The sequence below is a fragment of the Daphnia magna genome, linkage group LG8 (assembly GCF_020631705.1).
Source record: "Daphnia magna isolate NIES linkage group LG8, ASM2063170v1.1, whole genome shotgun sequence".
NCBI lineage: Eukaryota > Metazoa > Arthropoda > Branchiopoda > Diplostraca > Daphniidae > Daphnia > Daphnia magna.
The window spans coordinates 10,840,989-10,906,101 of record NC_059189.1 but is presented as its reverse complement, the minus strand read 5'-3'; the positions used below and the strand labels follow the sequence as shown (position 1 = coordinate 10,906,101).

The 65,113-nt window shown below is 38.8% G+C and overlaps 12 protein-coding genes and 2 long non-coding RNA genes across 23 annotated transcripts; 5 read left to right on the top strand and 9 right to left on the bottom strand.

The window, feature by feature from the left end:
* Window positions 1-2,356: 2,356 nt before the first annotated feature.
* LOC116923847 (UDP-glycosyltransferase UGT5) lies at window positions 2,357-4,463 on the top strand. The gene is made up of 3 exons (XM_032930410.2): window positions 2,357-3,346; window positions 3,419-3,873; window positions 3,955-4,463. Exons 1-3 carry the CDS (start codon window positions 2,516-2,518, stop codon window positions 4,250-4,252), a joined length of 1,584 nt encoding a protein of 527 aa, XP_032786301.2. The 5' UTR covers window positions 2,357-2,515; the 3' UTR covers window positions 4,253-4,463.
* A 1,926-nt stretch (window positions 4,464-6,389) lies between these two features.
* On the bottom strand, window positions 6,390-7,553 carry LOC123475237 (methyltransferase-like protein 7A). The gene is made up of 3 exons (XM_045177656.1): window positions 7,390-7,553; window positions 6,881-7,295; window positions 6,390-6,788 (listed from the first exon to the last, which is right to left on the bottom strand). Exons 1-3 carry the CDS (start codon window positions 7,506-7,508, stop codon window positions 6,528-6,530), a joined length of 795 nt encoding a protein of 264 aa, XP_045033591.1. The 5' UTR covers window positions 7,509-7,553; the 3' UTR covers window positions 6,390-6,527.
* A 3,076-nt stretch (window positions 7,554-10,629) lies between these two features.
* Window positions 10,630-11,312, top strand: LOC116923853. The gene is made up of 3 exons (XR_004394721.2): window positions 10,630-10,843; window positions 10,964-11,047; window positions 11,123-11,312. It is a non-coding gene; the product is annotated as an uncharacterized LOC116923853 (long non-coding RNA).
* A 384-nt stretch (window positions 11,313-11,696) lies between these two features.
* LOC123475254 (annexin A7-like) lies at window positions 11,697-12,781 on the bottom strand. Its single transcript, XM_045177685.1, has 2 exons — window positions 12,597-12,781; window positions 11,697-12,480 (listed from the first exon to the last, which is right to left on the bottom strand). Exons 1-2 carry the CDS (start codon window positions 12,598-12,600, stop codon window positions 11,858-11,860), a joined length of 627 nt encoding a protein of 208 aa, XP_045033620.1. The 5' UTR covers window positions 12,601-12,781; the 3' UTR covers window positions 11,697-11,857.
* A 2,704-nt stretch (window positions 12,782-15,485) lies between these two features.
* On the top strand, window positions 15,486-26,552 carry LOC116923854 (metabotropic glutamate receptor 1). 3 transcript variants are annotated; one of them, XM_045177570.1, is made up of 12 exons: window positions 15,486-21,611; window positions 21,775-22,225; window positions 22,297-22,563; window positions 23,416-23,539; window positions 24,042-24,430; window positions 24,538-24,791; window positions 24,872-25,094; window positions 25,162-25,265; window positions 25,338-25,397; window positions 25,516-25,646; window positions 25,709-25,835; window positions 25,926-26,552. In XM_045177570.1, exons 1-12 carry the CDS (start codon window positions 20,596-20,598, stop codon window positions 26,308-26,310), a joined length of 3,531 nt encoding a protein of 1,176 aa, XP_045033505.1. In that variant the 5' UTR covers window positions 15,486-20,595; the 3' UTR covers window positions 26,311-26,552. The 3 variants fall into 3 exon arrangements, with proteins under 3 accessions (XP_045033505.1, XP_045033506.1, XP_045033504.1); XM_045177571.1 differs by having other exon boundaries at window positions 25,159-25,265; window positions 25,519-25,646; window positions 25,926-26,436; XM_045177569.1 differs by having other exon boundaries at window positions 25,159-25,265; window positions 25,926-26,436.
* Window positions 26,553-26,650: 98 nt separating this feature from the next.
* On the bottom strand, window positions 26,651-29,424 carry LOC116918408 (chymotrypsinogen B). 5 transcript variants are annotated; one of them, XM_045177575.1, is made up of 10 exons: window positions 29,315-29,424; window positions 29,018-29,145; window positions 28,529-28,869; window positions 28,295-28,398; window positions 28,023-28,146; window positions 27,692-27,854; window positions 27,400-27,465; window positions 27,035-27,162; window positions 26,882-26,960; window positions 26,651-26,750 (listed from the first exon to the last, which is right to left on the bottom strand). In XM_045177575.1, exons 2-10 carry the CDS (start codon window positions 29,133-29,135, stop codon window positions 26,665-26,667), a joined length of 1,209 nt encoding a protein of 402 aa, XP_045033510.1. In that variant the 5' UTR covers window positions 29,136-29,145; window positions 29,315-29,424; the 3' UTR covers window positions 26,651-26,664. The 5 variants fall into 5 exon arrangements, with proteins under 5 accessions (XP_045033510.1, XP_045033509.1, XP_045033512.1 ...); XM_045177574.1 differs by having other exon boundaries at window positions 29,018-29,162; window positions 29,315-29,420; XM_045177577.1 differs by having other exon boundaries at window positions 27,035-27,159; window positions 29,018-29,162; window positions 29,315-29,420.
* A 4,548-nt stretch (window positions 29,425-33,972) lies between these two features.
* On the top strand, window positions 33,973-35,020 carry LOC123475590. The gene is made up of 2 exons (XM_045178465.1): window positions 33,973-34,082; window positions 34,173-35,020. The coding sequence occupies exons 1-2, from the start codon at window positions 33,973-33,975 to the stop codon at window positions 34,555-34,557; spliced, it is 495 nt and encodes a 164-aa protein (XP_045034400.1). The 3' UTR covers window positions 34,558-35,020.
* Window positions 34,829-39,099, bottom strand: LOC116918634 (chymotrypsinogen B-like). Its single transcript, XM_045177573.1, has 9 exons — window positions 38,953-39,099; window positions 38,467-38,807; window positions 38,243-38,334; window positions 36,988-37,111; window positions 36,688-36,868; window positions 36,378-36,449; window positions 35,287-35,414; window positions 35,130-35,208; window positions 34,829-34,998 (listed from the first exon to the last, which is right to left on the bottom strand). Exons 1-9 carry the CDS (start codon window positions 39,068-39,070, stop codon window positions 34,913-34,915), a joined length of 1,221 nt encoding a protein of 406 aa, XP_045033508.1. The 5' UTR covers window positions 39,071-39,099; the 3' UTR covers window positions 34,829-34,912.
* A 2,734-nt stretch (window positions 39,100-41,833) lies between these two features.
* Window positions 41,834-44,294, bottom strand: LOC116923856 (chymotrypsin B). Its single transcript, XM_045177568.1, has 9 exons — window positions 44,187-44,294; window positions 43,877-44,001; window positions 43,374-43,750; window positions 43,160-43,254; window positions 42,881-43,025; window positions 42,589-42,736; window positions 42,324-42,463; window positions 42,169-42,250; window positions 41,834-42,074 (listed from the first exon to the last, which is right to left on the bottom strand). Exons 2-9 carry the CDS (start codon window positions 43,983-43,985, stop codon window positions 41,989-41,991), a joined length of 1,182 nt encoding a protein of 393 aa, XP_045033503.1. The 5' UTR covers window positions 43,986-44,001; window positions 44,187-44,294; the 3' UTR covers window positions 41,834-41,988.
* A 2,872-nt stretch (window positions 44,295-47,166) lies between these two features.
* Window positions 47,167-49,808, bottom strand: LOC123475268 (chymotrypsin B-like). Of its 2 annotated transcripts, none has more exons than XM_045177786.1 (9): window positions 49,729-49,808; window positions 49,427-49,587; window positions 48,876-49,249; window positions 48,685-48,779; window positions 48,432-48,576; window positions 48,131-48,278; window positions 47,807-47,949; window positions 47,639-47,723; window positions 47,167-47,556 (listed from the first exon to the last, which is right to left on the bottom strand). In XM_045177786.1, exons 2-9 carry the CDS (start codon window positions 49,536-49,538, stop codon window positions 47,471-47,473), a joined length of 1,188 nt encoding a protein of 395 aa, XP_045033721.1. In that variant the 5' UTR covers window positions 49,539-49,587; window positions 49,729-49,808; the 3' UTR covers window positions 47,167-47,470. The 2 variants fall into 2 exon arrangements, with proteins under 2 accessions (XP_045033721.1, XP_045033722.1); XM_045177787.1 differs by having other exon boundaries at window positions 49,427-49,611; window positions 49,729-49,802.
* A 2,040-nt stretch (window positions 49,809-51,848) lies between these two features.
* On the bottom strand, window positions 51,849-54,555 carry LOC116923860 (chymotrypsin B). 2 transcript variants are annotated; one of them, XM_045177784.1, is made up of 9 exons: window positions 54,404-54,555; window positions 54,119-54,244; window positions 53,570-53,943; window positions 53,377-53,471; window positions 53,124-53,268; window positions 52,821-52,968; window positions 52,524-52,669; window positions 52,356-52,437; window positions 51,849-52,247 (listed from the first exon to the last, which is right to left on the bottom strand). In XM_045177784.1, exons 1-9 carry the CDS (start codon window positions 54,543-54,545, stop codon window positions 52,162-52,164), a joined length of 1,344 nt encoding a protein of 447 aa, XP_045033719.1. In that variant the 5' UTR covers window positions 54,546-54,555; the 3' UTR covers window positions 51,849-52,161. The 2 variants fall into 2 exon arrangements, with proteins under 2 accessions (XP_045033719.1, XP_045033720.1); XM_045177785.1 differs by having other exon boundaries at window positions 54,119-54,241.
* A 1,271-nt stretch (window positions 54,556-55,826) lies between these two features.
* Window positions 55,827-58,508, bottom strand: LOC116923866 (chymotrypsinogen A-like). Its single transcript, XM_045177517.1, has 9 exons — window positions 58,391-58,508; window positions 58,119-58,266; window positions 57,588-57,970; window positions 57,388-57,482; window positions 57,105-57,249; window positions 56,758-56,914; window positions 56,415-56,557; window positions 56,251-56,329; window positions 55,827-56,111 (listed from the first exon to the last, which is right to left on the bottom strand). Exons 2-9 carry the CDS (start codon window positions 58,246-58,248, stop codon window positions 56,032-56,034), a joined length of 1,212 nt encoding a protein of 403 aa, XP_045033452.1. The 5' UTR covers window positions 58,249-58,266; window positions 58,391-58,508; the 3' UTR covers window positions 55,827-56,031.
* A 1,452-nt stretch (window positions 58,509-59,960) lies between these two features.
* LOC116923865 (trypsin-4-like) lies at window positions 59,961-60,580 on the bottom strand. The gene is made up of 3 exons (XM_032930436.2): window positions 60,404-60,580; window positions 60,239-60,317; window positions 59,961-60,130 (listed from the first exon to the last, which is right to left on the bottom strand). Exons 1-3 carry the CDS (start codon window positions 60,509-60,511, stop codon window positions 60,042-60,044), a joined length of 276 nt encoding a protein of 91 aa, XP_032786327.2. The 5' UTR covers window positions 60,512-60,580; the 3' UTR covers window positions 59,961-60,041.
* A 937-nt stretch (window positions 60,581-61,517) lies between these two features.
* On the top strand, window positions 61,518-62,487 carry LOC123475311. 2 transcript variants are annotated; one of them, XR_006650349.1, is made up of 4 exons: window positions 61,518-61,772; window positions 61,827-61,979; window positions 62,181-62,302; window positions 62,430-62,487. It is a non-coding gene; the product is annotated as an uncharacterized LOC123475311 (long non-coding RNA). The 2 variants fall into 2 exon arrangements; XR_006650348.1 differs by having other exon boundaries at window positions 61,519-61,772; window positions 62,407-62,467.
* The last annotated feature ends 2,626 nt before the right edge of the window (window positions 62,488-65,113 follow it).

Sequence of the window (65,113 nt, the reverse complement as noted above, 5' to 3'; positions counted from 1 at the left end):
AGATTCATTCTCTTCAGCAGTTTTTTTACACACATCAATTATGCCATCAAGATTATCTTATGAGATATACTATATATGTAGAGGAGAGTGGATAATTGAAACGATTTTCGAATTTTCGGTCCCCCTGACTAAAATACTGATTTAATTCAACTAAAAATTTTATAGTTGTGTAGCAAAGTATCTTAGCTACAAAACAATATTTTTTTTTTGGAGTTACACAGATATTACTAGCTGTAAACTGTAAAAAACTAGAGACACCTCGAAAAAAAACGAAAAAATTTCGGGGCAATTGAAACATGTCGTCGGGGCAATAGCAACATGGGTTTCCCCATAAACGAGCTACCCGAACAGTGTTGCCGGTTTAAACAAAAGGAGTCCCGATTACGCGCGCATCCACGGAAAGCGTGCTAAAAACAGGGGTGTTTCAATTGCCCCTCGCATGGGTCTTCGCTAAACTAATTATTTTATGTAATTTAATAAGCAATTATTTTAAAAACAAATGCAATGAATTTGTAGAGAAATGAACGAGGATTAGTTTAATACTATTTAACATAATTGTTTTTAACTTTTAGGGGGGTAAAATTTGAAAAATAAAACGATAAAAATAATCAAGCCGAAGTCAACATTTAATTTTATTGAGATAACTAAAAAACTAAAAGAGCTATTAATTAAAACTTTTTTCTAAAAATCAAAACCCTCTATTGCTACGACCCCAAATTTTTTTTCAAATCTCTATAGGATATAGCCAGACTCGTTGTTCCCAGCAGATTGAGTTTATGGCTGGTTTCGGTTTTCTATATCTACAGACAAGATCATTGAACTTATATATATGCTGCCTGTTATGCAATGTGGGAATCAATCTCGAGGATATTTTGTGCATGGAGCTCATTGGTTTTAGAAGCTAAACAAACGATGAATGGCCATCAGGATGAATCTGTTTAGATTTCAACAAATCTATAACGGTGCACCTAATAGTGAGCCATCGACGATCAAAAGGGATTCAGAAATTTGCTGAAGAAATGGAAATGGTTTAGAGCCAATAAACAGAACACCAGGAACTAATCAGCAGGAAACTGTCGCAACGTATCAAGTCTCTGACTTGATTGCGCAAAACGATTTCCAAAGTTAGCATTCCACAGCCGATTTCGCCAACAAACATGTAGTAGACTACTCCATATTTTAGTATTTCTTTTGCAATCCTCGAAGGGCTTTGGGCGGTCAGAAAGACTGGATGAGAAACGATTTTGATTTCCACATCATCAGCACAATCATTTCGACTGTATATATACGCAGTAGTTATTGGAACAGATGGAAAAACTAGAGATTTCCATTTACAAGTTGATGAATAACGTGTTTATGTGAACAATCATTGGCCAACTGGGACGCGCTTTCTTCAACAACGAAAAAAACAAGTATATATTTTCTTTTTTCATCGCAACCTCTTCGAAACTAGTCTTTTCAAAGCTTCTAGAAGAACTGAATGACCACGCTGAAATCAACCCGTTTCGTATAACAACATCTAGCAAAAATCTTGGCATTTAGCTGGATCCATATAACCTATAGCTATATACAGAAATTAGCTCGTCTGACGACAGACACTTGTTTGACATTGGATTCAGGTGCACGTTGAACGTGACAATTTCATTCGCGTCCTTTATTTCTTTAATTTCTCCTGCTGGAAATGCGACCAAACACGAAAATCTGTACCATGAAAAAAGATAGTCTAGGGGAGAGTGGGGCCAATTGAAATGTGGGGAAATTGAAACAAAAAATCTAGTTCTCGACGTATGAGAAGTATCTACCGTCACTGCTAAACGTGGGATTAGTATAGAGGAACAGCACGCAATAACAATCGGCCATCTTTTACACAACACGCGTATGTAAGACATTGAAAACTTTAAATATTTGTCATAAATACGTAGACACAAAAGCGAAAAGATAAATGACTATATTAGATGTTTCACATTTCATTTGAGTACTTCATTAAATAAATGCATTTAACTGAATGGATGTCGGGCATATATATACCTAATCACAGAATAAAAAAAAGTCTTTGAAGGATTCACCGGTTTTTATTATGTAACACATTTGTAACATTTTCCCTCTTGCATCATTCGCTATCCAAACTTGGTAGCCTACAGAGCATTCGTGTCCCCAAGCAATGAATAGTCCAAACTAGAAAAAAAAAAAAAAAATGCATGTAGACTAGCCTAGACTTATTTTTGTGGTACATCTCCTCAAAAACAAAAAAAAAAAACTTGTTCCCAACACTCCCGTTCCAAATTCTAGAGGAACACACTCACTATAGTTGTAGCCAATGTCTTTATTATTGGTTTTATTCTTGCCAGTCACTCCTGCAACAGCCATCATCATGGTTAGGTGGTTGCGAATCTAACGTCTCCCATCAGCCAGTCCTTTTGGCCGACACGACCCTTTTAAATTTTGAAGAACAAAAACAAAACAAAATAAAAAAAAAAAATAATAAAAAAAAACAGATCTTCATTGTAATTCGAACATGTCCGTCGGTTGGGCGTCCTCGCTTGTGCTGTCGTCGATCATCGTTGCAGCTACCCCGTACAAAATTCTCGTCTTAACGCCAATCACATCGGCCAGCCACACGAACGTCTTTAATCCGCTGGTGGAAGCTTTAGCCGAACGCGGTCATGACGTCACTCATTGGAACGGATTGGAGATTGCGTCGACTTCCAACTCGTCCAATTTACGTCGACTTTACTCGCCCAATCTGGCCAAAATCAACCAAGAACACAACGTGAATTTCAACGATCGCGACAGTCCGTTACGTCTTCTTTTTCGAGTGCCGAAAACGGTGGCCCGCTATTGCAGGGCTATTCACGAAGATACGATTTTCCTACAGTTGATGAACGCCAAAGATGAAGGTTACGATCTCATCATCGCCGAGGGATTCTTCAACGATTGCACTTTGCTGCTGGCTGAATTGTTCGATGTGCCTTTCATTTATCTCAACTGCTTCGTGCCACCGCCCTGGTTGCAATTCGCCATCGGCACGCCGTTCGCCTTCGATCATTTCCCTCATTTGGGGCTCAGTTTTCGTGACAAAATGAATTTCTGGCAGAGAACGTTGAACACGGTGACGGGCTTCTTGTTGGTCGCTTTCCATCATTGGTACGTTGTTCCGATCATCGACCAGGCCTCTTCGCGATTATTGGGTGCCGATAACGCAACGTCTATCTTAGAGATCGAAGATCGCTATCTCAGCTTGTTATTGACCAACACCCATTTTAGCATCAATTATTTGATGCCTACGTCACCTGCCGTCGTTCAAGTTGGAGGAATGCATTGCGTTCCACCTAAACCATTATCTCCGGTAATTTGTATATTTTTTTTTTAATAGGATGCAAATGACCGCCTGTTTAACGATTTTAATTGGTTGGATAAGGATCTGGAATCGTTTGTCGATGGCTCTGGTGACGATGGATTTATCATCGTCAGTTTCGGATCGATTTTGAAAGGGGTCGAAATTCCGGATGATGTCCGTCACATTTTCATGTCGACCTTCTCGCGATTGCCTCAACGTGTCATATGGAAATGGGAGGACAAAGGCATCCTGTCCGACGACGTCATTCCGGCTAACGTCAAACTCGTGTCTTGGTTGCCACAACAAGATTTGCTGGGTCATCCAAAGGTCCGTCTTTTCATCACACACTGCGGTCTGTTGAGTAAACAAGAAGCTATTTATCATGGCGTCCCGTTCATCGCTTTGCCCGTCTGGTCCGATCAACCAATCAATTCGCAAAAAGCTCACGACGACGGCTACGCCATCCGATTGTACTGGAACAATTTAACGCAAGAAGTGCTTTACGAGGCCATTCAGCTCATTCTCACCGATCCAAGGTTGTTTTGTTTTTTTCAGTGTATCGCACCATATACTAATTGATGTGTGACCTTAATTTGCGTATATTTAAATGTTTAAAGGTATGGTGAGAAGATAAAACAGGTTTCATACATAATGCACGATCAGATGGAACCTCCTGTGGAACGGGCCATCTACTGGATCGAATACGTCATCCGCCACCAGGGGGCTCCACACCTTCGTAGCGCAGCCAGGGACCTTCCGATTTATCAACGAGGTCTTCTCGACGTGATTCTATTTCTCTTTGTTGTTGCATCGCTGACGGCCTACCTGTTTTTCCGTCTGTGTCACTTCGGTCTTTTTTCAACGCCCATTCGTCGGTGGCAAATATCGAACGTGAATCTAAAGAAAAAAAATTGAAATTGCAAACAAAAACATTAAGCTGCTGTCATAATCATTCAGATTTCGTACATAGAAAAAAAATCCGCAGTTGAATCAGTCGTCTGGAATAACGTGTTAAAAATATCCACTGAACTTTATACGTGCTGCATTCAAATGGAGTTCATTACGAATTGAATTTTGTTTTTCTTTGTCTATGATTATATATACTTTCCAGTTATAGTAGCTATAATTATCGGACGTGCTGTGTTTCGTCCGTTCCATTTTTTAATGAATGGGAATACCAACAGGTTTTTTTTCTTTTTAAAAGAAAAGAAAAGAAGTCTAAATTTTTGGTGGCAATAAAACTACACAATTTAATATGCAATTATAGGAACAAAACGGAATCGGATGAATGACTCAGTGTTATACAGAATGACGTGCGAATCATTTCATGTTTATATCTTGTTTATACTACAGTACCCGCCCTTAGTATCCGAACCCTAGGCCATTTAACCCATCGTCTTATGGCGAATGGTGTGTAGCGCGGATAAAGAAATGGGGTAGTAATAATTAAAATAAAGCTACAAAAAATTGTTTCTAGTGTTAAATAAACAATAAACTATCTAGTATAATTTTTTTTTTATTTTTTACCTACAATATTTGGTGACTAGCATAGTAGCATGCTTGTCATCAAATATCCGAACACCGCTTCGACCTATGGGGTGCCAAATAACACAGTGGCACGTTTTATTTTTTATTTTTTTTTTTACATTAAGAAGTATTTTCTAGTTCCCAAAACTATATGGTTAAATGATATATTCATTCAATTATATCCCCGTATCTGTTATTATAATTTCAGTTAAATACTTTAGGAAAGGGAAATTTTGTAAGTGAAGAGGGTACTACAATTTTTCCCGTCAGACATAATTTACCTCGTTTCCACTTGAGGCACTGGATTCACGCCTTGAAAGGCGAAAGGCGATTCTTTGTTTTTCATTTTGAAAAACATACAAATGAATGTCCCTCATTAAAAAAAAAAAAAAAACACGGATCCAGTGCCTCAAGTGGAAACGAGGCAAACTACGTTTTAGGGATAAAACTTAGTACTAGGGTTCGGCCCCGGTTTGCCTCAAACCGGGATAGCCACGGTTCGTCGCAAAAAATTACCCAACCCAACCCAGACCGTTTGACTATTTCTCAAATGGGTAGATAATGGGTGGTTCAAACGGGTAAATGGGTCAACCCGCCGCCATCTTGGAAAACGGTGGACATCATGGCACCAATTCAAAAAATTGGTCGAAACATGAATTTTTTTTTCGAGAAATTCTGACACCCGATGGCATTGAAGGAACTGGCTTGACAGAGGACAAATAACAGGAGTCAGGACACACGTCAGGTGTCAGGTCAAGTCAAGCATTCAAGCTAGTTCAAGTTCACTGACCTCCTGTCATATATATTTCGCTACATCTACATGCGTGTGGCGGCCTGGGCCTGGCAGCCTATCACGGCGTGTCAGCGTCACTGCGTCAAAGCCGTCAACGTCAATGCGTCATTAGTGATTAATTTCCTATTCCTAGACTAGCAAGTAGCAATTTCAATTTTCAACGCGTATCAGACGTGGGAATCTCGCAAGTTGCAACATTGGTTGCTTCGTCTTTATTTGTTTTTGTTTCATTCTTGCTGGTTGGCAATTACTTATTTAATTTTTGCTTCGTGAAAACAAAAATATAACCGGGAAATACAATTGTTTTAAATGAAATACTTAATTATTTTTTTATTTCTTCATAAATGCTGAATGATTTTTAATTAATATTTCCGATTATCGAGAAGAAAAGGCCATGGAAAATGGAAATGACATCGAAACCGGGTAGTGAAACCGGGTAGCACCCGGATACAACTTTTGACCCGAAATCTTGTAGGTAAAAAATTTAAAAAAATTTTACTAGATAGCTTATTGTTTATTTAACACTAGAAAATTTTTTTGTAGCTTATTTAAATTTTTACTACCCCATTTCCCTATCCGAGCTACAGACCATTCGCCATAAGACGCTGGGTTAAATGGCCCTAACGTTCGGATACTAAGGGCGGGTACTGTATGTAAAATAGGCCAAGCCTACGTGTCGATATAAAATGACGACAATGAATAAAATGCTATACTCAATTCGGTTAGTCAATCTTTTGTTGCGATACGAAATACAATTGTGTTGTATTCAGGACAGCAATAATTTCTAATGTTTAAGACTAATTGAACAATGATCCGATACGAGTGATTACAATTCGCGGGCACAACAATCGCGCAAAGTTTTGTTACATTTCACTTGGTGGCGATTCCTTTGACGTGGGCGCTATGAAAGACGCACAGTTGATCGAATCCTGGCTCCAACGGAGTGCGGAATCGTTGCTGCTCAATACTGGAGAAACCGCATTTATTGGCTTTGATTACTTCATCGCTCTTGCGGTTCAAACGGCAGCCAAAGATTAGGTCGTAAACCGTGTAGGAAAGCAAATGTTGGACGAACAGCACCCAAAAGTATTTATACTCGCGAATGTGCTCCCAATAATAATATTTGCCACCCTGTACATGATATACAATGTATGGTATAATTCAATCAATTTAATTTTTTTTTTTTATTTTAAGAAATTAGAAAGCTTATGTTATATATATACCGGAGCTAAGACACGACGAATTTCTTGCAGGGCACCTTCGATACTTCGGACGGAACAGAGGACCATTGTCGATACGACGATGTCGATGCTGTTGTCTGGAACACCTTTCATATTTTCGGCGAATCCGACGACGAAACGATCCATTTTGATGTGCGGATGTTCTGCTTGTTTCTTGAAAAACTGGTCCTCGAAAAACGGGTTGACTTCTACGACAGTCAGTTCACTCTTGGCTGGATAAAATTCGAAATTGAATCCTGGTCCAGGACCGATTTCCAGTATCCTTAGGGCGCCTTTTTTCCTTAGTATCGGATCGGCTGAAATCTGATCCTTCATCGAATCGAAATGTTGTTGTTTCATTGATCGCAACTTGACGTGATAATTGGATAGCGATGGCTTGTACACTTTGGAAAAGAACCTATTTTTTTGTTTGGGTTTAAAACATTAGTGTGAACCGTGAAAGAAAAAGAAAAAGAAAAATGATGTAACACAGCCTAGTTACATAATCTTACCATGGTTGAATGTGAGAACCGCCGTACTTTTGAAATACAAACAAAACGATTGAAACGAAAAGAAGATGAGGAATCCACGGTTGCAGAACATAGAAGATTTCCGTAAGAAAATTCGACATGATGTGTAGTCGGTCGCAGTTGAAGGTGCAGTGACCGTTTGCGTTCGTTCAATGCTCTATAAGAACCGAAAATCAAACGGGTTTAAACAAGAACAAGAGAAAGAAGTTTTAGATGACGGAAGCCCGAATTAAAGTTGACCTGCATAAAATTATATAATAAAAAAAAAATAGAATAATACTAGGTGGTTATGCCGGTTCTGTTGTAAAGTGTCTGCGTTTGGGGTAGACCATGTTATTCGTTTTGGCAAACCTTTGTAAAATCTAGTTTCAAACCTGTCTGTACCTGGCACTAACAACAAAGTTTCGTAATGCTCTTTTGAACAAAACACACTCGTTTGCACGAACACTTGCAGCAAGAGTGACACGACCAAACAAGTTTGGACTGGTTTCAATAATTTAAACAAACAAAAAAAAGTACTTCAGTTATTTACTTTTCTTTTTTTTTGGTCTGCTCTGCCAATTTAACTCTCTTTTTTCTTTAAGGTAATAAGATTAGCATTTTATATATGCTTTATTTATATATATGCTTTTTTATTTTTTTATATATGATGACGTCGTTAAAAATATTCTCAATCTACAGCCTATTCTACATTTCATTGGAAAAATAAATTTCAACAAATGGACAAGAGGAGATTATACATTGGTCAACGCGAATGTTGCTTTATTTTACTTCATGGCAATTCCTTTAGCATGGGCGCTATGAAAGATGGCCAGCTTATCAATTCCTGGCCCCAAAGGAGTGCGGAACCGTTGCTGTTCAACACTGGAGAAACCGCATTTATTGGCTTTGATGAGTTCATCACTCCTATTGGTCAAACTGCAGCGAAAGACGTATCCATGGATCGTGAGGGTCAGCAAATGTTGAAAGAATAGCACCCACGAGTATTTATACTCGCGAATATGCTCCCAATCCCCGAATCAGTCACATTACTAATAAGTAAAATTTTTTTTGTGGCAAGCAAGTAGTTTTTGGAAATATAAGTACGATAATACCCACAAGTTGCAGGTTTCTCCTCCCAGCGGTGGTGTTCTGGCGTAGAGCTAGCAGGATTCCTATCTGTGAGCTGCAGACACCCCTTAGGCGACAGAGATATCATCAAGTCCAAAACAATATCATCAATTCGAAAATTATCATGATATTCGCGCGCGGATCATCATTCGATTCGGCCGGTACATTTGGCTTGCCATATGGATTGTATATTTTGGCAAAGAACCTATTTTTTGAACAAACAATATTTTGAAATATACCGAGTTTAGTTAGAAATAGTTCAATAAACCTCACCATGGTTGGACGTGAGAAACTCCGTATTTTTGGAGTAGGCCTACGAACAAAATGATTGAACCGAAAACAAGATGAGGGGTCCACGGCTGTAAAACGTGTAAAATTTCTGTAAGAACATTGGTCATGATGATGTGTTGTCGTCCGCAGTTGAAGAGACAATGACCGTTTGCCCACGATGCTCTCGGTTCTGTGACTCATGCCTGTTAATAACACGAACAAGAGAAAGACGTTTGGATAGCAACAGTGCAACACGCATTGAAATGCCGCAGGAGTTTTCACAAATGGAGCTCTACACAGCAGCGATGTTCGAAATGGGGTAGACTAGCTGATATATCGAAGACTTCCTGCTTTCCTAAAAACTCAGCCGGTTTTCGATTTTTTTTTTTTTTTTTAGATACGCAGCAGCGACTGAATACTTAATTAAGGGTCATTGAGTAGGAAAAAGCTACTGAAAAAATTTGGTATCCTTAAATGATACCTTATTTTGAAAAAAGATACTTAAAATAGTAGTAGTAGACTAGTACACGAGTAAATATCCTTTCATTATAGACAAACGACAAACGCTTTTGAAGCATAATTTCTCTTTATTGCAAAGTGGTGCACTTTCTGTTTGATCCGGTTATGATGCCTGTCCGTAATATGTTATACAGCCTAGAGCATTATGTAACCGCCTGCATTCCGATTCTAGATGTCTGTGAGACCATCTCATAAAGATCGATTACTTAAAAACTGGAGCATATTAGAAATCGCATAGTTTCTCTTGTTTCTGGTTAACGAATGCAATTTTGAGAAAAATTTATTCGTTTGGGTTTTGGGATCCTAATCATTGATCCGGCGTTGGTCGACTTCCCCATATTCGGCTATTGGCTTTCAGGTTGTTTGAAAAAACAAAAACAAAAAATGAAAATGAAAAACAAATCGATTAGTTCAAACACTCAACGCGCTCATATTGACATGCACAAACACGTTTCACTTGCCACAGGCAAATTGGCCAACACGGACAAGTCTGAAAAATGTAACCTGGAAAACCATAACGAGATGCACTACATCGTACATATATTAAACGTTGAAACCACATGAGCTCAGCTGATGACATGCAAATCATAAAATGTAGTCTACATATTAAAATTGTTGTTTTTTGCTTTGTGCGCAGTTTTTCTTCCGGTTGATGTTCCTTTTGTTCGATGTTTTGACTTGTATATATAGTGTGCACGGAACGACATCGATTTTAATCCTATATGAAAAAGAAACCATTTGACTGTATGCTGATTATCGGTAGTGACAAGAGATTATAGAACATTCGCTTCAAACCCGATGTTTTGGCATATATACTGTCTTTCTTGTCGATTTTAGGCTTCATTCTTTATACTATATATACACAGCACCCATGCCACTAATTCCCGTTGTTCACGGACGATGGGATATGCGAACCGTTTTGACGTATATATATCCTTTTTGCATACATCGTGACTAAGTCCGCCAGCTCCTAAAATATACAATAATCGATATATGCGGAGCAATGAAACAACCCGGACCCACGCACTAACCATTTTTCTTTCTTTCTCTCTCTTTATTATTTTAAAATCAATTTCTGTAGACTGCAACGTATCTAATTACCCACCTGTAGGCTATGTATATTTTACTTTATAGTGGATCTGTTTGGTGAAATTGCTTATATAAACGTTAAACATCAACCGGATTTTGTTTAGAAATGTCTTGACCAAAGGGCTTTCAACATTTAATGCAATGAAAGTAGAAATTTCATTTCAGTTCCCTTTTGTTATTCTTTAATGTATATAACCACAAAGGCAAGACTAATATCTCTTATTCACTTGTCTTTATTTCTGAATTGATTAGACCCTATGGCTGCTGCGCATCCGTTTCTCGTGAAACTCACGCACTTGACGGTCCCTTTTGATACGAACGCTCATAAGCAGCTCCTTTCTTTTCCTATATAGAACATCATGCTGTATACATAGTTATGCAGTCTCGCTGTGTATGTGTATAACAGCCGTTTGTCCACAACTGGCGAAGCAATCATCAAAATCGATAAGTATATATATACGATATATATATACGCTTATGTTGTTTTCCATCTACACCAATGCAACATCACATATACCATATGTACCTAAAATAACAAAAATCTGCGATTTATTTTTGATTTTTTTAGCCGACAAAAAGATGGAACGACGCACAGCAGCACAGCTATATAGGGATCTATTCAATCGGCATCCATAAATGCCACAGCTGCTATGTATATTATATATCTGCAGCCCATTTTAATGCATCTCTATTTTATTGGATTTCTTTCCTTTTTTTTTTTTATTAGCTCTCGCTTTTGGCTGCTTGCCACAGCATGTCGGACAAAACAAACCACTCGATCTCGCCATCAGCCATTTGTTCTCGTTTACATATTGTTATTGATCCGTGCTGTTAGAGACAGTCCCCCGTCAATACATATAGACCTATACTCTTGTTAATTGCACAATCACGGCCGGGATTTTGAGTGAAAAAAAAAATTATGACAGGATCGCAAGGTAATAATAAACTATATAACATGTATCCATGTTGATTTGTATTCTATATAAAGAACGCATGTATTTTGTTTATTTGAACGAAAAGATTTGTTAATCGAACATGACCGCCCCCGGTTAGTTTAGTACAGCTGATGAGGTTGTTATCGACGAGTGAACGCTCCAGCAGCCGCGAGAAACCAATAGAAATATAATGATGATGTCATTACTACCGCACGACTCAACATCAGCCTCTTTTATTTACAGCCCTTTATTTCTATTATTTTTCTATTTCCCTCAATTTTCAGATATCGAATTCAGACTTGGTTGAGGCATCCGAATTCATCCTTGCAGCCAGAAGAAGAAAAGTGGGCAAAATGCGAGTAGTCATTAATTCTTATTTTTTTTTATTGTTCTAAATAAATATGCATTTCCTTTTTGGCTTGGAATAATTGAAACTAAAGACACCGTTGTATAACCAATTACAATGGAGAAAAAAAACAAACAAAATTGCACTGATTTTTTTCCTATTCGATAGGTAGACGAGTGTTCTACCATGCAGGACCGTGATATGCAATATTCATCGGATAAGACGGTTGATTGTAATAACCAGCGTTATTGTAATTGTACGGCATCTGTTGTTGATATCCATTGCCGTAGTAGGTAGCCGAAGGTCGCGAACCGATGCCGTAGATGTTGGACGGACCGAAAGACCCGTACGACGAGCCATAATTGTTATTCAGAACACCGTAATGGGCAGGTTGGGCTGTCGTGACGTAAGTAGTTCCATAACCGGTAGCTCCATAGTTAACGGGAGCTGAGGGCATTCCACCGTAAACCGGAGGCGCGTAGTTGTAGGCGGGCATGGGCGGAGCAACAGGTGTAGTGGCCTCGTAATAATGATTGCCCATTGGTGGATAGTTTGGCACTACAGGATATCCAGCAGGCCCATTCATGTGCGGAAGCGATGGATACATGGACATGATGTGCCTCATGTTATCCATCAATGCATTCATCAGAATGACGGGGGGTACCGTCGTGGTCACGTCGGGCGGCAATGTCGTGGTCGTAGTCGCCATCGTTGTTGTTACAGGACTCGGGGTAGGTGCAGTGGGGTAGTAGACATCAGCCACTACCAACTGCATCAACGTGGCCAAGACGATCACACTGCAAACTTTTAACAACATTTATAAATACACACAATTAAAAAATAGAATTGGCATTCACAAATTTCGGCATGTGAGAAAAGCAATCAACACACAGACATGTTTGAACTAATTAATTACATACCCATTATGACGAAAGATCAAGAGACGCAAGGTGGAATTCGTCAGAGTAGAAACTATGCTGCAGCTGCCTGGGCAACAACGGCAAACGCGAACTAGCAGAGGGACTAACGCACACACAAAGCGTGTAATTAAACAGTTCAGTTGTTGACCTTTCAATCTCCGCTGACAACCTGACGTCTAACTCGTTGGCACTTGCCGTTTATATAGCCCAACCCCCCCGCGTTTTTCTTTTCTTTTGCACCGCCACAGGCCGTTTGTCATTTGTTTTTTTTCTGTCTCTGCCTTTTGTCTTTGTCACTACCAAAATTAAGGTAAAAGAGGCATACGAGTTTTAATGGCGGGGGAGAAGAAAGGGGAGGAAGAGTTCGATTAAATATAAAAGACCCCGCCGAAATGATGAAACGAGATTCTTTGTTCGTCTATACATGTCTGGGTTTATTGGGTATACGCGATCCTTAATTTGAAAGCCATTTCCCCTTGAAACTAAATACATGCTGTGTATATGGGAGTTTATGTCGATAGAATCGATTGGGAGTGAACACCTTGGCTGAACCATCGCGTATATGTACAATCAATTCGTCAAAAAAAAAAGAAAAAATAAAATTGTTAATGCTTCCTTATTTATGTGCGTTTACGTGTATAGACGTAGCACAACGTTCAGAGTTGTGTCAATCAGCCAACAGCTTAAAGGAGGGCGTCGTTCGACGATTCTCGTTCTCCATTTCCGGTTGTTGGTGTCCAAAAATCATCAGAATCATGACGACGATCGAACTATACGAAACTCCGAGTCGAACCAACTTGTACACTTCAATAAAAACACGTTGTGTGCCTATATATAGTTTCGCCAACGTTCATTTGCCCATCATTTCCTGGGCTGTTTGGAAATTCACGAAAATGGCACTACCAATTGAAAGCCCCTTCTTTTTGGTCGAGTATATAATGATTATAGGTAGAATTTGAACTGTTTAAATATACTTTAAGAACGTAACATATTTGAGCATGAACAAGAATATATCGATCAAACGTTGCGTGACGTAAGACATTGGCCACGACGATGAACTGGCCATGTCCTAAATAAGAATAATCAATTTTTCATATATACGTCCCCCCCTCCATTTCCTTTACCCCGAAATTTGCGGATGGACAACCAGTGGATAAGAATATGTGACCCCAATTTTTACACATACCGAGTCACGAACAAAACGCAATAAATATTTATATATGCCGGACACTTTTTTTTATAGTGGCATCCGCTCTTCAGAAACGAAACGGCCACTTTCAATCTATACGATATACATGGCAGCAGGCAGTGCGTCTAAAACATTTAAACAGCTCAACTTTTCTGTGCGAATAAATGCATAAAGGGCGTGGCAGTGGGAAGAGAAGAGCCGAGTCAAAACGTTACATACGCTGTGTCGCCTTTCTCGCGTGTGAAAAATCCAAAGTGGCATCAGCACGTGTTGCCATTTGAGTTGTTTTATCCATTCGAAAAACGTCGTCAGCATCAAACTTTTCCCTTTCCTGCTGTGCATGAATCCCATTTCCAATTCACAACACACAGCAGGGAAACAAACCCCCTTAATTTAAAATAGACTCTTTTACTTAGATTTAGACATTATATAATATAGATGAGGATAAATGTATATAGGAAGAGTGCAAGTGTATGTAGCGTGCACGATCGTGACCCTTGACGCGTGAACGCACCGAGGAGCACCGAGCTATAACAAGTACAATAATCGTGACGCTGGCATTAGTATTTGACCAGCTGCTGCTCGATGTAAGTGGTCCGGCTATATGTATAGTCTCTCTTTTGTTTATAGGGGCCAGTCATTTTTAGCTTCCGTTTAAGTGCATCCGTGTTGTGTATTTCTATATATCTATATACACACTCTGATTGTTTTGGATGGAATTCAAGTGAAGGACACATTGGAGACACAGACGAGGATCAATGGCCATTACGTCAGACGAAGAACGTGGTGAATGAGACTCGCCAATGGAACTGTGAAAGGGTTTTCTCGTCTTATATGTCAGCGATTGCCATTCTTTCTAGGATTTAAAGTGGTATCGATTGGTATGTAATTAAAGATATAAACGATGAAGGAAAGCGGTTAAAGGTTAGACACATTTTTCATTGAATAAGTCGGTCAAGTTTTGTGTGATTGCATTTTAGAAGACAGTTGAAAACGTGCTGCTGTGGAACATGCGCGTGTTGTATAGACTGACGTATATACTTATTGATGTGAGGCACCTACAGTACCCACGCCAGGTATTGGATCACCTCGGTCCAAAAAAGGCGTTTTAACCCGCGCGAGATAGGCCTAACGGTGTCTCGCGCGTGAATTTTTTTTACATACTAAGATTGCTCGTACGAGGTTAATTTTTTTTTATCAGAAAAATAAAGAACTAGTCTTTATCTTTCTGATTTTTAATTTGTAAAAAGTATAGTTGTTGTATGGGAAAAAGGATCATTTTGAAATATTGGATCACCCCCGACATGTGCTGCATTCGTTGTCCCTACCCGCGGCTATGCCGTCGGGAAACTTGATTGTAATTTGGGTCCCTTTTTCACCATTTGACCCTCTCCCATATCCGACGGCATAGCCGCGGGTAGGGACAACGAATGCAACACATGTCGGGGGTGATCCAATATTTCAAAATGATCCTTTTTCCCATATAACAACTATACTTTTTACAAATTAAAAATCAGAAAGATAAAGACTAATTCTTTATCTTTCCGATTTAAAAAAATTAACCTCGTACGAGCAATCTTAGTATTTTAAAAAAATTCACGCGCGAGACACCGTTAGGCCTATCTCGCGCGGGTTAAAACGCCGTTTTTGGACCGAGGTGATCCAATACCTGGCGTGGGTACTGTATATATAAAGGGGAAAGGATATATCATTTGTGACCTTATAATCGAAAATGGGGGATTTTCGATTGATCGTATTGTCAAAACGAAAGCGGATAATGTACAGCTGACAGCTCTGATTTGATGGCTTCACTCCCTCTCTATAATCGGCGTAGTTTTGAAGGCATATATATACGCCATATAGGCTTACACGTACTTAATTGATTTCCTATTGTCGTATAATAGATAACATCTTAGACTGTAAACGAGTTCTCTTTTTCAACGTATAATTTACATATTTAAAATGGGACATCAAACGCATCAGCTGCTAGTGATGGATATTGGCTTTCTTAATTTCATATACTTTGTTTACAAAAAGGATATGTTACGTTAAAGAGTGTGCAGGAAAGAATAATGGATAAATAAGAGCCTCACACACACATATGTTATGTGCTATTGGATGTAATAATAGCAGCTCTATTTAAAAAAAAAAAAACTCTATTCGTAAAGCAAACAGAGGTGATGTATTATGTATAGTCTAAAACAGAGAAAAATGTTTCTTTTCCTCGCCCTTTATTCTGCACATCAAAACGGCGTTTGGCATTTGTGTGTGAACGTGTGTAAAAAAATAAAATAATTATTAAAGCCGACTAGATTTATTCATAGCGAGAATTGCAGTGATTTACGGACATCTATTCAAAACGATTTGCATTTAGCGTCGATGTTTGCATTAAAAAAACCGTGTTTTGTGTGCTGTGTTTGGGTTTTCATTATTGAAGGCCTCTATTTAAATACAAAGGCTCTTCCAGTATATAGCCCCTGATGTGTCTGCTGCTGTATTATACAGAGAAAGAGGGGAAAAAAAAGTGGCGAACAAAAGACTGTTACTTCCCTCTTTGAAATATGGAGTGAAATTAATGGACTCCATAGGCGTGGCCGTCAGCTATTTGGCGGATGGATGAACCGCTACAATCAAAAAATTCTGTAAAGTCTTATACTTTTATAGCTATATAGGCTGATAATATGTCTATATCAATATTTAAGACTATATATTACATATAAAAGGGAATTACATTTAGAAAATCATTTCTTATTTTTGTGGATGAACCGTATCGTATTGTTGCACATTAGCAAAACAAGGGACGGCATTCATGCGGTTTATTATTGCTGGTCTATTAACCGCATTAAAGGGCGTGGTCGCGTTTGTCCCGTTTGATGTATGACGTGTACAGCCTTCGTGTCTATCGAATGGGTTTTAAATAAAAAAATAAAATTAAGTAAGTGACCTTTTTATTTTATCGAACGGCGTCTCTCTCCCTCCGTTCAATAAAAAAACTATCGGCAACACAAAAACGCGCTGCTGGATTTCAAAAGGTTTATATATTACACACAATCATTCACGCCATTATACTTTTACCATGTCCTATATACAAGAAGCGGCCACAAGAGCAGCACTACACGATATACGATAATTATTTTAAGTGAAAATGGTTATATCGTCTATATATAAATCGACGGATAAAACGCCCTATGTCAAAATGTAATAAGAAATTTCGCGCTCCATTTGCTTTTGTCGTTAGAACTGACGCCCTCTTTTTTATTTATTTTTTATTTCCTAAATAAATCACTCAGTGTCGATACAAAGAGAAATGGCGCAGCAGGAGGTGCTGATGTGTGTAATACCCTTCACAAAAAAAAAATATTTCGGGGCAAAGTTGTGTGCAAAAGGCGATTCTGCATTGGGTTGGAATCGATTGATTGCAGTATAGGCCTCGGACGTGCCTACAATTTCTGTTGCGATTCGATTATTCGCGCTGAGGAGGTGAACGACGATGTGCGTATAGTCTGCATTCATTATGCATATGCAAAGTGGGCCCATGGCTCCAAAGGCAGAGCGTTTCAAACGCTTTCAAAAATTGGACGGCCACTGATTTTTTGGGTGTTTCACACATTTGCTGCTACAAGTCCATCACAGCACGTCACCCTCATCCGCTCAGCGTCGAATTAAACGCCTTTCGTCTTTTGGAACACTTGTATTATATAGTCTAACAAGTAGACGATAACTCACACGCAATTATCAATTCCCCTAAGTTCTCTTCGGCCTTTAATTTAAAGCAGATTGCCGTCGCGAACAGAACCAAACAAATATAACGACTTGTGTTATACACATCATGTTGGCAGTCTGTGTGTGTATACGTCGTGCTGCGTGTATACACACATTAGCGGAAGGAGGGGGTAGACTATGTGTCGATAGGATGTTAAATGGTCGCCATATATTTTGGGGGGCGTGCGCAGCATTTTGCATATGAGTTGTATACATGTACATCTATATAGTGCTGGATGCCCTTAAATGATGTCCTATATACAGAAGTTCACGTCTCGTACTTGGCGAGATGATTGAATTCAACCAAGAGATCGATTGTGCACGATGAAAAGAGCTCGAACAAAATTTAAAGTCTTTCTTCTTCGGTCTCTCCTCGACTCAACTGGCAGCTGAAATCGCGAAATTAAATGATGTATACATTTGTATCTGATGTTCAATAGAAAATAGGTTGACATGTTCACTGAAGTAACTGGACACACCGAAGAAAAATGTGATCTATATGTTTCAAAGGCTTCTTTGTCTTTATACATACAGACGTGACACTGTTGTCTGTATAATTAAATTTCCCAGCAATTTCGAATTCAAGTGCCTCTGTGTCTTTATATACAAGAGGTGCAGCAAATCTTGTTCGTATGTATGCACAACAATGCGTCAACTATACGTTGCATAGGTAATTGAAAGTGCTGTCACCTTATAGAGCACATTTCTAGCCTAACATTTGTATTTAACGTAAATACGCTACGTGTCTATACGTGTATATATAGACCCACAATAACACACAGAGTGTGAAAAATATGTCTTTGCGCACCAAGTTTGCTGAATAACGTTTTCCGATGGAACGGTTGTTATTGAGCCATTAGAACACAACATTCGTGTGCGTGATGGATATATCCACATGTCCCTCTAATGTAGGGCTACGGCGATTTTTCTATGTGCACACATGATTGACATCAAATAGCTATCGGTGTGCTGCGTGATTGAACTGTAACTCAATCAAAGTGTATATATAGTCCTCACATTCTGATGCTGGATCTACGATGAAGAGGAAAACAATCTATATGTGCGTATTATATACAAGGCAAAACAGTAGCTATTACACAATTCATTTCTGTAATGGCTCGTATTATATAGGCTACTATACACATCAGTTGCACGAGAGTTAGCCTACAACGGCTTGCTGTTTAGGTAAATAGACAAACTTGAATGACGTCATCCGTTTCTAGATTGTTCATTTCGCTGCGAGTTTGGAACGTCGAGTTCAAAAGATGTTTCAGAAAAAAAGGAAAATATGCTGGCGGCATTTGTGTATTATCGTCCGAAATATATGCACGTCATTTTCGGTATGATAATAAGGGCCTTCGTGCTGTATGCGAGGAGAAGAATAAATTCATCGAGCTTATGTATGCATGTTCAAGATGCACCGCATTGTTAGCCCTCGCAGACGAATAAGCTCTTTTTTTTCCCTTTATTGTGTGTAATCCATAGATCGTGTAGCGAAAAGAAGAAGGAAAACGACAAGATGTCGATGTAGTAGAAATTCTACCCATGCATTTCGTTATAGGCCTATACCATATTATACTTTAGTGATTTTTGCTATAGGCAGCAACAGGCGGTTCGATCTCGTCATTTGCATGAAAATTAAGAAAACAATTCAATCATCGTATACATATGTCTTCACTGATGAGCTCACCGTATATAAAAATCTGCCGTAGATATATACAGGGGCGTGTTTAGATAACAAAGAGACGCATCCGGAGCGCTGTCCAAAATTAATCTATAACACACACAACAATCGGTGACGATTACACAATAGACGAGGCTAATGTTCAACAGTCTGTCGTATATTCACGCCGGTCTATTTACGAATCAAATATACACAACTGCCAAGCCTTTTGTTTTGCGATATGTCGATCGTTCTCGTTCGTGAAGAGACAACGGTGTATTGTTTTTCTATATATACCCAGCACAATAGGTCGTGATGTACAGGCACAGCCTACGGCGATCTATAGTGGGCGTGAGAAAGTCAACAGCGTTTGGCAATTAGGCGTGCCGTCAATCACGTCGAGAACTCATGCCCGTTTCACTTTGTACCCCGCGCATCACGTGAATTAAAACGTACTATACATGACTCAATTCGAATGCACGTCGCGAATCGAGAAAACATTCTGATATCGCTGAATGTTATCGATTCAAAGAAGCTTCTGTCTCGCATTTGATTGGATATGTATAGTCTTTCTATAATGACGAGTCGTAATCGATATAGATATACGACTGCACATCCAAAAATATATAAGGGACATATAAAGAGAGATCTATTCTTTTCTGTAATATCTACTGGCCACGTCCCAAACGCGCGTCATCTATATACGTTAACGGTCTCGTCTATATCTATACATCAACTATACGGGATGGAGATCGATTGACGGCCAGCACATAGCAGCCATCCGTCATGTTTGAACGGGCAAAAGATGCTGTATGCATATTGCTATCCCGCAGCTAAATATTGCGTCATGTATGAAGCTTACATACGTAACACTACACGTTGCGTGGATATACAGCAGAAACGGAATCTTAACGTGAATATGACATTGGAGTTCACATTATAGATTTGTGAGATGCATAAAAATCACGGGATAATAGATCACTTTGAATCGAGTATAGAACGGAGAAATTAAGATAGGCCTATTACATGATGCTTTTCTGCATTTTTAATTATTCATAATGTATTATACCTGTTGTGTATGACAGGATCCTAGTGCGCAGAATCCCGACCATTTTTCGGCACTGTCCCCTGTTTCTAGAGACCATCCGCTGGTGGCCGAGTCAGTCGAGTTCCAGCTTGCGCACCAACATTATATGATCTATACCATCGCTCGATGTGTTCCACGCAGTTTTTATAAGTTGTTAAATTTTTTTTTTTTAATCAATTCTCAGATGAAGGGATTCAATTGAAAAATGACTTGGTTTGGCCAGGACTCTGGCGGACGCTTTTGAATCGCCACATGGACATTGCCGTTGTTTCCAGCCACGAAACGAGACACGCACGAAATGGCGATCGTTTTCAAAATGCTGCCGACCTTCGTGATGATATTGTGGATGGCCACCGTTTTGCAGAGTCCAGTGACTGGCCAATGGACTCAGAGAAAGACGGCCATTTTGGAAGGTGACATGACCATCGGCTATTTGTTTTCGATGCACGAGCAACCCGATCAGAAATCAGCGCACATGAGGACGTGCGGACGCATTTGGGAAGAGTACGGCATCCAGCGAGCCGAGGCCACGTTCCAGACCATCGAGCGAATCAACAAAGATCCGACCATCCTTCCGGGCATCCGCCTGGGCGTGGAAATTCGCGATGATTGCTGGTACGCTCCTGTAGCCCTGGAGCAGACGCTCGAATTCATCCGGGACGCTGTGGCCGCATCGCCGGCCGCCGCCACAACCACGTCCAGCGGCAACAGCAATTATCAAACGGCGACATCACCAGCGCCACCTGTGCATCCGTCAGCTTGCTCCAAAAAGAACAAAGAATCCTGTTCCACCAGCACAACAACAACGAACAATAACAAACGTCGTAAAGTGTTGGTGGGCGTCATCGGTCCAGGATCCAGTGCCGTCAGCATCCAGGTGCAGAATCTCCTGCAATTGTTCCACATTCCGCAAATCGGTTACAGCGCCACGTCGCGTGATCTGAGCGACAAGAACCGGTTCGGCTATTTCTTGCGGGTCGTGCCACCCGACGAACTGCAGGCCATGGCCATGTTGCAAATCGTGCAGCGCTACAACTGGACCTACGTGTCGGCCGTCAGTACGGAGGGCAGTTACGGAGAGAGTGGATTGCAAGTGTTCCGCGAATACGCCGACCGCGAAGGCATCTGCGTGGCCAAGGAGTATTCCATCCTGAGCAACGACGTCGACCACGAATACGATCGGCTATTGATGCGAATCATGGAAGAGCCTAAAGCTCGCGTCATCGTTTGCTTCTGCGAAGGCGAGACGGTCAATGCCATCCTGAAAGCCATCCGTCGATTCAATCAGACTGGACATTTCCTATTGGTGGGCAGGTACGTTTTCAACGTCTGTTTCCCCTTTGGAAAAGACATTGCTGAACCATTTGATTAAACACGCCCCCCCTTCGCCTGATGGACACGCATATACGTCAATTGCTGTGGTATATCTCATTGTTTTGATGTTTTCTATTGATTTTCGATGTATAAACGGAGACAGCGATGGATGGGCTGACCGATTAGACGTCGTGCAAGGCTACGAGGCCGAAGCGGAAGGAGGTATATCCATTCGAATCCATTCGCCGCCAGTGGCTTCGTTCGATCGCGATTATTTCGCTTTGAAACCGGACGCGGCCACGAGAGCGAGAAATCCTTGGTTCCAGGAGTTCTGGGAGCATCGCTTCGACTGCCTTTTACCCGACTCCAATTCATCTCCAACGGCGGCCAATCATTCGTTGCGTCCACTTCAAGTGGCCGGCAACAATAAGAAGTTATGCACGGGAGAAGAGAGCCTCCGGGGCAGATACAAACAAGACACTAAAATGGGATTCGTTATCAAAGCGACGATGGCCATGGCCTGGGCGTTGCATCACCTACAGCAGAGCGTGTGCGGAACAAACAGTTCGGGAATGTGTCCAGACATGTTGCCCATCGACGGATCTCTATTGAGGGTTGTTTTTTTTTTTTTTATGTTTTGATTTGATTTGATCCATTTGATGATTGTTATATTTTGTATGGGCAGGATCATTTGTTGAACGTCAGTTTCCCTTACGGCACGGAGACGGTCCAGTTTGACTCGAACGGCAATCCGCCCGGTTGGTACGACATAATGAATTACCAACGTCACGAGTTAAATGTGTCATCGAGCAATCCTAGCGGCGTGCAGCAGCAACAGTACGGCTACGTCCAGATCGGCAGCTGGAGAAATGGCACGCTGGACATGCCCGATTGGCCAGCTAAAATGGTCACGTCCGTCTGTTCGGAGCCGTGTCAAAAGGGACAGATCAAGGTTATTCAATTTGATTGGCAATTTAGTGTACTTAAGAATTTTTTTTATTCCAAGCTTCGATTATAGCTTAAAGTCAAATGCGATGTGTATAAAGGCTCGTCTGAGCACAATTGCCTGGCCTCTTTTATATCATTAGACTTGAATTGTATATATGTATACACACGTGTAGCCTATACATCAGGAGAGAGACAAGAAACGTTGATTAGTTTAACTGGGCATAATTATTTGATATTAAATGGCGAATTATATATACGTATTCAAGTCTTATGTTATACCTGATCTGATTATTAGATGCTGTTTTTGTGCACATTTTTGTGCTGGGTCTATTATATAGTTTTGATGTGCGCGTTATCTATATAATTAATTTACCGGTTGTCAGTCACGTCGTGTTCGTTGTTCCATTCTTCGCTGCCGATTTAGCGCTCCTGTCCTGTATAGACTTTGACTTAAAAATAAGAAACTACGCTGAAGGCCTTCAAATGCATTAGAGTGAAATAATTTTGTGAGTGAGACCGTCGTGTGACGTGGTCGAACCAAACACAGAAACTGGTTGTCGTTCCAATCTGCCATGTAGCCGTCAATATTTGGACAAAACGTGTCCGTGTTGTTGTTTCCATTCCATTTGCCATGATAACAAACGTTGTACCACTCGATGAAGACAGGGGGGGATAAAAAATGCAGTCCAATTGATACGAAAACTAGATCGGAACATCCGTAAACAACATCAGAGTTTACATTTAGGGCGAAAACTTAATCACATAAAAAAAAAGGGCCTTCTATGTATCATTGAGATGTGCCTGATCTTCTTTTCAATTCAACTAAATGTTTTTTGATTGTAACACGGATTGGCAGATCATTCAAAAGGAGTTGAGCTGCTGTTGGCAATGTGTGACGTGCGATGCTCATCAGCGCGTTCTCAACGAGACGGCCTGCCAGGATTGCCAGTGGGGATACTGGCCCGACTTGCAAACCAACGGTAACATACACAAACAAAACACACAGCACACACACACACAAAAAAAAGAAAGACAATTATATCAAAATGCAATGCGCATCGCGATCGACTCGTATTAGCTCGCCCACATCCATCAGAATGCCGACGAGGCAACCAAGCGGCAAATAAAAAAGACTTAACTAAATCAATGTCAGTGGATGTATAGGATGGGCCATCACTTGGATCCTCATTACCATAAAGCCGCAGTCGTTGGGTAAAAGACAAAAAAACTGTTGACATGTAGTCCAAGTCCTTTGCGTATAGACTGTACGTGCTGTCGAGCTTCAGCAATAATTGCATCTCAATTGACAATCAGCAGCTGAGCACGGATTGAATAGCAAATATATAACACACGATTGAATGCCGTTTCTCGTGTTCCAGAATGTTTCCCTCCTCCTTATGTTATTACCCACTGAACGAACGACCTTGATACATATGCAAATGTATTCGCAATGAACTTCTATGATGATCAAATGTCGCGCAGAGTGCAAAGAAATCACGGCGGAATTCGGCAAGTGGAGCGACGTCCAATCGATTGTGGCCGTCACGCTGTCGGTGGTGGGTCTGCTGGCCACGCTGGCCACGGCCGCCGTCTTCGCCTGGCACAACAACACGCCCGTCGTCAAGGCGTCAACGCGTGAATTGACCTACATCATCCTGGTTGGCATGGCGTTGTGCTACTTGACGACCTTCCCGCTGCTGGCCGTGCCGTCCAAGCTCAGCTGCACGCTGTCGCGCATCCTGCCCGGCTTCAGTTTCTCGCTCATCTTCGCCGCTCTGCTGACCAAGACGAACAGGATCGCGCGCATCTTGGCCGGCAGTAAGAAAAGAATTTGCACGCGGAAATCACGCTGGCTGTCGCTCACCGCTCAGGTCGGCTCTCTTCTCAATTGGTTGTTTCTAAATGATTCGCATATCACGTGACGAATTGAATTTTATATTTGTGTTTTAATTTTTTTTTTGAATTAAATCATTTATAGATTTTAATTACGATGACGATGATTGGAGTAGAGCTGATTTTGATAGTGTCCATGCTGATTTTGGAACCTGCGGACGCCGTGAAATTTTACCCGTCTCGGTCCCGCGTGTTGATCATCTGCGACACGACGACGCGCGGACTCATAGCGCCGCTCGGATTCGATTTCTTCCTGATCGGCATGTGCACCGTCTACGCCGTCAAGACGCGCAATCTACCGGAGAACTTCAACGAAGCCAAATTCATTGGATTCGCCATGTAGGCTATACCTACGTCGTTTTCGTGTCCATTTCTTTGACGGATCAAATTCAAATTGGAATTTTCTTTCAAAACTAAAGGTACACGACGTGCGTGATTTGGGTGGCGTTCGTCCCCATTTATTTTAGCGGCAACGAATCGAAGACAATCACGCTGTGCATGTGCGTCTCGCTGAGCGCCGTCGTCACGCTCGTCCTCCTCTTCGGTCCTAAACTTTACATCATCATCTTCAAACCGGAGAAGAACAACAGATCGGCGTTCACCACGTCGGCAGATTTGCGTATTCACATCGTCGGTGGGACGGTAAATCAAAAAACACAATTTTCAGTATGTGCTGGTCATAGTTAACTCAAATGAAACGTGACAGCAGATGAAGTACAATGCGAATCAGTCGAGCGCGTTCAGCAGCTCGAGCAATCACGCTACTCAATCCACAATTCGTGGCAGCTCAATCACAAACCACGATCAAAGCTGGTATTCAACACATTTCAACGTTTCATGTTTGGGCTTGTTCTATTACTATTATTCTTTGTATGTATACAACAGGGGAGATGGACCACATCGCGGGAATGTCAGCCGCGTGACCTCTAATCGCTTGACAAACGAGTACGAATTCAAAACTCAACTTCTAATCTGTAGGCTACTAATATTTACATCAGCATCTATATTAATTGCTTTTGTGTTTTTATTCTTTAAAAAAAAAATCACGGGGGGTTAATAACAGTAGCACTAAATCGATCCATCACGCTCTTCCGGCTGATCAGCCGGCCGGTAATACGAATGGAGATAGCAAAAGTAGGACTAACATGACGTTCCTACGTCGGGCATTTGGCAGTCAGTTGGACCTAGTTGCAGGTAAAACTATTTTTTATTGTGTCTCGATGGAGTTTGAAATCATGAAGAATCCAATGGAACAGATTCCAGTAGTTTGAAAATGAGAAACAGTTCGAGGCCGCTACTGGAAGGCAAGCAACAGCTGCGTTCAGTTGAGGTCCAAACGGACGATCTGTACCTCATCACATCCGCTTTTCCTCCGCAATTAAGGTTGAAAACATAATTGCCAATGACAATGAGTCGATCTAGCTATATAAAATAAATGTGGGGTCTTTGTTGGATCGTTAATATACATGATAGGAGGACGAATGTAAGCGAAAGTAGCGACAGCGAGAACGAGCACGATGCGCTGATGGGTGGCCAGGTCAGCCCCAACAGTTGGCCTCATCGTCGATGGGCCAGCATCACGGAGAAACAAGTGCCCGACGAAGAGGATGCAGCCGACATCATCATCAACCTGGGCTCTAATAAGAGCAGCGTATCCCTTGCTCACACCGCGCAGCATTTAGCGACTCAGCCATTGAACGATTGTCCGGCCGTTGGGTTTCGACTGAGCCAATCGGCCGCTTCGTCCATCGTCCGGCTCGACGGAGACGCTTGGTCGGATAGTAACGAAGCTTATTACAGGCTCCAATCACTGGGCATCATCGTTTGTAAGACTCCAAGCTCGACCGACATCCTTTAACACATTTTTTTGTTCATATATATTTCAAGGAACATCTTCCATGACTGGTCATTGTTTTCCCTCCCGGTTTCGTGTAACAGGCTCAAATCAATGATGACGTTTTTTTGAATTAAAAGAATTACCATTCCAATCATCCGATCATAATAGCGAACAATCCATGGAATTTTTGATTTGCAGTTTGTATTCAGAAAACAAAAAATCTGGACACCAATTTTCATCTTTTTTCAGATGTGTCAAGCCAATTGGAAGAATGAATAATATATTTTTTTTAAATAGGAAACTCAAAGTTAATGCACGTTTCGAATAATCTTTGTCCGTTTGCCGAGTCGTGTATCTTTTGCGTTGTGTCACACATCAATCGATCATGTTCGTGTTGATCCACGGTCTTAGCAACGCCACATTCGTGTAAACACTTGCAGTTTCAGTTTCACTTTGGCACCCTGCAATCAAAACAAAACCAAAAAAAAAATTATAATTAAATCTCACTAAAATGAAACGACATAAGAAAGTTGATGACTTTTCAAAGGTTTGAGTCAATGTAAAAAACAAAAAAACAAAAGACACTCCATACCAGCTGACCAACTAGCGATGCCGATTTGAGTCCACAATCCGTTGGAAGCTTGTAAAACCAGTGGACCGCCAATGTCACCCTGTACAGAAATAAGATTTTCGCTTACACAGATAATGGCAAAAAAATTGTCGAAATGATTTGACGATTTGTTACTTGGCAAAAATCGGATACGCTACTAGAAGCGCACAACATAGTGCGAGAAATTTGACCAGGATTCCGGTAGATGGCCTTGCATTCTTCGGACGTTATGGTCGAAACGGCCCCTTGCATCAATTTGGCTGCTTCGTAAAAAACGGTAAAAAATAAAAAAATGCCAAGTTATTAGTCTACCACAAAGAACCAAGTACTCGTTAGCAGCTACCACAACTCGGATTTCACGTGATTTCACAAGAAACAAATGCTATATTTAAAAAGCCAGCTATTTGGCAAGGGACTGTTGTTGTTTTCTTATACTATTCATATTTTTTAAATGTATATTCATTTTAGACACAAGTTATTGACAATGTTTCTGTACGTACCTGGTGTGGTTTCAGCTGATTCTTCAACCTTTATGATCGAAACGGCCTCTTTCATCAATTTGGCTGCTTCGTAAAAAATAAAAAAATGCAAGTTATTGGTCTACCACAAAGAACCAAGTACTCGTTAGCAGCTACCACAACTCGGATTTCACGTGATTTCACAAGAAACAAATGCTATATTCAAAAAGCCAGCTATTTGGCAAGGGGCTGTTGTTGTTTTCTTATACTATTCATATTTTTTTTATGTATATTCATTTTAGACACAAGTTATTGACAATTTTTCTGTACGTACCTGCTTGTTTTTTAGTTGAAATTGTCGGTCCCCATCCCATGATGTAGGCAACCTTTCCGGCGTGGGCATCGACGTTAGTACTTACTGCCGGCAAGCAGACGGGTGAAATGGCTTTTGTGAAAGTGACAGGTGCGACCATTGTTAAAATGGCGATATCAAAAGACTATAACAAAGCACAAAATAAAACATCGATGCAATTAACACGTTGATGTTACAATTTGTATAGAAAAGCTCATCAAAGTATTAGATTGAAAATAATGGAAGCTACTTAAGACAGACAAAAACAAAATCTAAATCGATGTGATTATATGTTACAGACATGGGCACTTACGTTTGTTTTGGGGTTATAGTCTTTATGGACCATCATTTGAGAGATTCGCCTCGTTGCTTGTGAGTCATCCGGCTCGTGCATGCCAAGTTTCAGAGTCGCGTAAAACATATCTATCATGCTGAATCTATAAACAAAACAAATCAAGCCAAGCGAAAAAAAGAAATGAAACAAAAAAAAATATATATATAAAATCAAATCTATCGTGTTTTAATGCGAAATAGTAATACTGACTAGTCTATTAAACAACATATGAGCCTATCTCTTATATATACCTTTCTACACAGCGAGCCGCTATCAGAACTTTAGTTTCGGAAATTAGAGATCCGCCACAGATGATTGAACTCTTGCCCTCATCATCTGGCACTGATAGGCCTACCTGAAATTAAATCACGAAAAACAAACAATTGGTTTTAGGTCATAGGCAGTCAATGTAGTTTATAGATTGCGCTAAATATAGACTATACGCAGCGCTATATAATGTATATAGCTCTACACACGAAACTTACTACAAAAGGCCAGGAATTGGGAATAGCCTCACTTCCGCCGATAATACGTTGATGGGTAGACCTATCAGTAGGCCCAGCACCGCATTGTGCTGTACGGGTCTCGTTAGGAGGGGACTCTGGAGCAACACGCGCTCCAGCGTACATCAACGGATGGTAATGCAGCCAGCTATAATAACTCTGAACGTTGCTACTGTGCCGATTGCTTTTTGTAGACGGGTCCATCATGGGGATGTGTGAAGGAGGGATAACGCCGCCATTCAGGAAATCCTTTATTGGCAAATAATCAGATTGGCTAGGAGGGTAACGCTTTGCAAGAAGAGAGCCATCCCACGTCCTGTCGACTGTTGGGAAGAATAAATTCGAAAAAAATTTATTATAAAAAAAAAAAAAAATAGTAATTTGTTGATTATTTCGTTCCGTCATTGCTTCATCCAGTAATTCAACAATGACGCGCAGATGAAAAAAAAAAACAACAACAAAATTACTTACATTCGAAAACGATGGCGTCGTTCGTCTGATAAATGCTGCCATTAGCCGTGCCCAGCAGCAGGGTGATGGCTGCTATGAAGACGGCTGCTGTCAAATCATTTGCTTTCGGCATTGCCATTTTTTATTATCTATATAACAGCACAGGCTATACATACGTTGTATACAACAGCATTAGTTGAATTTCAGTGCTTTAACGACACATTTAAGTATTTGTTTTAAACATAAAACTATACACGCAAAATGATTCACTTCTATATTATGCTATATTCTTATTATATACCATATAATATACTCTACCGATATGTTTGAGCGCTTTCTCGTTGAAGACTTCTCCTTTTCCGCTGGACGGGACGCTTCTGATACTTTTCTCCGCGACAACGTGCTCTTTTTATGAGAATCATGCGGACGTTATGGCCCCTCCCAACACTGCAAGTAGTCTAAGCTACCTTTATTTGGTAATAATTAGTTTTTATTTGATTTTTAATTTTCGCTCACGGAGATAACCGTCGCGATCCCACCAGTTGTTGCATTGGAAAAATAAAGAAAACTTTTTTTTGAAACGATATAATTTTACTGGTGTGACAACATCCAAATTGGGGGTTCAATGTCACTGGCATCACAAAAAATTTGCAATTTCAGGGGGTTTTCTTTTTGTCTCAAATGATTCGGGACAACGCCCTAGCGATGTTGTTTGTTTATGTTTTGATGCATCAGAATGCGAATTTGCGTTCCTTCATTTGATTTCGAATGGACTTGAGTAGCAAAATGAATCACATATGAACTCAACAGCTGGCTCAACAGTGTAGACTACGTCCGATGACCTTAAAAAAATTCCCAAATAAAGTCACCCGATCGCCATTTTTGCTGGCAAATTAACAATAAGAGTTGGTAGTGCCACACCTATTTCTTTAAGTTTATCAGTCTTGCTCATTGCAACTTGTCCAAGCTTGTTTTGTACTTCAGCAGGTTTTGAAATGAGTTGCCAAGCAAAACAGGAGACAAAATCAAAGAAAATGTTTTGTCATTCCAGAACGAAAACAACTGCGCAATGCACTTGATAAATGACCGTGTCGAGTATGGACTATATAACCTTGATAGCGGAGAATCTTCTAACGAAATGATGAATTGATTTGATCAAATCTTCCTTGCCAATCGTTGTGTTATTCTATAACTAGACTATGTTTATTGGTCCACTTTATAGCAATGCCTAATACACACCTTATATTTTTATAAAGTTCATTGATTTTCATTTTCATTCGTTTGTCGCAAGAAAATAAAATGAAAATGAATCGCGAAATGAAAAGTGCAAACGTTTATTACTATACGCACTAATTTCAACAGGAAATCATTATAGTCCCAATATACTAACCATATTCATTCCAATAACGAATTCATTCAGTTTTTATTCGGACGATATTTATTTTTCTAAAAATGTTAAGAGCCCATCATGCAGGAATGGTTTCTTTGTAATCCGAAGAATGAATTCAATTGATGTCAAATCAATGAATAAAGAACAAGGAAATCAATTTTATTGCACAGCCCGTACGCCGCAATTTCCAGTCTCAAAGTTATTTATGCTGCGATGATTTGCTTTTCCAAGCAGGTTTGCCATTTCGCCGTGTGTCGTGTCATAGCCCTACGTAGCCTTTGGAACGCGTGACGATGTATAAATAATCACGCCAATCAATTCTTCATGCTTTCGTTAATCTATCCCCTTAGCCAATTCACCCTCGTGTAAACACTTGCTGGATAAGTCGCACTCTTGCATCCTTCATATAGAAAGGGATCATGATGAACAAAATTTCGGTAAAAACAAGCATTAAAAAACACAAATTCTATGATGTATAAAAAGCCGATAATACTCAACTTATACTTCGTCTCCAACTGACGATGCCGGCTTGGTACCATGCGCCGTCTTCCTTAGATTTCACGACGAGCGGACCGCCATTGTCATCCTGTAGGGGAGGGTGGGGCTATTTGGTACAATTTTTTAAATTTCTTCTCTGGTTTCTTTAATTTTTCATATTTTGACACGCAAAAAATTGTAAAAGAAAGCTCAAATAACCAACTTTCTCGTGCTATTTTTTATTTGATCTACGTTGAAGAATTCATATCGAAATCAACGTTCAAAAAGCTAAAAAAAATTTGCCTACATGCCCCACTAACGGGGTAAGTTGGCAGTGGTAGTGAAGTAAGTTGGCCCCATGTATTTTAAATACGGATTTCAGTGAAATGTTGATGTTGTAAACAAACTAGAATAACATTATACAATAAAAAAAAATCCTATAGTTATTTTAGAGTGGGAAACTCAGAAATAAGTTGTGATAACTTACATAAAGATTAATAGCCTTAAATGCAAAAAATAAAAAACAATATACACAATTCAGGGAAACATTTCACAGGTGAACATCGTATTAAGTGAAACACCTAAAATGTGCCAAATTTTGGCCTCTAATGCATACCACTGTTCACCATAAGTCATATCTAGCAAAAAATTCGACTTACAATTCCCTGACATTTTGACAGGCCATGTCCTATACATATGCATGTATAATGCCTATGCCGACATGCCCCATGTTGCAATGTATAAACTTGCCCCAACCCGGAGTTTATTCAAATAAAAATTTTTATTACTCCTTTATAATTGATTAAAACAAATCCATTGTTACAGTTCAATAGAGGACACAATTTTCTATAAAACTAATATTTTTAAAAATTATATGCATACCAAGAAAAGATAAAATTGATGAATACCAAGCACGCAACTATTGTGGATTTGACGCAAAAAATTTCATTATTTTCTATTTCCTAATCTATTTGGGATAAATTTATAAAACTTTGCACAAATGTGCACACGATAAACATCGTTGACTACGAGTTATTTCAATAAAACCTCTTTCACACAATTCTTCTAAAGTAGGAATTGCAAACTTGCCCTCCTGCCAACTAGCCCGCTCTCCCCTACGATATAACAAAAGCATATGTAAAAAATCTATAAATTGCACTGTACTTTGTGGTAAAATTTGATCACACTAGCATTTGTGGATGCTGAGATATCGTTATTTTGATTTCATGGGAGTATAAAGAAGCTTCTTTATGGGAAAACCCACGTTGCAATTGCGTCGACCCACCGTTTCAGTTCAGTTTGCCATGGAAGCAGGGCAGTTGCCCTGCCAATCTACAATCCTACGATCCATGCCAAACTACAAATTAAACTACAAATAAACTTATTTTTTCTCATTAAAAAATATACTGTTTAGTAGCTGAGATAGTAGGCTTCAATCCTATATAATTTTTATGTTAAAATTTTCAGTTTTGTTTTCAAAAGATACAAAAAACCAGTATGTGCTGGTCATAGTTAACTCAAATGAAACGTGACAGCAGATGAAGTACAATGCGAATCAGTCGAGCGCGTTCAGCAGCTCGAGCAATCACGCTACTCAATCCACAATTCGTGGCAGCTCAATCACAAACCCCGATCAAAGCTGCTGGTATTCAACACATTTCAACGTTTCATATTTGGGCTTGTTCTATTACTATTATTCTTTGTATGTATACAACAGGGGAGATGGACCACATCGCGGGAATGTCAGCCGCGTGACCTCTAATCGCTTGACAAACGAGTACGAATTCAAAACTCAACTTCTAATCTGTATGCTACTAATATTTACATCAGCATCTATATTAATTTCTTTTGTATTTTTATTCTTTAAAAAAAAAATCACGGGGGGTTAGTAACAGTAGCACTAAATCGATTCATCACGCTCTTCCGGCTGATCAGCCGGCAGGTAATACGAACGGAGATAGCAAAAGTAGGACTAACATGACGTTCCTACGTCGGGCATTTGGCAGTCAGTTGGACCTAGTTGCAGGTAAACTATTTTTTACTGTGTCTCGATGGAGTTTGAAATCATGAAGAATCCAATGGAACAGATTCCAGTAGGGGAGGGTGGGGCTATTTGGTACAATTTTTTAAATTTCTTCTCTGGTTTCTTTAATTTTTCATATTTTGACACCCAAAAAATTGTAAAAGAAAGCTCAGATAACCAGCTTTCTCGTGCTATTTTTTAATTTGATCTACGTTGAAGAATTTATATCGAAATCAACGTTCAAAAAGCTAAAAAAAAATTGCCTACATGCCCCACTAACGGGGTAAGTTGGCAGTGGTAGTGGGGTAAGTTGGCCCCATGTATTTCAAATACGGATTTCAGTGAAATGTTGATGTTGTAAACAAACTAGAATAAAATTACAATAAACAAAAATCCTATAGTTATTTTAGAGTGGGAAACTCAGAAATAAGTTGTGATAACTTACATAAAGATTAAATAGCCTTAAATGCAAAAAATAAAAAATAATGTACATAATTCAGGCAAACATTTCACAGGTGAACATCGTATAAAGTGAAACACCTAAAATGTGCCAAATTTTGGCCTCTAATGCATACCACTGTTCACCATAAGTCATATCTAGCAAAAATTCGACTTACAATTCCCTGACATTTGGACAGGCCATGTACTATACATATGCATGTATAATGCCTATGCCGACATGCCCCATCTTGCAATGTATCAACTTGCCCCAACCCGGGGTTTATTCAAATACAAATTTTTATTACTCCTTTATAATAGATTAAAACAAATCCATTGTTACAGTTCAATAGAGGACACAATTTTCTATAAAACTAATATTTTTTAAAAATTATATGCATACCAAGAAAAGATAAAATTGATGAATACCAAGCACGCAACTATTGTGGATTTGACGCAAAAAAATTCGTTATTTTCTATTTCCTAAACTATTTGGGATAAATTTATAAAACTTTGCACAAATGTGCGCACAATAAACATCTTTGACTATGAATTATTTCAATAAAACCTCTTTCACACAATTCTTCTAAATTAGGAATTGCAAACTTGCCCTCCTGCCAACTAGCCCCACTCTCCCCTAGTTTAAAAATGAGAAACAGTTCGAGGCCGTTACTGGAAGACAAGCAACAGCTGCGTTCAGTTGAGGTCCAAACGGACGATCTGTACCTCATCACATCCGCTTTTCCTCCGCAATTAAGGTTGAAAACATAATTGCCAATGACAATGAGTCGATCTAGCTATATCAAATAAATGTGGGGTGTTTGTTGGATCGTTAATATATATGATAGGAGGACGAATGTAAGCGAAAGTAGCGACAGCGAGAACGAGCACGATGCGCTGATGGGTGGCCAGGTCAGCCCCAACAGTTGGCCTCATCGTCGATGGGCCAGCATCACGGAGAAACAAGTACCCGACGAAGAGGATGCAGCCGACATCATCATCAACCTGGGCTCTAATAAGAGCAGCGTATCCCTTGCTCACACCGCGCAGCATTTAGCGACTCAGCCATTGAACGATTGTCCGGCCGTTGGGTTTCGACTGAGCCAATCGGCCGCTTCGTCCATCGTCCGGCTCGACGGAGACGCTTGGTCGGATAGTAACGAAGCTTATTACAGGCTCCAATCACTGGGCATCATCGTCTGTAAGACTCCAAGCTCGACCGACATACTTTAACACATTTTTTTGTTCACATATATTTCAAGGAACATCTTCCATGACTGGTCATTGTTTTCCCTCCCGGTTTCGTGTAACAGGCTCAAATCAATGATGACGTTTTTTTGAATTAAAAGAATTACCATTCCAATCATCCGATCATAATAGCGAACAATCCATGGAATTTTTGATTTGCAGTTTGTATTCAGAAAACAAAAAATCTGGACACCAATTTTCATCTTTTTTCAGATGTGTCAAGCCAATTGGAAGAATGAATAATATATTTTTTTAAAAATAGGAAACTCAAAGTTAATGCACGTTTCGAATAATCTTTGTCCGTTTGCCGAGTCGTGTATCTTTTGCGTTGTGTCACACATCAATCGATCATGTTCGTGTTGATCCACGGTCTTAGCAACGCCACATTCGTGTAAACACTTGCAGTTTCAGTTTCACTTTGGCACCCTGCAATCAAAACAAAACCAAACAAAAAATTATAATTAAATCTCACTAAAATGAAACGACATAAGAAAGTTGATGACTTTTCAAAGGTTTGAGTCAATGTAAAAAAAAACAAAACAAAAGACACTCCATACCAGCTGACCAACTAGCGATGCCGACTTGGGTCCACAATCCGTTGGGATTTTGTAAAACCAGTGGACCGCCAGTGTCACTCTATACAATAAGAAATAAGATTTTCGCTTACACAGACAATGGCAAAAAAATTGTCGAAATGATTTGACGATTTGTTACTTTGCAAAAATCGGATTTGTCGCTAGAAGCGCACAGCATGGTGCGAGAAATTTGGCCAGGATTCCAGTAGATGGCCTTGCATTCTTCGGACTTCATGATCGAAACGGTCCCTTGCATCAATTTGGTTGCTTCGTAAAAAAAAAAAAATGCCATACAGTGCCGGTCCAGTTATAGAACCGCCTAGCTAAGGAACCGGCTCGGTTATCGAACCGATTTTTCTTTGCCGTGTTTCAGCGCCACCGTCTGCCGTATTATGAACTATATCGATTTTCTATGGCGGGAATGAATGGGTTTTGCCTTTTAAAACATGCAATAAAATATTGCTGTAATGGGTTTTATCTTTTTAGGCAATGTTGTACATTGGTTCAATGACCCAACTAATAATAATAGGCGGTAAATTTATTCATACCAAATACAATAATAATAGGCGGTAAAGTTATTCATACCAAATACAATAGAATACAATAGCTTCCACTATTCATTCTTATCTTCTAGCACCTTGTTCCATTCCAGTCCTTCTATCAACTCCAATTTCTTTTTCCTTCTGTTATGACAACAGTTCTTCTAGTTCATCAAACTACTTCCTCTGTGGATGGTCCCCCACTAATGAAGATACACTAGTATCTCACCATTCATAGCCATAGACTATATTACACACATATTAAAAATCTTTTTAAGTTAGTCATAGCAGCGGTTCGAACACGGGACTCTAGATCCATAGCGAACACCATTACCACTCTGCTATGTGCCCTTACATTCTAAGACCGTCAAAGTTTGAGGGATGAAAGAGCCGACGATAGGTGGCACTAAGATCGGGTGCTTGGTTATAGAACCATTCAGTTATAGAACCACGCACAGGCCGGTTCTATAACTGGACCGGCACTGTACAAGTTATTAGTCTACCACAAAGAACCAAGTACTCGTTAACAGCTACCGCAACTCGGATTTCACTGGATTTCACAAGAAACAAATGCTATATTCAAATAGCCAGCTATTTGGCAAGGGGCTGTTGTTTTTTTCTTATACTATTCATATTTTTTTTATGTGTATTCATTTTAGACACAAGTTATTGAAAATTTTTCTGTACGTACCTGGTTTGATTTCAGTTCCATCTTGTTTTTCAACCGTTACGATCGAAACGGCCTCTTTCATCAATTTGGCTGCTTCGTAAAAAATAAAAAAATGCCAAGTTATTAGCCTAGGCCTACCACAAAGAACCAAGTAGGCCTACTCGTTAGCAGCTACCACAACTCGGATTTCACGTGATTTCACAAGAAACAAATGCTATATTTAAAAAGCCAGCTATTTGGCAAGCAGCTGTTGTTGTTTTCTTATACTATTCATAATTTTTTATGTATATTCATTTTAGACACAAGTTATTGACAAATTTTCTGTACGTACCTGCTTCTTTTTCAAATTTTTCTCCTGTTTTTGATGAAGTTTGCGCTTCCCATCCCATGATGTAGGCAACCTTTCCGGCGTAGGCATCGACGTTGGTACTTGCTGCCGGCAAGCAGACAGGTGAAATGGCTTTTGTGTAAGCGACAGGTGCGTCCATTGTTAAAATGGCGATATCAGAGGACTAAAAAACAAAACGAAATAAAACATCTATACAATTAACACGTTGTTGCAATTTGTATAAAAAAGCTCATAAAATATTAGATCGAAAACATATCAGATCGAACGTAAGTGCACACTTACGTTTGTTTTGGGGTTATATTCTTTATGGATTGTCATTCGAGAGATTCGCCTCGTTGCTTGTGAGTCATCCACCTCGTGCATGCCAAGTTTCAAGTTCATGAACGACAGTTCAAGCATGGTTAATCTAAAAAAAATATAAAATAAAAAATAAATAACGGATCAATCCAAGAAAAAAAAATCCATCAATAGGAAAAAATAAAATAAAAATAAAACCTATTGGGGTTTTTAATGCGAAATAAATACTGACTATATATATAGAGGAGAGTGGGGGCAATTGAGACACAGGGTAATTGAAACAAAAATTTTTTCTCTCGCCGTATAAGAGAAATTTTCTTGAAAAAATTAGGGTTAATAGAATGAGGGGGTTTACAAGTTTAGAAAAATTTACGAGTTTTTTTATTAAAAACTTTTTAAGATATCTCGAAAAAACTGTTTTTTGTTCTCCGTCTGTTAAATTTGCGTTTTCAATTTTTTTGTTTTAACCCCTAAAACGCTACGTTTTAGTAATAAAATTAGTTTCAGATGATTTGAAATTCATTTTTTTACAATTTAATGTCATTTAATTTTTCCCTGCACTCTTAAATAATTTTAAATAATTAAATGTAACGATGACCCTATTGCAGGGCAATTGAAACACTTTGTTTATATTCCCTGTCTGCGAGTGGTTGCATTTTTTTTGCAAGTATTTGACGTAATTCATTTAAACAAATGTAAATCATCATGTTAACACAACTATAATACTTGTATTCGCTGTTTGGGATTTATTTTAAAAAGCATGTTGCTTAATGGTTTTTTTTTTAAATTTAATTATTTAAATATTTCAAACTAAATTACGATCTTCTTTAAGCATATTTTAAAAATTTGTATATCGCATTGTACCTATTGGTAAAATTTGATCACACTAGCAGTTGTGGCTGCTGAGATATCGTGATTTTCATTTTATTTGGGTATGAAGAAGCTTCCTTATGGGAAAACCCACGTTGCAATTGCGTCGACACACCGTTTCAATTGCCCTGCTACCATGGCAATTGAAACACTCGAAGCGACCTCAGTTTTTTACAATTTACTACTATCAAAATTAATTTTTTCTCATTAAAAAAAATATCGTTTAGTAGCTGAGATAATAGGCTACAATTCTATATAATTTTTATATTAAACTATTTAGTTTTTTTTTCAAGAAATACAAAAAACCAAAAAGTGTATCAATTGCCCCCATTCTCCCCTATATAAACGACAAGCCTATATCTCTTATTACCTTTCTACACAGCGAGCCGCGATCAGAACTTTAGTTTCGGAAATTAGAGATCCGCCACAGATGATCGCCCCACCCATCCCACCTAGGCTTACCTGAAATTAAATCACGAAAAACAAACAATTGATTTTAGGTTACAGCCAGTCAATGTATAGTCTATAGATTGTGTTAAATATAGACTATACGCAGCGCTATATAATGTATATAGCTCTACACACGAAACTTACTACAAAAGGCCAGGAATTGGGAATAGCCTCACTTCCGCCGATAATACGTTGATGGGTAGACCTATCAGTAGGCCCAGCACCGCATTGTGCTGTACGGGTCTCGTAAGGAGGGGACTCTGGAGCAACACGCGCTCCAGCGTACATCAACGGATGGTAATGCAGCCAGCTATAATAACTCTGAACGTTGCTACTGTGCCGATTGCTTTTTGTATACGGGTCCATCATGGGGATGTGTGAAGAAGGGATAACGCCGCCATTCAGGAAATCCTTTATTGGCAAATAATCCGATTGGCTAGGAGGGTAACGCTTGGCAAGAAGAGAGCCATCCCACGTCCTGTCGACTGTTGGGAAGAATAAATTCGAAAAAAAATTTATTATAAAAAAAGGAATAGTAATTTGTTGATTATTTCGTTCCGTCATTGCTTCATCCAGTAATTCAACAATGACGCGCAGATGAAAAACAAAAACAACAACAAAATTACTTACATTCGAAAACGATGGCGTCGTTCGTCTGATAAATGCTGCCATTAGCCGTGCCCAGCAGCAGGGTGATGGCTGCTATGAAGACGGCTGCTGTCAAATCATTTGCTTTCGGTATCGCCATTTTTTATTATCTATATAACAGCACAGGCTATAGGGGAGGGTGGGGCTAGTTGGTACAGTTTTTTAAATTTCTTCTCTGGTTTCTTTAATTTTTCATATTTTGACACCCAAAAAATTGTAAAAGAAAGCTTAGATAACCAGCTTTCTCGTGCTATTTTTTAATTTGATCTACGTTGAAGAATTCATATCGAAATCAACGTTCAAAAAGCTAAAAAAAAATTGCCTACATGCCCCACTAACGGGGTAAGTTGGCAGTGGTAGTGGGGTAAGTTGGCCCCATGTATTTCAAATACGGATTTCAGTGAAATGTTGATGTGGTAAACAAACTAGAATAACATTACAATTAACAAAAATCCTATAGTTATTTTAGAGTGGGAAACTCAGAAATCAGTTGTGATAACTTACATAAAGATTAATAGTCTTAAATGCAAAAAATAAAAAATAATATACATAATTCAGGCAAACATTTCACAGGTGAACATCGTATAAAGTGAAACACCTAAAATGTGCCAAATTTTGGCCTCTAATGCATACCGCTGTTCACCATAAGTCATATCTAGCAAAAATTCGACTTACAATTCCCTGACATTTTGACAGGCCATGTATACTATACATATGCATGTATAATGCCTATGCCGACATGCCCCATGTTGCAATGTATCAACTTGCCCCAACCCAGGGTTTATTCAAATAACAATTTTTATTACTCCTTTATAATTGATTAAAACAAATCCATTGTTACAGTTCAATAGAGGACACAATTTTCTCTAAAACTAATATTTTTTAAAAATTATATGCATACCAAGAACAGATAAAATTGATGAATACCAAGCACGCAACTATTGTGGATTTGACGGAAAAAATTTCGTTATTTTCTATTTCCTAAACTATTTGGGATAAATTTATACAACTTTGCACAAATGTGCGCACGATAAACATCTTTGACTATGAACTATTTCAATAAAACCTCTTTCACACAATTCTTCTAAATTTGGAATTGCAAACTTGCCCTCCTGCCAACTAGCCCCACTCTCCCCTACATACGTTGTATACAACAGCATTAGTTGAATTTCGGTGCTTTAACGACACATTTAAGTATTTGTTTTAAACATAAAACTACACGCAAAATGTTTCACTTCTACATTATGCATGGCCATCCTTTCCTTTTCTATATAAACACAGGCTTTACATGCGTACACGCGTGCATATTATATACAGCATTCGAATTAGTTTGACCAATGCTTTAAACGCGTTTAAATATTCTTTTTTTAAACAGAAAACTGTACAAGCAAAATGATTCACTTATATATTATGCTATATATATATTCTTATACCGTAATAATATGTAGCTATACTCTACCGATGCGTTTGAGCGCTTCCACGTTGAGGACGTTTCTTGTTCTGCTGGACGAGACGCTTCTGATACTCTTCTCCACGACAACGCGCTCTTTTTATGTGAATCATGCGGACGTTACGGCACCTCCCAACACTCCAAGTTAAACTTCCTTTATTTGGTAATGATTAATTTTGTTTGATTTTTTTATTTTCTTCACGTATTTATCCGTCCGATATCATCAGTAATTGCATTGGAAAAGGATAAATAAAACTTGTTTTTGAAAACGATAATTCTGGTGCTGAAAACATCCAAATTTGGGGGGCTCAATGTCACTGGCATCAGAAAAGAATTGCATTTTCAGGGGGTTTCCCTATTTTGTCTCAAATGGTTCGGGACAACGCCCTTGCGAGTTTTCTTGGTGTTTTTTTTTTGTATGTTTCTGTTTTTTGTTTTGTTTCTATTGTACAGGAATTGATTCAATCTATTCAGAATATTTCGTTTGCCCCATCAGTTCGTGAGTAGTTTTGCGTGTTTTAATCGTCAGAATGCGAATTCACGTTCCTTCATTTGATTTTTATGGACTTAATCAGTAGCAAAATGGATCAGATGACCACAGCAACGGCTGGCTGATGGCCTGTATGTCTATCATTCTACGTCAAATGACCTTTAAAAAAATGCACAATCAAAGTTCAGTCACCCGTTAGCATTTTTTCTGGTAAAGCGATAAGCAATATAAGAGTTGACAGTGCCACACCTTTTTCTTTAAAATCATCAGTCGTCTCGCTCATTAACCTGTCCAAATTTGTTCTGTCCTTCAGGTTTTGAAATGCGTTACCAAGCGAAACAGGAGACAAATAAATATCAAAATGTTTGGTCGTTTCAGAACGAAAACAACTGACTGATTGATAAATGCTGATTGATAAATGACCGTGTCAAGTAGGCTAGGCTACATACATAGCCTATATATACTATAGCCTTGATAGCGAAGACTCCTCTTACGACACGTTGGATGGATTTGATAAAATCTTCCATGCCAATTGCTGCTGTATCTAACGACTATATTTTTTGGTTATGTTATATAGCTATGGGCCTAATATGCACACTTTATTTTAATAAATTTCATTGATTTTCATTTTCGTTATATAGTTTATCGCAAAAAATAAATGAAAATGAAACGTGAAACGAAAAGTGAAAACGTTTATCTTCAGCAAGTCAATTGGCACCATTTTCAAAAGAATATATCATTATCTACTAGATATATATATATATAGCCTATATTAACCATATTTATTCCAACAACAAATTCATTCAATTTTTACTCGGATGATATTTGTTTTTCACACATTTTTTTTGAGGTAAGCCGATGACGAATGGGTTCTTTATCCGAAGAATGAAATCAATTGAATGTCTATATACAAACAAAACAAAAAAGGGAGGAAATCAATAGCCTATTTATTGCACAGCCCAATGTCGCGATTTCCAGTCTCAGAGTTATTTATGCTATATGATTTGCTTTTCCAAAAAGATTTGCCATTTCGCCGTAGCCTTTGGAACGCGTGACAATGTATAAATAATCACGCCAATCAATTCTTCATGTTTCCGTTAATCCATCCCCTTAGCCAATTCACCCTCGTGTAAACACTTGCTGGATAAGTCGCACTCTTGCATCCTTCATATAAAAAGGGATCATGAATGATGAACACAATTTCGTTAAAAACAAGCATTACAAAACATAAAAAGCCGATAACGAAAACTCCACATACCACGTCTCCAACTGACGATGCCGGCTTGGTACCATGCGCCGTCTTCCTTAGATTTCACGACGAGCGGACCGCCATTGTCACCCTGTATATGCAAACGAAATTTGGCCAGGACGATTAATATATGAAATTTCACAATGACTCTGCGATTCATATACTTCGCACGCATCGGATAAAGCACTAGAGGTACACATCATATGGTTAGGAATCTGGCCAGGCTCCGTGTAGATTCTCCTGCACTCCTCGTTCGTCATGATCGGAACGTTAGCTTGCATTAACGTAGGCGAAAAGTCCTCGTCTGTGTGTCGCAAATCGAATCAACATTATTAAGCTGACATATATACAGAAAGAGCTGTTCATTTTTTGTTCTATTAATTCAATTTTTTGTTTCAATTGATGAAATTGTTATTAGCCCATACATACCGTCTCCTAACCTTCCCCAACCCAAAATGACGGCAGTTTCTCCTGCGTAGACGTCGAGTTCACCACTTGCAGGTGCCAAGCAGACGGGCGAAATGGCTTTCGAGTAAGCGACGGCCGAGTCCATCGTTATAATGGCGATATCAAAGTACTACATACAAATATAGACAAGCAAAAAAAGAAGAAATCCTGATCTTGATCTGTATTAATACTATATGTATATAGACTACTTGTTTCAACTCGTTTGTTGCATCAGCATGAAATCGACAGCAAGAATGCTGTCAGCGGAACTTACACGATTGCCGGTATTATATGCTTTATGAACTGCCAGGTGATTGATTCTTCTGGTCACAAGCGCGTCATCCGGTTCGTATTTACCGTCTCCACGGTAATGCATCCCAAGTTTGACAACCATTTGCGATAACTGAAACACGGACTTTCTAATACAGGTATACAAACAAGTAAACCAAATAAAAAATAAATCATTAAAAATCATTCGGAAGCGACTGCTGATGAACAAGGGCATCCATTAAAGTAAGTACAGTACGTCTATCTTGTATATATAGGCTATTACCTTTCAAAACATTGAGCCGCTGTCAGAACTTCAGTTTCCGAAATTAAAGATCCACCACAATTGACCTTGCCACTGTCAGGCGTCATGAAGCCCACCTATTACACAAGGAATACACGAAGAACAAGCGTTTTTTTTTATATATTTTACAATCATTATCTTATTGCTATAATTATATGTATAATAGACTATAGCGCTATGTGCAAAAAAGCTTTACCATGAAAGGCCAAGAATTCGGAACAGCTTGCTCGCCACCGCCAATGCTACTCTTGTCAGGTCCAGCGCCACAAGGAATACTGTTCTGTTTGGTTTCTTGTTTGAGTGTCTGGCCGCTCCTAGAATCGATTGCCGGAACTATGTAGGCTCCGCCATAGACGAACGGATGGTGCAACCAGCTGTAAAAATTCGGGCCTTGCTGCTGCGGATGCAGGCCGATGCTGTACGAATTCATTTGTGATGGGGACGGCTCAGCCGAGGGGACAATGTGCCAGTTAGGCACAAGGCCGCCATTCAGGAACGTTTTTATTGGCACAAAATCCAATGGACTAAGTGGGAAACTCTTTGCAAGAAAAGAGCCATCCCACGTCCGGTCGACTGTTAGAATTAATGAATTGAATAATAAAAAAAGAAATTATAATAAAATTAATGAATTGTTGAAGATTTCGTTGCGTTATTATTGGAACGTTATTAAACGTTGCATATATTATAGTAAAGTTATACCCGCGAAAACGATGGCGTCGTTCGTCTGATAAATGTGGCCATCGACTTGGCCCAGCAAAGCCATGGCTGCCACGAAAACGGCTGATGCGAACTCATTGACTTTCAACATCCCTATTATTCTTTCACTATATATATACCACAGCACATATATATGTGTGTAATAATATGGAATCAGTTTAGTCAAATATTTCACACTTGCTTTGTGACATAATAGATTTTATTATTTTTTTTAAACTTGGAATAATAATATCACTATAGCTAAATTATTCACTTTGTCTTCTTGTTTTGCTTATATAGGCTATTTACTCACCACCGATGTGTTTTAAGGGTTTCCACGACGGAGACGTTTTTATTCTGCTCAGTTAGCCGCGTCTTGTCTTGTCCACTGCTACAACGCGTTTGGTTTGACCATATGTTCTTACCCAAGGTGTTCCAGTTGTTGTTGCCATCGCGTCGACATTCATCGTCTCGCCCGCACCAAGTAAAATTTGTATTCACTGTTGTGTTTGGTCATATATAGATCGCCACAAGTTTAAATCTGTTAAGGGGCAACGCCTTTTTTCTTTTATTTATGTTTTCTTTACTTCTTTGCAACAAATTAAAAGCAGGATTTTATCAATGTGTGTGTGTGTTTCAAGTTTCAAGTTCAATTCTCAAACCATTCGCTATCTTTGTCCATAACGATTATAATAGGCTATAGACTATTCCGTGTGTCAAGTATCTAATGTTTTGAATCCAGATTCTTCTGCATAACCTGTTCAATCCTCTTGTCTCATTTCAGTTGGAGCGACGAGAGTTGCACAGACGACAAGAACGAAAGGCGACAAGAATTTTTAAACACCAGACAAACAGGAAAAGAAAAAGCCAAAAACAAAAAACAATCCCCACGGTTGAACCGCGGGGATTTTTCTGCAGCATTTAGCGTAGCTCTTGCATTTGATCAAAAGTTTTTCATGAACTCGCTTAAAAAAAAAAAAGATCCTGGGGCTAACCAAATTGAATTTAGAATTTTTTTGTTCTCAATAAGGATCGTGGATAAGCAATATTCAATTAGAATACTGACATCAATTTTGGTTTTCGACAGCGTACATTTGTATATAGATTTCTCTGTCCTTGTTTACACTTGACTCATTAATAATTGTGCTTTTTACGTTTAATTCAAAAAGTATTAGGCTTGTTGAAGAATGAACTTGATTTCCGTGATTACCATTCAATTCTGAATAGAAATCATTTAATTTGCATGATGCAGAAAGGTTTGCCATTTCGCCGTGCTGTGGCGAACGCGCAACAACTTCGATGAGACGTATAAAAGGGCTTCATGCAATAAACAATAAAGCTACAGTATATACTACAATAGACTACATACCATTTTCCCAACTCACGATGCCGGCTTGGTATTAAAGACCGTCCTCCTCAGATTGAACGACGAGTGGACCGCCATTGTCACCCTTGATATAGGTGGATAACGAAATTTCGCTTGTATTATGTTTTAATTTTAAATTTTAACAATGAATCATATATGATTGACTTTATACGATTCATATATAGGCCTACCGGGTATATATAAACGTACACCGGACGAACTATAGTATAGGGGCACACAGCATATGGTTAGAAATTTGGCCATGATCTCAGTAGATTTCCTTGCATTCGTCGTCCGTCCAAGTCGGAACGGTATAGCTTCATGTCCTATATAGCCTAGGCCTAATGCAGTGGAACTAATATATATAGGTCCGCCTGTATATACTGTATATTCCAATCCAAATCAACAAAAATAAGACTCAGACGCTTTTAATCGAGGGGATATATAAAATCGTTATTTGAAAAGAAAAGAAAAAGAGTTAATGAAGAGGAAAAACTTGTTTCGTAACGACGAGTTTGTTTTCATGAAATTGGCGATATTATTATGCTATCCAAGTTGTTGTCATCCCTTCTTTGACGACTGCTAAGGTTTGAGGACATTAAAGATGTCATTGCACAGCAGACAACGTGTATAAAGCTGTTCGGTTCGGTTGGCCTTTTCATTTCAATCAAAGTCAAACGTGCATTCATTATGGAATCCAAATTATTTGGATTGAGCGAGGGTCAGTGACATGAGCCAAGGACTTTATTTTTCATGCCGGTTTAAGTTACCTCTTGTATTAGGAACAACGCACCTACCACTTTTCTCGATGTTTTAGCAACTCAATCAGGTTATTTAGTACCGAAATTTGAACACCTAAGCGCGCTGTGTTGTTTTCTTTCCTGTATATCTATATTATATAAGTATATGGCGGGGAAAAAAAGCACAACACAAGATGAACAAAGAACTGAAATTAATACTTTGCCAGGTATCTTGCAGCACAGCGGCGTTCCACACAGCGTGAGACTCGTCATAGGGGAATTCCCGCAAGATGGGAACAGGTATAGAGCTTGCACGAACTTGCCCGCGGGATGAAACGGCTGGGGTCTGTGGACCGGTTTCGTACAGCGTAGTTTTTGATGGCGTATCCTTTCCGAGTAGCAACGCCTGAAGCCAATCATCATAAGTGTCAAGTGATCGGAGCTTGTTTATTTGACTTGTTGAATAAACTCTTAATAATTGCCGACTTTGTTTTGTCAGACATGTTAGACTACTTCCAAAGTGGCGCTTATATAACGCAAACGTCCCTGGAAGCTAAATGGACGTTAACTTTGTCAAGGAATGAATTAAAAAACGAATTTTTATACCTTTTGCAAAATGATAAACATTTCATTTTGATGAACGTATAATATTACAGTATTACAAAAACAACGCGTGAAAAAACGTTTTAGAACAGGTGATGGTGGATATGGAAATATTGTAAAGTGTCAGGAAGCCTATACCCGAAATCAATTCACAGAAAGCCTGCAGCCAAAAATGGCAAAAGTGGGAAGGCTATATAGCCTTTACTGTTTTTCCAATTTGTTTTTTGAAATTGAGCGAGGATTTTGAATTTCAGGTAAGATTTGGTGTGAGAAAATCGGTTTCAAACTTGTAAGCCCGTTTTCACTAGCACTGGGCCCCGCGTTGCTTGGGTCGGTGGTCGACCCAATTTGTGTGGGTTGTTTTGATTGTGCGCTGCGGGTATTTTGGTGCACCGTTTTTCTGCCCGATCAAGATCATTCAACTATTTCGTTAGTAGCCTATACACGCTATAGATGCCCTTCATAGTCATCCATGGCCATTTTTTAAAATAACGATGATGTGGACAATCCAATGTGCCACACCTAATACAACCAATAAGAAATTTGTTAAAAAGAAAATCAAATGAATAATCATCAGTTAAATGTTTTGATTTTCAATTTTTTTATTCAGATCTAAATTTTTTTTTTTTTAAATTTAGAAAGCTATAAGCCGACAGAAGATAGTTGCAGAACAACAAAAGAAACTTGCTACTTTTTGCTTCAAATAAAATCAGCAATTGAATTTTTAAATAGAAACCGAGAAAATCATGAAGGATAAAGGCACAAAACTTAGCGATCTTTTTCGAATCTCAGAGTTATGCACTTTTCCAAACAGGTTTGCCATTTCGCCGTGTGTCGTGTCATATGTAGCCTTTGGAACGCGTGACGATGTGTAAATAATCACGCCCATCAATCCCTCATGTTTCCGTTAATCCATCCTCTTAGCCAATTTACCCTTGTGGAAACAGATGCAGGGAAATCAGGATCCCTGCATACTACATACAAAAACGTATCACGAATAAAAGATCGGAAAAAAACAACACGTATATAAAAACGGCAATAACGAAATTTGCATACCAAACGGTCCAAAACTGGCGATGCCGACTTGGTGCCATGCACCGCCCGGCTCAGATTGCACAACGAGCGGACCACCGCTGTCACCCTTTAAATAAAGGTATAGAACGAATTTCCGCTTGTTTAGTTGATTGTAAATAGACTATTTCAAAATTAATCGACGCTTCATACTTGGCATGTACTGGATTGAGCAGCACTGACACACAGCATGTGGTTGACAATATTGACAGTACTTGGCATGTTCTGCCTGCACTCGCCGTTCGATATGATCGGAACTTCAGATTGCATTAGCTTTTGCGAACCAACAATGACATCTATGTGAATCAAATCAAAACATTAAGCTGATACATAAATAACAGCCATTTTGGTTTTATTGTTAGAGTAAATTGAATTGGTTATTTGAAAGTGAGTTGGTTGAGATCACGCGTTGTTGGCAATGTGTTCATATAAATATGGACACATTGCCAACCATACGCCCATGCGTATAGCCTTTACTGAGTATTGTCCTTCCCCATCCCATTACGGAGGCTTTTTTTCCGGTGTAGAGGTCGAGTTCACCACTTGCAGGTGCCAAGCAGACGGGCGAAATGGCTTTCGAGTAAGTGACGGGCGAGTCCATCGTTATAATGGCAATATTGAAGCCCTACAAATTGACAAAAGAAAAAAGAAAATTCAGACGAGAACACAATGCCTTGAAAAAAAGGCAAAAAAACGACTTAAAAGAAGTCGCGTCTATCTACATCTTTCAACTCATTTGAAGCATAAAATCGAGAAGAATATAGACATCGGAACTTACACTATTTCTGTTATTATATGCTTTATGAAGTGCAATGCGACTGATTCGTCTCGTCATTATCGCGTCATCCCCTTTCTGGTCACCGTCTCCACGGTCATGCATTCCAAGTTTCACAACATATTGCGACAATTGCAACATGGACATTCTATAACCAACAAATCAACCGAGAATAATATATCATTATAAATCATTTGGGAGCAACTGTTGATGAAGTGCATCAATAAACATATAATTAGACGCCGAAATCTATTACTGTTCAAAACAATGGGCTGCTGTCAGAATTTTTGTTTCAGAAATTAAAGATCCGCCGCAATTGACTAACCCACTGCCAGGTTTCATAAAACCTACCTATTATATACAAGAAATACATGAAGATCAAGCGGTTTGTAATTTTACATTCATTATCTTGTTGCTCATCATATAAAGCGCTACAAAAAAGCTTACTATGAAAGGCCAAGAATTCGGAGTAGCTTCCGTGCCACTGACAATCCGATTTTGATCCGGTCCAGCGCCACAAGGAATACTGTTCTGTTTGGTTTCTTGTTTGATTGTCTGGCCGGCCCTGATGGAACCGATTGCTGGAATAGCATAGCCTCCATCATACACGAAAGGATGGTGCAACCAGCTGTAAAAAATCGGACCTTGCTGCTGCGGATGCAGGCTGATGCTGTACGAATTCACTTCTGCGATCGGCTCGACGAACGGAATGTGTGAATTAGGAACGAGGCCACTATTCAGGAAATTTTTGATTGGCATAAAATCTGATTGGCTGAACGGGAAACTCTTTGCAAGAAAAGAGCCATCCGATGCCCGGTCGACTGTTAGAATTAAATCAATCAAAGAACAAAAATTTGTATTATAGACCCTATACATTATAGATAATTGTTGTTGTTGCAACATTAACATAAATTTATCAAACAATTTAACAATGACAAGAGAACATTTTTATTTAATAGTGAAATGGCATAAAAATATGTTTTTTTAAGTGATCATACTTTCGAAAACGATGGCGTCATTCGTCTGATAAACGTGGCCATGGACTTGGCCCAGTAAAGCGATGGCTGCCACGAAAACGGCTGCAAACTCATTGACTTTCATCATTCCCATGTATTCTTGAACTTCTTTTGCATCACATAGGCTACGTATATATTACGTGCTGTATATAATATTGGAATAAGTTCTGTCAAATATTTAATATAGCCTAATACTTGCTTTGCAACATGATACTTCAATTCTTTTTCTAACATAAAAATACACTAATAGCAAAATCTATTTAATTCGTGTTTTATAATATTACCGCAATTCACCACCGATGTTATGGAAGCGCTTCGGCGACGGAGACGTTTATCTTCAGGTGCTGAACGAGCTGATTCTGATTTTGTTTGCTGCGATAACGCGCCTTTTATTACGGCTAGCATACGGACGTTTGCGTCCCCACCCATTGCATGTGTTAAGTTCTTTTTTTAAAGATTTATTTCGCTCACTTTTGGAAACTCAAAAAGTTATTGAAAAAAAAATATACTTGTTTTGTATAACGACATTTTTGGTTTCATAACATTGACGATGTCACTAATATCAAATAAGGTATCCTAGTTGCTGTATTTCGCTGACCTTCATCACTGACTCTAAATGAATTAAAATTTGCATCAATAATATATTCTAAATAAGGTTTCAAGGCCATCGCCACCAAACAAGCGTTGTATTTAACTCGTTTCAAGTTATCTGCTTGGGGCGACGCCTTTTAGAATGAACTTATCAAATAAAAAGTATACGATGTTAACAATGCGTGTGTTTGTGTTGGTGAACTTACCGAAAACGATAGAATATTTAGTGCAATTTTAATACGCCATTTTTTTGCATCTTAACAGTTTACGTTCCGGAACCATGCAATATCATTCCCGTTTTTATAATTCGACAATTGACCAACTTTAGTGGCAAGGTCTATCATATATTCTGGGGGTTGTCAACTCGACAAAATATTCGTACACCCCAATATTTTTAGGCAAAAAATACGAAAAATACAAAAAAATATGAAATAAACATAAAAATATATTTAAAAACTATAAATCCGCGATAGGTTTACTTAATTTATTGAAATTCTCATTATGCGCGCAGTTATGATCCTAACGGAAATGGGTAAAATAGAAGAAGGGATACAAAAAATAAAAAAGTGTCTCAATGCATTCTCCCCTACACACGAAACTTCAAAAAAAAAAGGCCAGGAATTTGGAAGAGCATCCACTCCACTGAAAATACGTTGATGGGTAGACCTACCAGCTGGCCAAGCACCGCATTGTGCTGTACGGTTCTCGCTATTAGGAGGTGACTCTGGTTCAACACGCGCTTCACCGTACATCAACGGATGGTAATGTGGCCAGCTATAAGAACTCTGAACGTTTCTACTGTACTGATTGCTTTTTGTAGACGGGTCCATCATGGGGATGTGTGCCAGGTATCTTACAGCACAACAGCGTTCCACACAGCGTGAGACTCGTGCTGGGGGAATTCCCCCAAGATGGGAACAGGAAGAGCTTGCCAGAACTTGCCCGCGGGATGAAACGGCTGGGGTCTGTGGACCGGTTTCGTAGCGTTGTTTTTGATGGCGTAACCTTTCCTAGTAGGAACGCCTGAAGCCAATCATCATAAGTGTCAAGCGATCGGGGCTTGTTTATTTGACTTGTTGAATAAACTCTTAAGAAATGCTGACTTTGTTTTGTCAGACATGTGTCTAACATGTCTGCTACAGTGTCTACATACTTCTAAAGTGGCGCTAATATAACGCAAACAGTCCCTGGAAGCTAAATGGACGTTAACTTTGTCAAGGAATGAATTAAAAAACGAATTTTTATTCCTTTTGCAAAATGATAAACATTTCATTTTGATGAATGTATAATATAAAAAAATATTACAGAAACAACGCGTGAAAAAGCAGTTTTAGAACAGGTGGTGGTTATAGAAATATTGTCAAGCGTCAGGAAGCCTATATAATACCTGAAATCAATTCACAGAAAGTAATGCCTGCAGCCAAAAATGGCAAAAGTGTCCTGTTTTTAAAATTTGTTTTTTGAAATTGAGCGAGGATTTTGAATTTCAGGTAAAGTTTGCCGCGAGAAAATCGGTTTCAAAGTTATAATCCCGGTTACACTAGCACTGAGCCCCCCGCGTTGCTTGGGTCGCTGGTCGACCCAATTTGTGTGGGTTGTTTTGATTGTGCGCTGCGGGTATTTCGGTGCACCGTTTATCTGCCCGATCAAGATCATTCAACTAGTTCGTTAGTATTCTACACGGTATAGATGCCCTTCATAGTCATCCATGGCCATTTTTTAAAATAACGATGATGTGGACAATCCAATGTGCCACACCTAATACAACCAATAAGAAATTTGTTAGAAAGAAAATCAAATGAATAATCATCAGTTAAATGTTTTGAATTGCAATTTTTTTATTCAGATCTAAATTTGTTTTTTGAAAAATTTAGAAAGCTATAAGCCGAGACAGAAGATAGTTGCAGAACAACAAAAGAAACTTGCTACTTTTTGCTTCAAATAAAATCAGCAATTGAATTTTTAAATAGAAACCGAGAAAATCATGAAGGATAAAGGCACAAAACTTAGCGATCTTTTTCGAATCTCAGAGTTATGCACTTTTCCAAACAGGTTTGCCATTTCGCCGTGTGTCGTGTCATATGTAGCCTTTGGAACGCGTGACGATGTGTAAATAATCACGCCCATCAATCCCTCATGTTTCCGTTAATCCATCCTCTTAGCCAATTCACCCTCGTGAAAAAACTAACAGGGTGATCCGCATTATTGCATTCTACATAAAAAAACGTATCATGAATAAAAGATCGGAAAAAGCAATACGTATATAGCTAAATGTAACAAATTCGATTTTGTGAAAAGGGCAATAATGAAAGTTCCATACCATATCCCCAACTGACGATGCCGACTTGGGACCATGCACCGCCCGGCTCAGATTGCACAACTAGCGGACCACCACTGTCACCCTTTAAATAAAGGTAATATAGAACGAATTTTCGCTTGTTTAGTTGATTGTAAATACACTATTTCAAAATTAATCGACGCTTCATACTTGGCATGTACTGGAATCAGTGGTCCTGATACACAGCCAGTGGTTGAAAAAAATATTGACAGGTTGTACCATGTCCTGCTTGCACTCGTTGTTCGTTATGATCGGAACTTGAGCTTGCATTAGCTTTCGCGAACCAGCATTAGCCCCTAGGTGAATCAAATTAAAACATTACGCTGATACAGAAACAGCCGCTTTTTGTTTTTTTGGGTTAGAGTAAATTAAATTGGTTATTTGAAAATGAGTTGGTTGACAACACGCCTTATTGGCGATGTGTTCATCATACGTAATAGCCTATACCGGATTGTAGATCTCCCCATCCCATGACGGAGGCAGTTTCTCCTGCGTAGACGTCAGGTTCACCACTTGCAGGTGCCAAGCAGACGGGTGAAATGTCTTTTGAGTAAGTGACGGGCGAGTCCATTGTTATAATGCCGATATCGAATCCCTACAAATCGACCAAAGAAAAAAGAAAATTCAGACGAGAACACAATGCCTTGAAAAAAAGACAAAAAAACGACTTAGAAGAAGTCGCGTCTATCTACATGTTTCAACTGATTTCAAGCATAAATTCAAGAAGAATATATAGACATCGGAACTTACAAAATTTCTGTTATGATATGCTTTATGAAGTGCTATGCGACTGATTCTTCTCGTCATTATCGCGTCATCCCCTTGCTGACCACCGTCTCCAAGGTCATGCATTCCAAGTTTCACAACAATTTGCGACAACTGATACATGGACATTCTATAACCATCAAATCAACCGAGAATAATATATCATTATAAATAATTTGGAAGCAACTGTTGATGAAGTGCATCAATAAACATATAATTAGACGCCAAAATCTATTACTGTTCAAAACAATGGGCTGCTGTCAGAATTCTTGTTTCAGAAATTAAAGATCCGCCGCAACCGACTATCCCACTGCCAGGTCTCATAAAACCTACCTATTATATACAAGAAATACACGAAGATCAAGTGGTTTTTAATTTTACAATCATTCTATCTTGTTGCTCATCATATCAAGTGCTACAAAAAAGCTTACTATGAAAGGCCAAGAATTCTTCTCAGCTTCCGTGCCACTGATAATCTTATTTTGATTAGGTCCACGGCCACAAGTAATACTGCCCTGTTTGGTTTCTTGTTTGAGTGTCTGGTCTGCCCTGATGGAACCGATTGCCGGAGTAGCATAGACTCCACCATACACGAAAGGATGGTGCAACCAGTTGTAAAAAATCGGGCCTTGCTGCTGCGGATGCAGGCCGATGCTGTACGAATTCACTTCTGCGATCGGCTCGACGAACGGAATGTGTGAATTTGGAACTAGCCCGCCATTCAGGAAATTTTTGATTGGCATCAAATCTGATTGGCTAAGCGGGAAACTCTTTGCAAGAAAAGAGCCATCCGATGCCCGGTCGACTGTTAGAATTCAATCAATCGAAGAACAAAAAATTGTGTTAGACTAACTTAGATAATTGTTGTTGTTGCAGCAACATTAACAGAAATGTATAAAACAATTTAACAACGACACGATAAAATTTTTATTTAATATAGTTAAATGGCATAAAAATGTATTTAGTTAAAGTGATCATACTTTCGAAAACGATGGCGTCGTTCGTCTGATAAATGCGGCCATGGACTTGGCCCAGCAAGGCGATGGCTGCCACGAAAACGGCTGCAAACTCATTGACTTTCATCATTCCCATGTATTCTTGAACTTCTATTGCAGCACATATATACGTGTACATAATATTGGAACACGTTTTATCAAATATTTAATATATATAGCCTAATACTTGCTTTGCAACATTATACTTAAATTCTTTTTAAAACTTGAAAATATAGCGAAATTCATTTAATTTATGTTAAAGTTTTTTACCGTAATTCACCACCGATGTTTTCGAAGGGCTTCCACGACGGAGACGATTTTCTTCTGCTGCTAAACGAGCCGATTCTGATTTTTTTTGCTGCAATAACGCGCTTTTTATTAGGGTGATACGGACGTTTGCGTCCCCACCCATCGCATATATTAGGGACTCCTCTTTTTTATAGATTTTTTTTTCTCGTTCACGCATAAAAAAACTTATCAACCCCAAATGTTATTGATTACAAAAACTGGTTTCGCACGACGACAATTTTGGTTTCATAGCATTGTCACTACATGTTGTATCAAAGGTATGCTATAATATAGTTGTTATTGTAACATCGTTGACCTTCATCAGCGAACCTGAATCAATTACAATTCGCAGCATTGGCTGTATAGTCCAAATAAGGGTTCAATGTCACCGCCACCAAGACAAACGTTGCATTTTTATTCTCATTTCTGCTATCTGTTAGGGGCGTCGCCTTTTCGAATTAACTTACCAAATAAATACGCATGTGTGTGCTGTGTGTGGTGCTGGTGAACTTATACGGAAAAAAATTTAATCTTGAGTGCAATTATGCCAATTTTTTACATCTTTATATACCTTCCAGCTACTAGTTCCGGCTGCTAGTTTATACCTTCCAGAACCTTTCAATCCTGCTGCCTGTTTTTCAAATTAGATAGTCTATACTGATCAACTTTAGTAGCCAAGCAAGGTCTCTCATATAGTAGAACTACAAAAACTAATTCATCGGTACGTTCTTCACGACTGTCCTTCAAAATTCCATTATAGATTAGAAAGTTCAGTCACCGATCGGCGATCGCCTTCTTTGTCAATAACGATGGACGATAATTCCGTGTGCCACACACACATCATCAGTTTTCTGAATCCAATGTGATTCTACTAAATAGCTAATCTAATCAATCTTCCTGCTGCTTTCAGTTGAGGACAAATCAGTTCAAAAAACAGACTGGCAGAGTTGTTGTCGATGGAACTCTCCTATATTAACAACATTTAGTTCAAGGAACCTGCATTAGATATAGGTGACAAACCATTTCCCATTAATAAAGGCACCATCCACTTTGAATTTATATAGCCTATATAGTTGATCATTATCAGATATCCGAATTGATAAAGGGGTTGCGATAAAACCTCCTTTGATTCTGTTTTATTAAAAAAAAAAGTTTTCAATAGTGGAAAACTATAACATTTCATTCGAAATCAGCAGCGTTTATTTTTGTATTACAGCAGCAGGTTCGGTTCTATCGAATTCCAAGTCAATCATTTTAAGCTCAACTTTTTGTGAACAAGTCGGGCTTCGCAATGGCGAAAACAGAAAAAAAATGATAGAAAATAAATGAAATGGTAGTTTCACCAGCTTCATCAGTATTTTTTAAATTTTAATTTCATTCAGGACTATAAGAAAAGAATTGTATAAGTGAAATGTGTATTTTAACACGTTTTCTTTAAGAAAGATTTTTCTAATACCATAATAGTATATTCTGCATGTTTTCAGAAGAACGACAGAATACATTTAAAACATCATGGTTTCGGCTGTCATAAATAAGCGCCTTTGAAAGAAACATTCCCATTTCCCGGAATCTTTCGATCTATATGCGCGATCGTTCGCATCGAATCGATTCTACATATATTTTTTAACCCAGCTCACTAGTCGTGGTACGTACGTATAAACGCCTGCAGGAAATGCTTCATTCGCGCATCCTGTAGAGATGAAAAATATTCTCATTCATGAATCTGTCACAAATTTAATCTGATATATACACGTGTAAGAATGATGTCGATCATTTATAGCGTGTTTTATATCCTCTAATAACAATAAATAAGAAAAAGAATGTCATACCTCTTCCCCAACTAACGATGCCGACTTGGTAATAAGAACCGTCGTCAAATTTGATGACTAGCGGACCGCCACTGTCTCCCTTTGAGTTATACATAACGAAATTTCATTGGCGATATATGATTCATTACATTTCAATTTGAAAAATGACTCTAAAGATTTAATACCTGGCATGAATCGGATGTACGAGAAGAAGCACACACCATATGGTCAGTAATTTGGCTAGGTTGGCTGTAGATTTTCTTGCATTCGTCGTTCGTTATGACTGGAACGATGGCTTGTCTTAATTTAGACGTACCCGTATTGGCACCTGGTTATACCGCAATCAAACCAATAACGTATAAAACTATATATATTATATATATGACAAAATATGGACGCTTCTCAACGATTGAGATAAAAATAATTATAGTTTTATATAGAGCTATATCTTTTTACTTAGCTATATTCCTATATTTGAAAGATTTATTGCTTTAATTTCTTATATTAGCAATTTCTTTGTTTACATACCGGATCTGACATCACCCCATCCCATGATGAAGGAATCCTTTCCGGCGTATTCATCGACGTTGGCACTTTCTGGCGGCAAACAGGCGGGCGAGATGGCCTCTGAGTAGGTGACGGCGGTGAATTGTGACTCCATTGTCACAACAGCGACATCGTAGTTCTATAAAAATAAAAAATAGAAAAAAGAATAAAAGAAAGAATCGGTCACTTGTGCTCGGACCTTGTTGCGACCAATCATAAATTGGAATGCAACTTTTACGGAAAAAAAAAATAATAATAATGGGTTCCTTGTTTCAACTTGTTTGCATCCATTCTTACATATATGCAATAAGAAACAACGCGGCACTTACAAATTTTCCTCCATTATATTCTCTATGAATTGTCACGCTTTTGATTCTCATCGTCCTTTGCGCATCGTCCGGTACTCCCGCACTGTTGCCCGTGTAGTGCATGCCCAGTTTCACAACTTTCTGTGACAATTGATTCAGCGACATCCTGTACACATATAAGCAAACGGAGATCAATCATCCCCAAAAAAGATTAATAGCTATAAGTAAATTTAGAGGCAGCATTGATTAAATGCATGAATTGAAAGTATTAACTATAATATAGACGCCATATAATATATCTTACTGTACAAAACAATGGGCCGCTGTCAGAACTTTAGTTTCCGAAATTAAAGATCCGCCACAATCGACTACGCCACTGCCTTGCGTCATGAAGCCCACCTGTATATATCATCAATTCACTAAGATCATCAGCGCTTAATATATACAGCAGTCAATGTCTTTGGTGGACATTTTTATAGGTGATGTAGTACACGCAAAACTTACGACAAAAGGCCACGAATTGGCAACAGCTTCCTGGCCATTGACGATGCGGTTGGTATTGGGTCCAACGCCACAAGGAATACTCCCCTGTTTGGATTGGCGATTGAATGTTTGCTGATCGTTGCTCGAATTTCTCGTCGGGGCAGCAGCAGCACGGGCATACACGAACGGGTAATAAGGCAGCCAGTTGTACAAATTCAGCTCTTGTTGCGGATGCAGGCCCAGCATGGTGTAATACGAATGAACATTTTTGGTTGAACCGACCAGCAGAGGGATTTGTGATAAAGGGATACGGCCGCCATCCAGGAAAAATTTGATTGGCAAAAAATCCGATTGGCTTTTTGGGAAAAACTGAGGAGTAAAGGAGCCATCTGCCGCTCGATCGACTGTGGATTTGTTAAGTTAACATTTAAAAATTGGCTAAAGTCTAGGCTAGGCTACTTTGAATAATCTGATTCGTTATATTTCTGTTGGACTTTATGCTGTATAGAAATGACCATTTTCAACAGAATTCAAAATATTATTTATATTTACTTTCGAAAACAAAGGCGTCGCTCGTACGATAAATGAGGCCGTTAGCCGGGCACGTGATGCTAACAAGAATGACAGCAGCTGCCACGAAAACGGCTGCGAAATCACATATTTTTTGAATTCCCATTCCCATCCCTTTGACTTGATACACCTATATTTACATAATATAATGTAGACGATCAATGAATTTTATTGTACATTTCATCACTGCAAGACATTAAAACAGACTCATCATTTTTTATCTTGCTAATATATTATATAAACAATTAACTTACCCCGGTGGTTGATGTTGAAACTCTGCTAGTGAGAGAGTAAGACGCTTCTGCGATGCCTTCTATTTATCAGGGCACTGCAGACGTTTGCATTATTTTGTTGCAAGTTGCAGCATTTCATTTTCGTGGCGATCATTGTCTCTTTTTGCCCTTCTGATGAATAAATCAGAACCACCCAACGCCATAAATGTTATATATTGAGAAGAAGAGAAGCTGTTGCGAAGCGACTGATTTGGTTTTGGTGAGAGTAATACCGGTAATTTCATTTCATAAAAGGTATTATTCAAGTGGAATGTTCAGTGTTTGATTAACCTTATCCTATTGGAATCTCGTTAGACTTGTATTCACTTACACACACGTGATCCGAATTTGGTCTTTTGACAAAACTGAGTTGGCAATTTGACAAAAACGAATACGTCTGTTATCAATCGCAGTTCAAAAAATTCAAAAGACAGGATTCAACCAACAGTTCCTTAAATTTGCTTATATGTACAACAATGCGTTGCCACCCTTGTTTATAATTATAAATCAACTATCGTCCTCGTAACCTTCACCATCAACTTGTGCCTTCAGGTGAGGTAAAAATGAGTTGCCATGCAAGTCAGGAATCACAACTGAATATATGAGATATATTATGGCGAAGAAAACATATACGCCATAGAAGGACATATTCAATGACTATGTACAGCTTTATTATTCACTTGTGCACTCTCGTAAAATATATTCAATTATTCTTCTATATGTTCAAGTTCATCGCTTGCAATTTCTATACCTTCTTCCCAATTTTTCTAATCTCAAAAAAAAGGAGGGAAACCCCCTACTTGTTTGTCAACCATGACGTGACGTGGATTTTATCGCCAAACGTAAAAGTCGCCAAAAATCGAAACCCGAATAGACAATGGAAGAACTGGTTTAATAGACCATTGCTATTATAACCTTTAAAACCTAAACGTCTGATTTTTGTCCTTTGTTTTTGAATTCCCCAAACTGGACACTGGTTTGGTACATATTAGGACTGTTCTAACTATCTGGTGTTGGGGTCTTTGTGTACCTTCAGGTTCTATTAAAGAAATTGACATCAGACATGCACTCGCTCGTTTCATCGTAACTGAAACGTATACAGCCACCCGTGAAAGTTTCTTTAGCAGGCAAATGGGTCTATATCCTTCTATTTCTTTTTGATGGAGGGGATAGTATGGTGCATACCGTACCCCCTTTATGCTATACCAATTTCTCTTTCTTTGCAACCCGCAGAAAAGGTGCAACATTAAAAGTGGGAAAATTGACAGAAACGTAGAGGAAGAGAAGAATAGAAAGAAAGCGAGGGTATGGTAGGCACCATAGTATCCCTTCCGTCCAAACGAAATAAAAGGATATAGACCCATTTGCCTGCTAAAGAAACTTGCACGTAGGACTGTATATATAAATCTTGGCCTGATTTGGAATATTGGTCCACAGATTGATGGTCTTTTTTTTTAGCCTATTTAAATTTCCAACTCAGTCGACCGTTATGCGTTTGAAACTGTGGTGCGAAACATTATATACGATTTCAAATTATAGAAATAAGCGCTTGTCAAAGAAAAATAATAATACATTTTCCACTAACCGAATCGTGTATATAGAATATATAAACTTTGTATATAAAATATGCAAATCACTTCTGCCCCATATATTTGTTAATCCACCTCGATAGCCCTGGTACGTTCGCGTACACACCTGCAGGATATTCTGGATCCGCGCATCCTACACACCAAAAATGTCATGAATAAATCTCACCAAAATTTAATTTCGTAATTAACAAAGTCGATCATTTAACGTGTTTTAATTAAGAAAAATGTTCAAATATATTACCGTATCCCCAACTAACGATGCCGACTTGGGTCCAAGAACCGTCGTCAGATTGCACGACGAGCGGACCACCACTGTCGCCCTGTACACGGAAATTCATCAACATTTTCGTTTGCATGATTCATTAATTCGATCTCAAAACCGGACTCTATAATGATTTTTACGTACTTGGCACGAATCCGATTGGCTAGCAGAAGCACACAGCATATTGCTAGTAATTTCGTTAGGTTGGCTGTAGATTTGCGTGCATTCGTCTTTCGTTATGATCGGAACCATAGCCTGCCTTAATTTAGACGGATACAAGCCGGTACCTGTGTTAAATCAAACCAACACAAAATTATGATTTAATAAAAAATTTGCTGTTTCTTGTGACTGGGCTGTGGCCCGGACCAAATGGAACGGGTTTTTCTTAAAGGGTAAAAATTAACGGGTTTTTTTCTTTAAAGAGCGCGTTTTCTGCGAATGGTGGCCAATTTACAAAACGATTTTTTTACAATGAGCTAGAACTTGAAGTAGGAAAGCATAGCATTTTAGCTTAATCTTCAGTAGTTCAAAACTATACGTGATTTTGTTTGGCATAGAATTTCCCGATAGGGATTCTATCAAAACTCGCATTTCCCAACCCCCTGATACAGGCACCCTTACCTTTCTACAACGACCGGTGGATCGACCGACACTTTTTCTGAGACTTTACCCCAGAGATGGCGCTGATGGCGCGGCGATTTCAGGGGTGTCCGCACTAATCTTTCGTTCGTTTTTTTTTTTAGATGCTGTGCCGCTGAGATTGGTCTCCATTTGTAGAGGAAATAACGCAGCAGCTCCCGGTCGAGTCCCCGTTTTTATCGGCTGAACGACGAAGGAGTGTGGAGCAGTTTAGTCAGCCAACTCGAGTCGATTTCAGGGTCTCGTACGTATCCTTTATACGTTTTCTTATTTTAGATGCTGCGTCGCAAAACTTGACGTCGTGTTGTAGAGGAGATAACGCGGAGATTAACGAAGGGGTCCTGTCAATTATCGGCTCAACAATAAAGGAATGCGGAGCAATCTAAGAGCGACTCGACATTTCTGGAGATTTTTTTCAGAGAGATGGCGCGTCGGTCATGAAGATAGGGAAAAATCAGGCCGCGAAGTTATTTTTCAAGGCGAGGCTTTGTGCGTCGCCCGGCAACGGACAGGTTTTTTCACAGGCCGTGTGAGCTCCATTGTTTCGATCATGGTCGTCAGTGTAAATAAAGGGGCAACTACGGAACGCCGTTTGATCCACTTTTTAATAGTTGTCCGTTTATTTAGCAAATAAATAAACAACTTGTACTGCCATGTAGCGATTTCGATAGACGACGCCTTCAAGGGAGGAGGAGTCTACAACATATTGAATTTATCGATCGATTGTTAGGCCGATTTCGATCAGCATTGTATAGTTAATGAATGACAACTTGACGAGATCTTGACACGCACGTTGGAAGTGTACGCGTGTTTGCACCTCGATGAGCGTTGCACAATAACAAAGCTCCGTTGGTGAGCGTATTGATTAATAAAGGTATTTAAGGCATTATCCAATTAGTCATGCCATAATGTCTCACTTTGTTGGCAGCTAGGTGAAGTCCTTGAGTGCCTCAAGGACTTTGTTTTGTTTTAGCAGTATTTTTTCCTTCAACAATTAATCTTGCATCTCCAACCGTGGAATGAGTTACATGTGACTCGAGACAAACAAACAGTGCAATTGCAACAATATAATTAGTCAGCGGTAAACAACACATTCTATCTGAGAATAGTTTAGACTTTTTGAGCGTATCTTTTGTTTATCACATGTTGCATTTTAATTACTGTTATTTTTAAATTTATATCCATGGTTTTTCTTCGACTAGATATAAATTTACCATATCTTCATGCCAACCACAAGGATTCTGCTTTTGCACACACCTTCATTATTAATGTGTTTCTTCAGGTATGGTCACTATCAGCAGCTTTACACACAGTGTGCATCGTGAATACATCAATCCCAGAGAAAACATTCCAATGGAAAATATTGAGAATTTCTGCCCTTCTATCCTGAACTAAACAATGCTGGTTTGTATAAATAGGCATAAAAAAACCTATCAACAGTATTTTTAGTTTGCAGTTTGCTTTAACATACAACTCTATGGCATGTTGATATTGTCGCGGGTGAAAAGGGAGATTGGTTATCTCTTCACAGAGATGAGTCATCCGCTCCTTGGACAACGCTGCGATCGTGGTGAAGAAATTATCGGGAGAAGTCCGCTCTAAGAAAGATACGCAGATATGCAGTCCGGAAGGGGAGTAATTCGCGCGACGGTATAAAACGCTGCCCCGAATCTGCGTTAGATGAGTCTCCATCGGGTGAGCTCCCGGAGCTGGGCTCCGTAAGAGGAGTTCCCTGGTTTCCCAAGAGGTCTTCAGACGCTTCTCCAACTTTTGGTAATGGTTATCCCTTTTGTTTGAGTTAAACCATTGTTTAGAATTGATGTCATCACTTGTTGTATTCGTTTGTTCTTGTCCAAATACAACTCGTGTGACAATAAATTAGCTAAATTTTTATTATTTATAGTATTAGACGGTAAAAAAAATTCTTCTCTCGGAAGTTTATGACTTTGGACTTGCTTGAGATAACCCTTGAGCCAAGAAGCTTTTCCTGCTTTGTGTGGACAGGAATATTAGAGGCATTGATGTCTGAAACCAACAAGTGTCTTGCAAAGAAAGTAAAAAGAAACATTGATGTTGGTCATCCTCTGAGTGATGCTGAAGCCTGGTAAGAAGAAAGAAGAGTATGAGTATAAGTGAGTGGTAAAATACATGATTTAGATTCAGAATTGAATGAAAATCACGGAAATCAGGTTTATTTTTCTATTGGTCTTATAGTTTTTCATTTACATTTTAAAAACCACAAATGAAGTTGGTGCGCTAACAGAACTGTTTTCGTTAATTTTTTAAACGGCTAGTCTAAAGAGAAAACCAATGAATAAATCGAAATCAGCGTTCAATTTCGATTATACCGTCTGATTTTTGGAGAATTTCAAGAGATGTCATTTTTGGCCGATTTTGACAAAAGTGGAAAAGCTATACCCTTCCCACTTTTTCATTTTTGACCAAATTTCAAATTTGGCTTAAAATACATGATTTAGATTTATAATTGAATGAAAATCACGGAAATCCGGTTTATTTTTCTATTGGTCTTATAATTTTTCATTTACATTTTAAAAACCATAAATGAAGTTGGTGCGCTAACAGAACTGTTTTCGTTAATTTTTTTAACGGCTAGTCTAAAGAGAAAACCAATCACTAAATCGAAATCAGCGTTCAATTTCGAATATACCGTCTGATTTTTGGAGAATTTCAAGAGATGTCGTTTTTGGTAGATTTTGACAAAAGTGGGAAGGGTTACACCCTTCCCACTTTTTCATTTTTGGCCAAATTTCAAATTTTGCTTAAAATACATGAATTCGAATTAAAATTGAATGAAAATCACGAAAATCAGGTTTATTTTCCTATTGGTCTTATAGTTTTTGATTTAATCCTTAAAAACCCTAAATTAAGTTGTTGCGCTAACAGCACTGTTTCGTTAATTTTTGAAACGGCTGGTTTAACGAGAAAACCAATAACTAAATCGAAATCAGCGTTCAATTTCGATTATTCCGTGTGATTTTTGGAGAATTTCAAGAGATGTCGTTTTTGGTAGATTTTGACAAAAGTGGGAAGGCTATACCCTTCCCACTTTTTCATTTTTGGCCAAATTTCAAATTTTGCTTAAAATACATGAATTCGAATCAAAATTGAATGAAAATCACGAAAATCAGGTTTATTTTCCTATTGGTCTTATAGTTTTTGATTTAATCCTTAAAAACCCTAAATTAAGTTGTTGCGCTAACAGCACTGTTTCGTTAATTTTTGAAACGGCTGGTTTAACGAGAAAACCAATAACTAAATCGAAATCAGCGTTCAATTTCGATTATTCCGTGTGATTTTTGGAGAATTTCAAGAGATGTCGTTTTTGGTAGATTTTGACAAAAGTGGGAAGGCTATACCCTTCCCACTTTTTCATTTTTGGCCAAATTTCAAATTTTGCTTAAAATACATGAATTCGAATCAAAATTGAATAAAAATCACGAAAATCAGGTTTATTTTCCTATTGGTCTTATAGTTTTTGATTTAATCCTTAAAAACCCTAAATTAAGTTGTTGCGCTAACAGCACTGTTTCGTTAATTTTTGAAACGGCTGGTTTAACGAGAAAACCAATTACTAAATCGAAATCAGCGTTCAATTTCGATTATTCCGTGTGATTTTTGGAGAATTTCAAGAGATGTCGTTTTTGGTAGATTTTGACAAAAGTGGGAAGGCTATACCCTTCCCACTTTTTCATTTTTGGCCAAATTTAAAATTTTGCTTAAAATACATGAATTCGAATCAAAATTGAATGAAAATCACGAAAATCAGGTTTATTTTCCTATTGGTCTTATAGTTTTTGATTTAATCCTTAAAAACCCTAAATTAAGTTGTTGCGCTAACAGCACTGTTTCGTTAATTTTTGAAACGGCTGGTTTAACGAGAAAACCAATAACTAAATCGAAATCAGCGTTCAATTTCGATTATTCCGTGTGATTTTTGGAGAATTTCAAGAGATGTCGTTTTTGGTAGATTTTGACAAAAGTGGGAAGGCTATACCCTTCCCACTTTTTCATTTTTGGCCAAATTTAAAATTTTGCTTAAAATACATGAATTCGAATCAAAATTGAATGAAAATCACGAAAATCAGGTTTATTTTCCTATTGGTCTTATAGTTTTTGATTTAATCCTTAAAAACCCTAAATTAAGTTGTTGCGCTAACAGCACTGTTTCGTTAATTTTTGAAACGGCTGGTTTAA

What these genes read in the sequence shown, in the direction of transcription:
- LOC123475590 (XM_045178465.1), top strand. Translation starts at nt 33,973, where the DNA reads ATGAGAAACAGTTCGAGGCCGTTACTGGAAGACAAGCAACAGCTGCGT. An exon ending in GCTTTTCCTCCGCAATTAAG is followed by an intron (nt 34,083 to 34,172) that starts GTTGAAAACATA and finishes TATATATGATAG; the next exon opens with GAGGACGAATGTAAGCGAAA.
- LOC123475268 (XM_045177786.1), bottom strand. Translation starts at nt 49,538, where the DNA reads ATGGGAATGATGAAAGTCAATGAGTTTGCAGCCGTTTTCGTGGCAGCC. An exon ending in GCAGCCCATTGTTTTGAACA is followed by an intron (nt 48,577 to 48,684) that starts GTAATAGATTTC and finishes TGTTGGTTATAG; the next exon opens with AATGTCCATGTTGCAATTGT. An exon ending in CGCCAGTTTTGGACCGTTTG is followed by an intron (nt 47,557 to 47,638) that starts GTATGCAAATTT and finishes TTTTGTATGTAG; the next exon opens with TATGCAGGGATCCTGATTTC.
- LOC116923866 (XM_045177517.1), bottom strand. Translation starts at nt 58,248, where the DNA reads ATGGGAATGGGAATTCAAAAAATATGTGATTTCGCAGCCGTTTTCGTG. An exon ending in ATGGGGTGATGTCAGATCCG is followed by an intron (nt 56,558 to 56,757) that starts GTATGTAAACAA and finishes CGGTATAACCAG; the next exon opens with GTGCCAATACGGGTACGTCT. An exon ending in GTACATCCGATTCATGCCAG is followed by an intron (nt 56,330 to 56,414) that starts GTATTAAATCTT and finishes TATAACTCAAAG; the next exon opens with GGAGACAGTGGCGGTCCGCT.
- LOC116923847 (XM_032930410.2), top strand. Translation starts at nt 2,516, where the DNA reads ATGTCCGTCGGTTGGGCGTCCTCGCTTGTGCTGTCGTCGATCATCGTT. An exon ending in CACCTAAACCATTATCTCCG is followed by an intron (nt 3,347 to 3,418) that starts GTAATTTGTATA and finishes TGGTTGGATAAG; the next exon opens with GATCTGGAATCGTTTGTCGA. An exon ending in CTCATTCTCACCGATCCAAG is followed by an intron (nt 3,874 to 3,954) that starts GTTGTTTTGTTT and finishes AAATGTTTAAAG; the next exon opens with GTATGGTGAGAAGATAAAAC.
- LOC116923856 (XM_045177568.1), bottom strand. Translation starts at nt 43,985, where the DNA reads ATGTTGAAAGTCAATGAGTTCGCATCAGCCGTTTTCGTGGCAGCCATG. An exon ending in CGACGCCATCGTTTTCGCGG is followed by an intron (nt 43,751 to 43,876) that starts GTATAACTTTAC and finishes TAATTCTAACAG; the next exon opens with TCGACCGGACGTGGGATGGC. An exon ending in TTGGGGAAGGTTAGGAGACG is followed by an intron (nt 42,464 to 42,588) that starts GTATGTATGGGC and finishes TGCGACACACAG; the next exon opens with ACGAGGACTTTTCGCCTACG.
- LOC123475237 (XM_045177656.1), bottom strand. Translation starts at nt 7,508, where the DNA reads ATGTCGAATTTTCTTACGGAAATCTTCTATGTTCTGCAACCGTGGATT. An exon ending in GGTTCTCACATTCAACCATG is followed by an intron (nt 7,296 to 7,389) that starts GTAAGATTATGT and finishes ACAAAAAAATAG; the next exon opens with GTTCTTTTCCAAAGTGTACA. An exon ending in TTCGTCGTGTCTTAGCTCCG is followed by an intron (nt 6,789 to 6,880) that starts GTATATATATAA and finishes TATCATGTACAG; the next exon opens with GGTGGCAAATATTATTATTG.
- LOC116923854 (XM_045177569.1), top strand. Translation starts at nt 20,596, where the DNA reads ATGGCGATCGTTTTCAAAATGCTGCCGACCTTCGTGATGATATTGTGG. An exon ending in TCTAATCGCTTGACAAACGA is followed by an intron (nt 25,398 to 25,515) that starts GTACGAATTCAA and finishes GGTTAATAACAG; the next exon opens with TAGCACTAAATCGATCCATC. An exon ending in TCAGTTGGACCTAGTTGCAG is followed by an intron (nt 25,647 to 25,708) that starts GTAAAACTATTT and finishes CCAATGGAACAG; the next exon opens with ATTCCAGTAGTTTGAAAATG.
- LOC116918408 (XM_045177575.1), bottom strand. Translation starts at nt 29,135, where the DNA reads ATGGCAATGCCGAAAGCAAATGATTTGACAGCAGCCGTCTTCATAGCA. An exon ending in CGACGCCATCGTTTTCGAAT is followed by an intron (nt 28,870 to 29,017) that starts GTAAGTAATTTT and finishes TCTTCCCAACAG; the next exon opens with TCGACAGGACGTGGGATGGC. An exon ending in CCAATTCCTGGCCTTTTGTA is followed by an intron (nt 28,399 to 28,528) that starts GTAAGTTTCGTG and finishes ATTTAATTTCAG; the next exon opens with GTAGGCCTATCAGTGCCAGA.
- LOC116923860 (XM_045177784.1), bottom strand. Translation starts at nt 54,545, where the DNA reads ATGGGTGGGGACGCAAACGTCCGTATCACCCTAATAAAAAGCGCGTTA. An exon ending in CGACGCCATCGTTTTCGAAA is followed by an intron (nt 53,944 to 54,118) that starts GTATGATCACTT and finishes GAATTCTAACAG; the next exon opens with TCGACCGGGCATCGGATGGC. An exon ending in CATCGTCAGTTGGGGATATG is followed by an intron (nt 52,248 to 52,355) that starts GTATGGAACTTT and finishes TTTTTTATGTAG; the next exon opens with AATGCAATAATGCGGATCAC.
- LOC116923865 (XM_032930436.2), bottom strand. Translation starts at nt 60,511, where the DNA reads ATGGTTCCGATCATAACGAAAGACGAATGCACGCAAATCTACAGCCAA. An exon ending in GCCAATCGGATTCGTGCCAA is followed by an intron (nt 60,318 to 60,403) that starts GTACGTAAAAAT and finishes TTCCGTGTACAG; the next exon opens with GGCGACAGTGGTGGTCCGCT. An exon ending in CATCGTTAGTTGGGGATACG is followed by an intron (nt 60,131 to 60,238) that starts GTAATATATTTG and finishes TTTGGTGTGTAG; the next exon opens with GATGCGCGGATCCAGAATAT.
- LOC116918634 (XM_045177573.1), bottom strand. Translation starts at nt 39,070, where the DNA reads ATGGCGATACCGAAAGCAAATGATTTGACAGCAGCCGTCTTCATAGCA. An exon ending in CGACGCCATCGTTTTCGAAT is followed by an intron (nt 38,808 to 38,952) that starts GTAAGTAATTTT and finishes TCTTCCCAACAG; the next exon opens with TCGACAGGACGTGGGATGGC. An exon ending in ACAAATCCGATTTTTGCAAA is followed by an intron (nt 35,209 to 35,286) that starts GTAACAAATCGT and finishes CTTATTGTATAG; the next exon opens with AGTGACACTGGCGGTCCACT.